This window comes from Phascolarctos cinereus, unplaced genomic scaffold (genome assembly GCF_003287225.1).
Source record: "Phascolarctos cinereus isolate Bilbo 61053 unplaced genomic scaffold, phaCin_HiC Scaffold_9;HRSCAF=440, whole genome shotgun sequence".
NCBI lineage: Eukaryota > Metazoa > Chordata > Mammalia > Diprotodontia > Phascolarctidae > Phascolarctos > Phascolarctos cinereus.
Genome location: NW_027556402.1, coordinates 39,529,496 through 39,601,584, shown reverse-complemented (window position 1 = coordinate 39,601,584; position 72,089 = coordinate 39,529,496). Strand labels below are relative to the sequence as shown.

The following is a 72,089-nucleotide window of genomic DNA, read 5'->3' as shown; positions in this document are numbered from 1 at the left end:
TGAAAAAAAATTTTTTTATTGAATTGACCATGTATCTTGACATCATTTAGAGCTATATAAGCTCATGCTAGGTTGATTCTTACCAAGCCTATTACTACAGTGATGTCTCATTCATTAGTCTAACTCTAGTGTACTTGCAAATGATTGGAAATTTTTCATCACTTTTATCTGAAATTGAAAATAAGTTAAAAAAAACCAGTATGTTCTAGCTATTTCAACTTTGAGGACCACAGATCAGTAAGTGGAGACTTAGCACGAATGCTAGAAAATAGGCAAATAATTCTTGTTCTATTATGGACAAATTTTTAATAGCATACAAATAACTAGGATCAGATCATAGAGTTCAAGATGGAAGAGAACTCTGGTGCCATCTAATCTAATTCTCCTCACTTCACACCTGAGGAAACTGAATCCTAGAGAGATTGACTTGTCCACAGTTACACAGCTAGGGTAGAGTCAGGATTTGAACACAGAACCTCTGATTCAAGATCTAACATACTCTGTACTATGCTCTAAAGTACAATCCACTTAGTAAGATTAGCTATTGTTTATAATCATTTTACTCCATTTAAAAATGATGAAGAATTATAAATAGAAGAAGTTAGATTAACAATGACCACCATCAGGGGCAGCTAGGTGGTGCAGTGGATAGAGCACCGGCCCTGGATTCAGGAGGACCTGAGGTCAAATCTGGCCTCAGACACATAACATTTACTACTTGTGTGACCCTGGGCAAGTTACTTAACCCTGTTGCCTAACCAAAAACAAACAAACAATGACCACCACCCTAGATAACTGGCTCTTTTACCTACCTAAATAACACTTAGAATTTTTAGTTGCAGTAAAATCTTGTGGAATGATTCTCCTTCATATAGTGTCTTTTGGGGGTTAACTTCTGCTTTGGGGAGCCACAATGGATGTGCCTTCATTGACATCTGTATCGTGAGTTCTCTGCCCAAGTTTTTACATTGTCTGGTTTTATGTATTTAAAAAAATTGTGGTCTAACACCAGGGAGGGTTTTGGAGGAGATGGGAGGGGGGAGAATTTTACTTTTTACATATGATGACTTTGAAATTGGGAAGGTATTATTTCTAAGAAAGAATAAAAGTGAAGGAATTTGTATATGCTACTTTGTAAACTTAGTATATTGACAACAGGCGCATCATCTTTTAAAAATTACGTCTAAGATAGGGCTCCACTGGTTCATTTAGAAAGGGGGATGGGGAGATGAAGGCAGTTGACAGTTGGTTGATTTGTATGTCTAGTCACTAAATCTTTTCTTTCATACTAAGACCTCCTATGTACTCTGATTAAGTCCCATTCAATTCATGAGGCAATAATACATGTACTGTAGTCCAGGCCACAGCTATGAGATCAATTCTTCTTACTTCTTATGCACTTATTTCTTGGTAGTTTTTAAAAAATTTAATATATTTATATTTTCATATTGTTTGAGAGTTTTGTCATGTTCAAAATATTGAAAGAATCCCTTACATAGGTCAATAGTTTCAACATGGTTATGGAGGGAATAAATGAATAAAAGTAAGAATTTTTTAAACCTAGAATTTAATTTGGAAATAGAACTCAAATTTTAATAAAATACTGATTCCCCTGAGTATTGGGAACCTTTCAGACATTCTGCTGTGTTTCTCCTTAGTGTTTCAGAAAGTTAATTTGTAGGTCTTTCTTCTGTTTTTACTTCATCTTAGCAAAAAAAGTTCTGTATCTTCATCATGCAAGTCTGCAAGTCTTGCAAGCAAACACAGCGAGCACATTTTTCTTCTCTTTGGTGATAGGGCTTTTGCTATTATGATCTGAAAGAGAGGGTAGATAATATGACACACGTTTTACTTTCAGCAAGCTTGTTAATAATCGGCTCTGAATTTTTCATGAAGGCTTCAGTAACCTGTAGCCTGTAGTTGAAGCTCTGGGGGTTTCCACCACAAAGGGGTGGATCAGCTGAGCTCTCACTTCCCATCTGGCACCGGGTGACAGGGACAGTCAGGGGGGCTGCAGGAAACCTGAAGAAGAAGAAAGCTGATGTGGGACGTCCATTGTAGTGTATAAAAGGCTAAACATGTGCTGTTGTATGGATGTATCTTTGAGACACTTGTTTATCACTGGCTTCAGAATATACTTAGTCAATGTGTTTAACTTCAGAGTCACCAGAACAGCTGCCTCTCGTGAAAGTAATACTCTATATACAGTGCAGCATCCTCATTTGCCAAACCAGATTCAAGATCTCTCTTCAGGGAACGTTTTCAACTGTTGTTCAGTTCGGTCAGGCACGCTGCTTATTTACACATACAGGCCCGTGCACACGTTGCCGCGTACACACAGAGGCACATTGTCAAAATGCTCTTGGTTTTAAGAAATGGAATCATTTTACCTGTGTAGTCATTGAATCCCAAATGGTCTCAAACTCATCGCAAAGTTTTCAAGTAAAAGTTAAGCATGTGTGGATTTTATGTCATAGAAAAACCATGTGGCAAATGACTTCATGGAATAAAAGTATCAAACATAAATATTCTTTTATTTTGCAAAAAGTAAGTAAAGATCGTTATCCAAAAGGCCAATTCAAAAGGAAGGGAGACAGTATTAGTCTCACTTAAATATTTTGACCATATCATTTATTCTCTACAGAAATGTTAGATCATTACATACTTCCTTTTATTTTACAACATCTGCACAAAACAAGGTAAGCTTTATATTTGTATATATTTTCAACCAACACAAATATATTTCTCTCCCTCTTACCACCCCTATTGGGAAAAATAAAAACCCCTTTAAAATATTTATATTCAAGCAAAACAAATTCCCATGCTGGCCTTGTCTAAAAATATATGAATCATTCTGCACCTTAAGTCTGTCACTTCTGTCAAAAAGTGGGTAGCATGTTTCATCACTGGTGGTTTTGAATTGTTGGTAATTGTGTTGATCAGTTCTTAATATACCAAAAAAGCATCCTTTTAGCTCTGGCAGTCTCTAGTCACATTTATTATTTTTAATGGAATATAATCAGAACTTTTTTAACCTTTTCAACAAGAAAAAACTTAATGAGTTCATATTCTATAATAAGTGCTTTAAAATCTTTGGGGTTTGATGCCGTACTTTGAAAAATAAATCCCAACTGTGAATATGGCCTATTGAAGCCTCCCTAGATGATTCTTCATAGTGTGGAAATAATGTTGGGGTCTCCAAGTATCCAGAAAATCAAACTAAGCTGGAAAGGATTTGAGTGTAGACCTGGTGACAGATTGTATATCTGCTTTCTGAGCATCAAGTTAGCTAAATTCAGGGAGACTTATTGCCAGATTGGATGCTTTGATGATAATGAAAAATTGAACTTAATATAAATTTTATCAATCAAAAAGATAGTAGTGAAGGGCAACATCAGCTTGTATATAAATTCATTAGTAAAATCTTACAGAACAGGATGATGAAAGATTATGAGTTGTATCCCATCATAAAATGGAATTGGGAAAGAGAAAAATAAGTTTACACAAATCTTGGTAACAGACTCAACTAAGATAAAAATCATTCCAAGGACATTTAAGAATAGGACTGGAAAGAGGGCAACAGGTAGATGAAAATGCAAAATATCTCAAAGAATTTTTGTAATAATCTTTTTCTCCAAAAATGACTGTGGAAATACTAGCATCACAGTCCCCAAAGTTCTACATGAGGAAATGAAAAGGTCACTAACCAAAAAAAAATGGAAAGAGTAGCAATTGTGATATCATTGAAGCACTAATTTCAAAGGTATCTGGAAAAGGTCAGAATTTCAGAGATCTGAAAATACTCTCAGATGTTATTCTTACTCAAAAAAAAAATCACTATCAGTAATAGTGACTGATATGCTTACTTCCTCACTGTAGATAATTTCATGAGAATATTTTATGCATATGTTGAGGGCATTTTTGAAAGAGGCATGAGAAAGGAATAGGCAAGTTTCACAAATGAAGCATAGCAAACCACAATTATACAGTCACATGAACTGAAGGTGTAGAGATAATAAGATTTCACTGTGCTTATGGTTTGTTGACTATAAGAAAGCACTCAATTTGGTGGCATGTAATGCTATTTTTAAAGTCTTGCTACAAATATTTGTCTCCCATGCATAATAATATGTTGTAGAATGCTATAAAATTTACTTGGGACAACCCATAATTTTTATGTGACATCACATGACTACAATGGTCAAAGAGCTTAGTTTCTACTGACACTAGGCTAACTCAATATATCTGACCTTGAACCAAAAGACAAACTAGTTTCTCTAACTTTAGTTAGATCTCAGCTAGTTAAATGATAGATTTTGATATATATGCTACATTATGTGTATATATGTGTGTGTGTGTGTGTATATAGAGAGAGACAGAGACAGAGAGGGAGATGGAGTAAATAGAACAGTAGTCCAGAAGTCAGAAAGATCTGAGTTCACAAAGAGCCAGACACAACTGCACAACAATTATATAATATACATATGTGTGTATGTATACATATGTGTGTATGTTTGTATATATTTGTATGTACATACAAATATGTATACATATGTGTGTATGTTTGTATATATTTGTATGTACATACATGTGTGTGTGTCTTTTGATGTGTTCTTAATTCTGTAATTTTAAAGGATAAATATTACTCCAAAGAAGTACACACATTTATAGCTTTTAAAGAACACACTTCAAAGACTGCTGGAGACATTGCAGTGAATACTGATGGGGGCAGGGGAGTTAAGCATTTCAAAGATTATTCAAGACTATAGCGAAAGAGGATCAGGTTTGCCAAATACAGAAGAAAGGTGAAAATAAAAACAACACCAAGAACTGACAAGCTATTCTTTCTTTCTTTTTTTTTTTAAGGCAATTGGGGTTAAGTGACTTGCCCAGGGTCACACAGCTAGTAAGTGTCAAGTGTTTGGTCTGAGGCTGGATTTGAAAGTAGGTCATACTGATTTCAGAGCCCGTGCTCTATCCACTGCCCCACCTAACTGCCCCCTCCTGACAAACTATTGCTAAGAAACAGTCTAATGCCCAGAAAACAAGCAAAGACCTTCATAGCAATGTAGCATTTGGAGGTTAGTGATTCTTTTCCAGTATGGCATAGGCTTCTTAAATTTCAAAGAATAATGAGGCCAATTTAAAAACAAAAACAAAAAACTTCTGACCACTACCATGAAGGAAAAAGTAGATGTCATAGGAAATACAATATAAAGACTGAAGTACTAGAGAATGAAAAGATAATTTTGATGAAATCCTGTTTTTCATTCAAGGCTATACCGCAATCATTGTCAGAAGAAGCCAAAGCCTTTTCATTAGATTGTAAAATGTAAACTCCCAAAATGTTTTGGGGATTTTAAACTTTTATTAAGCCTAAAAGTATTGTGCCAGTTGAGGGAATGTATATAGTTAGAAGAAAAATTTTTCCAAAATTATAGAAATCCCAGGTGGAGATGAAATTCTGCAACATGATCTTTCACCATGCCATGTATGATTGAAGTTAATAAATTTATCCAAGCAGTGGAGATAAACATGTTTCAGTGGTCTGGAGACTCACCCAATTTTAACCCTATTATAATTTGTAGGCTATAATCAAAACTAGACTTGGAAAAAATGGACTGTTTGTCAAAGGTACGCTTAATATCCAATGTTATGTGTGGCCTTAGGATGAACTTTTAAATGTGTCATGATCATATAAATTCAATGGCAATTAATGTAAAACTAATGACTGGTACAAAAGGAGAACATACTACAAATTATTAAAAGTTTTTTCAAGTTGTAAAAAGTTGAAAGTTTTGTTGAATGTCAATAATTTGAACTAATTTACTTTGTCCCAGTTAATTTGCCTACTACTATAACAGTGGAAATAACTTTCCTCCACAACCCTCTGATGACTAATATCAATATTAGTAACATACCAAGGCTTGAAACATATGTTCACCTAAGATGCCTGCCACCATTATATTGTCTAGCACAGAGTTCAAATGAAAGAGGAATTTCCTATGGGTTGTGAAGTATTCTAAATGCTGCTGTTTTTACATAATCTGATTGCATAACATCCCAGAACTGTGTGAGCTGCCTAAATGAGATACAAAACCATTAAAAACAGTTTAACCTAACTACCCACACTGGCAAAAACAAATGGATGAAGAATATCTATTGGCAAGAATGGCAGTTGATGGATAGCGTATGGAGCTGATCCATTAGTTCATACATCTTGAAATACAAATGGAAAATGATCTGGGCCTAGAACTGAAGAGAAGTAGGAGAGCAGGCTGGATTGACTTTGAGGAACCTAGAACTCTGTTCTGAAACAAAGATTCACAATTTTAAGAACGATATTCTTCCTCTCAACATTCTTCCACTGATATGGTATTACTGCAAGGTGTGGAATACTATATGTCCAAAATAAAATTAATAATCTATCAATCATTATCCGTATCCTACCTTCCTATGTACTAGAATACAGATAGTAGAACAGCATCAACCTAAAGATAATTGGAATGCTTTTTCAAAAGACACAGTACTAACAGTAAAATATCTAGTTCAAGGCATTCATACTAACACCCTCATAAGAGTCCCATGAGTGTATATAATTACTTCATTGCACAAGAATGATTCTTATTCAAATAGAATTTTCTATTTGCTCAGTTTAGTCACAAGTGTATATTCAAGAGGAAGCAGAAAATTATATATCTGCGAGGAGAATAAAAAAAAATGCACCATAGACAGCACCTCACAGGAGACTATGCTTCATGGTCACCTCAGGTGAAGGGGAAAATCTCTTGGGAGAAATTGTCCATTGCACTCTAGAAAATGTCCAATTGTGCTCTAGACAATGTCTGTCCCCAAATGCAGTATTATCTATGATTTCCTGGATTAGTTATCAGTTAGTTCATGTTTCTCATAGAATCAATAACCTCATCTCTGGGAAAAAATGGAGGGAATTTAATTAATCTGAGCAAGTAAATTGATTGTTATTATTCTCTTTTCTTTTGATTGGCAATGCAGTTAGATGACCCAAAATTCCCCAATATGGCATCTTTCTACACTTCAAATCAATACATTACTGCTGCACTGATTCAGTTATTGAAGAAAAATATTCTTCAACAAAAATACGTTGTTCTGCCTGACTTTCTAAAATAACATTTCTCAGATAAGTCATAGACAAAACATAAGCTCCTCAAAGGCAGAAACTATTTCACATATTTTCCCCAATAAGATAGGGAACCAATTAGGGAGGATGAAAAGGATTGCCTTGCCGCAGCGAGAGCCCAGTTAAAGTTGGATAATGTGCTTTTAAAATGCACCCAGTGAGCATGACTGTGTGACTTCCTCTAGCTGTGTTAAGAAGCACATGAGTAGGAACAGAAGAGGTAGATGATGGGCATGATACAGGGCTCAGGTTTGTCAATGGATGTATTGAAATAGACAGAAGCTATTCCAAACCTTGCTTCTTTTCTTAAATCTCCCACACATTCCCGTACTCCATATATAGCAAATGCAAACCATGCTTCTTAATTTACCAAGAAAATTGAGGCTATTCAACATAAGCTCCCTCTTCTCCTCTTTAATTTCAAAACTCTTTGATATCATCGCCTCCTTTCTACTTTTTCCCAAGCTGACAATAAGGTGGTCCTTCTAGTCAAGTCAGCTCTTCTACCTGTGCTTGGACCCCATCCCCTCCTGTCTTCTCTAGCACATTGCAAATTCAATAATTTCTCCTCTCAGCCTCCCTAACATTCACTATCTCCCTATATACTGTTCCTTCCCTACTACTTTCAGCTATGTCCAAGTCTCCCAATCTTTAAAAAATTTTAAAATCAATTTCACTAGGCCCTTCTGTCTTCTAAAACTATAATTTTATTTCTCTCTCCCTTTTCTCATCTAAACCCCCGGAAGTAACTGTCTAGACTTGTTTCTGCTTCTTTTGTTTAATGTTTTGTGACCTGGCTTCTGACCTCATACTCTCTCTCCAACATGACCAAAAATTAATTGTCACATATGATGATATTTTCTTGGTCTTCATCCTTTTTGACATAACTACTATATTTCACACTGTTATCCCATTTTTCAACCTGGATACTTCCTTCACTGCTCAGTTTTCATGACACAGAATGCTCCTAGTTCTTCTCCTACCAATCTAACTGCTCCTTCTCAGTCTTCTTCCCTAGCTCACCAAATATATCATGCCCACTAACTGTGGGTATTCCCCAAGGCTCTTTCATGGGCCCTCTTCTCTACTCTATACTCTGTTGCTTGGTCACTTAATCAGCTCCCACAAAATTAATTATCATGTCCGGAAAGATGCCTCATATCCCTAATCCAGTGGCCCTAGTCTCTCGCTGAGCTCCAGTCCCACATTGCCAGTTATCTTTTGGACATTTCAAACTGTCCATCCTAGAATCATCTTAAATTCAACATGTCTAAAACAGAACTCATTATCTTTCCCCCAAAACCTGACCCTCTTAAAAACTGCCCTGTTTGTATAGAAGGAACTACCATTCTTTCTTGTTGCTGAAGTTTGTAACCTTGGCCTTATCCCAAATTCCCTCTCTCCTATCCCACAATCTAATAATCAGTTGTCAGATCTTGCCTCCACAACATCTCTTCCTTCTGATACCTTCTTTTTATGGACACAGCTAGCATATTAGTTCTTACCCTCATCATTTCTTCCCTTGCTTATTGCAGTGGTCATTTTGCCTCCACTCTCTCTCCAAGTACGGTCTTACCTGTATACTGATGCCAAAGTGATTTTCCTTAAGTGCAGGTCTGATGATTGCATTTACTTACTTAACCTCCAATAATTGCCTGTCGCCTCTAGGATAAAATGTAAGCCCCGTCTCTAGTTTTGGAAGTCTTTTAGAACTTAGCCACAATCTACCTGCCTCCATCCTATCCACTGTAGCTAGATGGCACAATGGATAGAGCTCTGAATGTGGAGTCAGAAAGACCTGATCTTAAATTTGGCCTCAGACTCTTTTTGCTGTGACCCTGGGCAAATCACTTACCTTCTCTGACACAGTTTCCTCAGCCATAAAATTGGACTAATAATAACACTTTCCTCATAAGGTCGTCGTGAGGATCAAACAAGGCAATATTTGTAAAGCACTTAACACAGTGATTGGCACATAGTAGATGCTCAAAACAATGCTTTTTCCCCTCCGCTTTTCTCTTTCCAACCTCATCATATATTATTCTCCCTCCCACATTCTGTGATCCAGCCAAATGGCTTTACATCTCTCTGTCCCTCACATTGTCTCCATATGCCTTCAAAATGGAGTTCAAGGACCACTTTCTACAGTAAACTTTTCTTGATGCCCCCAAATGCTAGAGTATCCCAGCCAAATTACTCTGTATTTATTTGTATTTATTCATTTTTTATTTATTCACTATATACTTAACAAATGTGCTTGTTGTCTCCCACGTTAAAATGTAAGTTTCTTGAGAGTAGGATTCTTTCATTCATTGTATTTGTAGCCCCAATGCTGTCTCAAATGTCACTATTTGACAAACATTTCCTGCATTATCAGAGTCTCAAATATGCATCTCAATGACTCCTTCCCAGAGAGAGGTTCATCACCTGCTGCACACAGTTGGAATGAAAACCACCTAGGGTATGCCCATATTAGCAAAAAACAAAAATAAAAACAGGATGTGTAGTGATTCCTGAAGACTGATTCTCCCTCATTTCAAAAAGTACATAAATTCAGATTTCTGGGGTTGTGTTGAACTCTACAATGTTCCACAGGGCTGGTGTATTTCCAATTGCTTTGCCCCATTATAATTCCACAGAGCCAAATCCACACAAGTACCAAGCCCAATGGGCACACCTGAAGTCCACCATAGTCCACCGTAACTGTGCCTGGCACATAGTAGGCACTTAATAAATACTTGTTGATTGATGGTCATTCCACTCAAATGCCTGGCTGAGCTGGTACATAAGAAGCATTTAATGTCTTGAGCCTCCAATAAAGCTTAAGCCAGATTTGAACAGTTATCACAATATGCACTAATTACAAGATAGTCTCATGCAACATCTATGGCATTTGGATCTCAGTATCACCCAAATTATCCAAAGAAACTGATTGTATAAGGAAGTTTAAGAGACAGAAATTGTGAAGGTGGATGAAGCCCACATCTCTGTGTGTTTCTTCACTGGAGAGGAGTGGCTGAAATGTAGGAATGTAGTTGTTTTAGAAAAAAAATCCATGCAGCTAGATCAAGATAATATTTAAAATTTTATTTACTACATAAACATATACACACGTATAAATGCATATGCATTCACTAATGTTAATTAGATTTTTACCATTTTGACCATTTGCTTTGTTATTGTTGTTACTGGGTATTGTTAGCACTCAGTATAAAGTTGGGGGAGGGGAAGACCCTAGAAAAGTCAAGGTCAATATTAATGTCTCACACCCTGAAAGGAAGATTGAGATTCACCTATTCACCCTTCCTCTTCATTTAACCCAAGTGGAGCTCCAGAGGGCAATGAATTAAATTTATTTCGCTCGACACAGGATTTCAGTTACCATGAATGATATTGTGGTGTTTGAAGCCACTGTCACAGAATCTGCCAATCTGATGCTAAACTTTCTCAACATGAGCGAAGTAAAGGAAAGGTAAATGTATATAAATGAAATCACATAAATTAATGGTGTTTCCACAAGAAAAAAAAGTAAGATAAAGAACTGATTTTAATGTTTTAATCTGAGGATATCAAGTCTGTGGATTTGAAAAAAAAACACATCATACAATGTGTTTTGCTCAGTTCATAAGGATTATTTTTGCAACAGTCACAAAGTTCTTTTTCTTTTTCCCGTTTCATCACACTTGAAACTACAATTCCTTTTCCATTTAACTTAATTACTGAATAATTTGGTTAAAAAGGTGTAGCATTATATAGGGACCACCAGATGTCACTGTTATAGACAATATTCAAGACAATTGAAAATGCATGTGGTTGTATGATTGGGGTGGAAAGAATTTTACCTTTTAATTACCAATCAGGAGATATTAAAATTAGAATGTATGAATTTCCAAATGTTTTTATTTTTTTCCTTATTCTTTTCATTTTATAATATTGAGTTTGGTTATTTTGTATTAGGACTAACTCAAGTTTTCTTTAGGCATAAGAAATAATTTTGTGATGACCAAGTTCACTAAACATTTGAATGTGCAACAGACAGAATTTTTCTCTGGAGGTCTTTTCAAAAATGTTTTATAGGGGCCCTTTTCTTTTTTTTTTTTTAACACTATTGTGACTTCCCATTGACTCTCAATCTTCCCTTTCCTCTTAGAACACTCCCTAGTAACAAATAAGTACATTCAAGCAAAACAAATCAACAAAGTGGCCATATTTAAAAATGTATGTCCCAATCCACACCCATTGTGCACTTCTTTCCTTTTCAGTCAGGAAGCTGGTTGCACTTCTGTATTTGTTGCATTTTTTAAAAGTACAAAGTGAATTTGAAATCTAGGGAATTACAAGAAATCTTCTAAATTTGTTAGATCAGTAACATGTGTCGGGGAGAAATGTGTTATCAAATATTGGATTTGAAGTCAAAAGATCTGTGTGGCTATACCACTTACTAGCCTTGGGACCATGGACAATCACTTTGTTCTTCTGTGGCCCAGTTTTCTTATCAGTTAAAAAAAGATATCAATAGGTTGCTCAATCCAAAAATGATGTTTTCATTGATTTTATGACTGCAATGTATACACTGAACCAAGTCACAGTAATTTCAATCCTAGTTAAAATTTCAGGAGAGCATAGGTCAAGTAACATTTCATGGGGTAAGTATGTGTGTTTAAAAAAAAAAGACAGTGGAAAATAAATTGTGCTCCCATTGATTTATTACAATACATAGATTTAGAACTTAATGACCATCTAATGCAACACACTCATTTCATACCTCAGTCCTGCTTAAGACTCTGTCCTTATGTTTCTATAAATTAGCTAAAATTGTAAGAAAAGGGGGGAAATGCAACCAAGCTTGGAGAAATGAAAATGGCCCCATTTTGACATAGGAACAAGCGGCAAGAATTTCAAGACATGTCAGAGTGCCTATGCCATTCTGGAATGTGGCTCAACATATGGGGAACTTGGCCCTTTCGTTATCAGCCCAGGGCTAGGACTGAATCATCCAGGTAAAATCAAGCTGCATCTTTAGCTGAAGCCAAATAGTTTCCTAGTGAAATGTTTGGCGGTCTACTGGAAAAACCTTCAGCTCTAGTGGGAATTGGAAAACTTTCTATAACTGTACATAGATAGATAAATGATACCCATATGTAGCTATACATATGTGTACAAGTATATTTGTATATTTGAATATGTGCACATAAGAAAATATTGTGTTGTATATTTATATGTGTTACACATATATAATATGTAAGTATATGTGTTATGTAATATCATAGGGAATTTATTAGGGAATTTAAACATGCATGTTGATAATTTCTCAAATCCCTCTCAATTCCTCAACTTACTCATTTTCCATAATTACATTCTCCATCCCATTTCAGCTGTACACAGAGAACCCTTAATCCGACTATCTGTCACCCACAAGGATTCAACTTCCGTGTTGATGAACTCTGAAGTTGCTTTGTCTTATCACAGTCTTTTGTCATTCCACATCTCACTGTGCTTTGGATCATCTAACCCTGTCCTGTCCCCATGACTGCCAATCCCTCCACTCCTCAGATTTTTTCAAGGCCATCACACCTGTACTGGTGTGTACATGCTTTGCTTCCTTATCTTGACATCTTGATGAATCACTTCATCTCTATACTGCCCTCTTCTCTCAAGCCCCTTGCCCCCTTATCCTTATGAAGATCTTTCTCTACCACGCCTTAGCCATTTGTTACACCTACCAACCACTATCTTTGCTCTTACTTATGTGCTGCTAAACAAACCTGAAGAAAATCAAGAAATCATGCTGATGAGATCCATTACAAACTCACGTTGCATAATTTTTAGCAGGCCACTCACTGCAGCAAGGCAATCCTTTCATAACTTCTTAATTAATTCATTATCCCATTCACCATGGTGGCTTTCCCAAGCCTTTTTATCCCTCTTCAAACCTTCCAAGTCTCCCCCCCCATCCTCTCAGCTGAAATACTTGCCTAATATTTCACTGAAAAAATCTGAAGCCATTTGCCTAAAGCTTCTTCACCTTACCTCCTCCTCATCTTATATCACTCAGAAACCTTTTATCTCTATCTGTTCTTTCTTCTTTCCAAGGATAACCCCTCTCTATGCACACATGATCTAATTCCATCATGTCTTCTCCAGCAAATTTTTTCCTCTATTATCCCTACTGTCTCCCTTATCTTTAATCTTTCCGCATGCTCAAAAAGTCCTCACTTGGTCCATCTATCCCTGCTAGTATCATCCTATTTCCTCCATTTTGTAGCTAAACTCCTTGAGAAGGCCACCTACCTAGGTGCTTCCACCTCCCTTCCTCTTATTCACCTCTTAATTCTCTGCAGTATGGATTCTGATCTCATTATTTAACTGAAGCTTTTCCCTCTGAAGTCTCTGATCTGCCAAATATAACAGCCCTTTTCCCATCTTCATTCTTGACTTTTCTCTAGTGTTTAATGTGTTTATCAGATTCTTCTTGGTAATTTCTTCTTTTAAGTGTTTCATGGCACTGTTCTCTCCCTAGTTCTCCTCCTACCTCTCTGATGGCTCTTTCTCAGTGTTCTTCACTGGATCTTCATTCAAGTCATACCCATTTACCATGAGTGACTCCCAAGGCTTTGTCCTGGGACCTCTTCTCTTCTCACTCCATATTAGTTCACTTGATGATCTCACCAGCTCCTATATATGCAATTATCATCTCTATACAGATGCTTCTCTTATTTGTCCAGACCTAAACTTTCTCTTGACCTCAAGGCTTGCATCTTTAACTTCCTATTGGATATCTCCAACTGGCTGCCTTGTAGACATCTTAAATGCGATGGATGCATCCCAAACTGAACTCTTTCAGCAAACCCTCCCTACTCCCTGACTTCCCTATTACTATAGAGGCTACCACCATCCTCCCAGTTATACAGGCTCACAAAGGACATCTTATCCTCGACTTCTTACTCTATCTCACCCCTCCCCCAATATCCAATCATGCAACTTCTCATTTCATGCTATCTCCTATCCTTCTCTCTTCTGACACAATCATAAACCAGGACTAGGCCATCATTATCTCAGACCTGGACTATTGCAATAGCCTACTAGTGGATCTTTCTGCCTCAGGTCATTCCTATCTCTAATTCATATTCTTTTTTTTTTTAGGCAATTGGGGTTAAGTGACTTGCCCAGGGTCACACAGCTAGTAAGTGTCAAGTATTTGGTCTGCGGCCAGACTTGAGCTCAGGTCCTCCTGGCTTCCAGGCCAGTGCTGTATCCACTGTGCCACCTAGCTGCCCCTCTAATTCATATTCTGATCAGTTATAAAGCTGATCTTCCTGAAGTGCAGGTCTGATCATATCACCTTCCCCCATTCAATAAACTCCAGCATCTCCCTAATTGCCTCCAATAGCAAATATAAAATCCTCTGTTTGGCTTTTAAAGCCCTTTATAAAATGGCCCCTTCCTATCTTTCCATTCTTTTTATCCCTTACTCACCTCTAAGTACTTGCAATGCAATGATACTGGTGTCTTTGCCATTCCTCCAACAAGATACCATCTCCTGTTTCTGAGCATTTCCACTGGTTGCCCTAGACCTCTCTCCCTCCATATCTCTGACTCTTGACTTCCCAGACTTCATATAAGTGTCAAATACGTTTTCCCCATTCTGCAAAAAGACTTTCCTCATCTTCCTTAATCTTAGTACTTCCTCTCTGAGATTATCTCCATTTTCTCCTCTATTTATCTCGTTTGTTCATAGTTATTTCTGATGGCTTTCCCCATTAGACTGTGAGCTCTTTGAGATCACGGACTGTTTCCCCACCCCCTTTGTATCCTCAGTGTTTGGCATAGTGCCTGACCCACAGAAGGCACTTAAATGTCTCTTGACTTGAATCGCTACATGAAATATAAGGTACACACACACACACGCGCGCGCGCGTGTGCACGCATACACACATACACGTAGTGTTGTAGAATGCAGAAGCACAGACTTGTAGAGTTGACTAATCTAATGGAATACCCACTTTTTATAGATGAAGGTAATGAAGGGCCCTTGTCACCCACCGGTGCTGCTGATATTGGAACCTAGGTATTCTGAATCCCAATCAAGAATTCTTCCCACGTTTCAAATGAAACCAAAATTGGAGCCAAGATGGTGCTTCAGAAACTGAATTTTGAAGGGAACAATGGAATTCACAAAGGCAAAGGTGACAAGGAAGTGTATTCTTGGGATGAGGTACAGCAAAGCAGGAGATTAAATGCTGGGCATGGCAGCTAGACAGCCAGTGGTCTGGATTAAAGAGTGCCTAAAGGAGAATAATATGAAACAACACTGGAAATCTAAGATGGGAGCCATAGTGTGGGGGATGAAGGTGCCAAGATGAAAATTTTGTATTTTTTCCCATGAAGTTTATATTTTTTCACTGGGGCACTAAGGAGCCACTGAAGATTTTTGAGTAGTAGAGTGACAAGTCAGATCTTTGTTTAAGGATTATGAATTTGGAAGCTGTGAGGAGGATAGATTGAAGAGGGGAGGTCTGGAAGTAAGGAGATAATTAGGTTTCCTTATATTTATTCAGGTGCCAGATGATAAAGATCTAACCAAATCAGAGGCTATGTGAGTGAAGCGAACAGAGACAGTGAGATATAGTTCCTCATCTGTAAAAAAAAAAAAAGTGGGGGCAGTGAGGTGGCGCAGTGGATAGAGCACTGGCCCTGGATTCAGGATGATCTGAGTTCAAATCTGGCCTTGGACACATAACACTTACTAGCTGTGTGACCCTGGGCAAGTCACTTAACCCCATTGCCTAAAACAACAAAAACCAAAAAAAAAAAAAGAAGAAGAAGAAGAGGCTGACCTAAATTATATCAAAGGTCCCTTCCAACTTGAAATCTATGATCCCTTACCAAGAATTGGAAAGGTAAGTCATAAAGGAATGCAATGAAGCCTATCTAACTCCATAGCTAGGGCCCGACTATGCTAGGAAGACAAGAGAGGTTGGGAAAGAATAGTTTTTCCATGCCCATCCAATTTTTATTTTTATTCAGTCTTCTAGTCCTGGACCTATTATGCTAAAACTTCCCACTTATTTAACACCAAACAATGATCAAATGGTAACAGTATTCTGTAATCAGCAACCTGGACTTGATTCAAATTAGTGACCCAGTGCTGAAAGGCCTCGTATCCATTACTGCTCCCCTGAGCCATGCAGTCTCTTTCTGGCTTCTGTACAACTCTGCAAAAGTTGGGAGGGGGAAGGGGAAGAGCGAGAGCAGAGCGGAATCCCTGCTCTCCATTTGCATTGCCCATTGTCTTTTTCTTTCTTTCTTTCTTTTGGTTTATATGAACTCAGGGTCTATCTTCAGTGCTCCTGATTATGACAAGCTAAAGAATCTGCTAGGGACAGTCAGCTCTGAACACCTCACATGTTTAAAGATAAAGCTGGAATGCTTTCCAGATTAATATCTGCTTTAGTCTCAGAAAATAAGGCTGCACTCAGTGAGGGGAGTTAAGTAACTTTATAGCAAACTCTCTTCCATTTTTTATTCTTTTCAGGAAACAATAGTTAGTGATCCCCAAATTCTGGCTATTGCCTGGCTTTGTAGAAAAGTAACCAAGTCAAGTGTGCCCCTGGGCCTCCATTTTGTCTACTGGCTTGGCCATTCTTCTCCAAGCTACCACTTGAGCCCTCGTCACTTCAGGCATAGTTTGCCATGTTTTAAATCTCTTCTATATCTTGCTCAGGGTTTCATTCTTTTCTTAAGGGTAAACCTGAGGAGCTGAATTTCAAGTACTGTCACTCATGGGTACCCACCAATGTACTTCAAAACAATAATCATCTTTAATTAGCTTTTAAGCAAAGGCATTAACTAAGGTAGTATTATAATAACAATTGATACAAGCATTCTCCAAAAGTCTGAGCTGCATTCTCCCCCAAGCCCACACAGGTTAAAAAAAAAGTGTGGGTAAAATTTTATAGTACAAGAGTAGTGAGGGCCACCACTGACAAAAGGACCACTCAGAGGTCCTCACCCTTTACAACTTGTGAATCTTTTCTTGAGTATAAGTGTCATTCTTCTCTGATGCAAGCAATCATGTTTCTTGAAACTGCATCTGTCCTTCAATGATGTCGCTCCATAGGTCTCACTTTGCACCCAGGTGATTGTGTTGTTTCCTACTGGTCTCAGCTAGATATGTTATGGTGTCTGCTGCTGGCCCAGCTTCTCCACTGGCATGCTGGGTGGAGGTGAAGAGTAGGGAAGGGCAAAAAAAAAAAAATACCTCTCCCCTTCAAGAGCAATTCTCTCTCAAAGTTTTGGCTCCAGCTCTGAAACTGGAATACTCTGAACTGAAATTCTCCACCACCGGACTGGTCCATGACTTCACTGAACTTACTGACGGAATGAGCAGTTTTTATACATAGGTCTGATGGATATGAATGGTTCAGCCAATCACTGTACTATATTTCTTGACCCAATAAAATAGGTTCTCTATATTGTATGTCTAAAGACAGACAAGACATAAATCATCTTGTTTATGCCTTTAAAATTTCATTACATCCATTAATTGATCAATTCATGTCTGGGACTTCTGTGATTGGGGTGGAGTTTTTAGGTCATTAATTAATAAGAAGATATGTCTCTTAAATCTCATCGTGGACAATGAACCAAGCAAAGGGCATCTATTAAGCAATTAAGCACTTATTATGTTTTTATTGTATTATAAATTATTATAATTTATATCAATTATACAGATAATAATTATATTATTATTATTATTATTATTTATTATTAGGGACTGGGGTTACAAGCCAAAAAAAACTCTACTATCAAGGAATCTATATTCTATCAAGGGAGATAGCAAGCATAGGAGGAAGGGAGGGAGGGAGGGAGAGAGAGAGAGAGAGAGAGAGAGAGAGAGAGAGAGAGAGAGAGAGAGAGAGAGAGAGATTAGAGAGAATAAATAGAAATAAAATACAAAGTAGTTAACTACAAGGGAAGGAGAGAGGGGAAAAGGTGTTAGCACTTGGGGGAATGAGGAAAAGCTTTCCATAGAAGAATACTTAAGCTGTATTTTAAAGAAAGGGCAGAAATGAGAATGGAGTGCATTTCTGGCATGGAGGAAAGCTAGTTCAAAAGTACAGACTATAGGAGGAGTATCATGTGTAAGAAACAAAGAGAAAGCCGGTTTGGCCGGATGTAGAGTATGGAAAACAGAAGTGGAGTAATGTATAATGGGTCTAGAAAGATGTTGGGGCCAAACTATGAAAGGATAAGCTAGCTTCTCTCTGCAGCAGTCCATTTGTTGTTGTTTTGTGAATTTGTACAATCATCTACCAGAAGGATGGTTTTTTCTGTATTAAGCTTAGAAGAAATTAATTTTTAAAATATCAAAGGAGTAAAATGACAACTTAGTCATATGTAGTCCATTCTCTAAGCTGAACACCCCCAATTCTTCAACCTGGTTGTGCTCCTCTAGACACTGTCCATTGTAAATGAAGCAGAAAATGAAAGAAAAAAGCTGAATATAATAAGTAATAAAAATATGAATAATAAATATCATTCCAATTCTACCTTGTTTTAATAAGATGGTACACTCCAATGGCAAAACAAAATATGATGACACAAATAATCCAAGACATATTACACGATGAGCTAATAATAAAGAAGCCCACTATTTAGATGTATTACAGTATATTTACTGAAGCATGAGAAGTTAGGCTAGAGAGGAAATTTTTGGTGATTTAGGTGTGGCTAAGGCAAATAAGAAATTTCCTGAAAACCATATACCTACATAACGGAGCAGAGCCTCAATTAAATGCATCTGACTGGTTTTCATCTCTGAAATCATAAAGAGGGAGACATTGGGGATGGGTCAGTGAAGAAGTCTTGGTGGAGGGTCAGAGTATGTGGTAATCAGATATGTGGTAAGGAAGTTTCCAGCATGGAAGATTTCAGCTAGAATTTCAATTTCACCCCTACTGAGCACAGTTGGGTGATAACAACAAGTAAGATTTCCCTTCCAAGGACCTCCCTCCCTTATGCCAGGGTTTTTATGATTGCAAGCCCAATCCTGTTACTGCTGCTACAACTGCAATCACTTAGGTAAATGTTGCCCTTGTCACTGGCAGTCATATGTCTTCCAGGACCTCTCAATGTTTGCAAGGTCTGTGCTAGAAGAAAGGAAACACAAAAGGTGAGCCAGCACAGCTAGGCTATCTGATATAAACTTGCACAGTTCAGGCCATGCTTCATGTGGGGAATGGGGCTCTGCCATTTTTCTTTCCTTTCCCAAGATGGAATCATATATTGTCTCCTAAAAAGTTGCCTCCAAGAGACACCTCAGCCATGACCACTTCTTCTGCTAGGTATGGAAACCTTCTCACTTTATCAGGTTTTCTGGCTAAGCAAACAATCAAAGGGACTCAACCTTGTGATGGTTAATTGTGAGCAGAGAGGGTAGGGAAAGGGGAACTGTTATACTAAGAAAGAGTAATGTGAAGGTACCATAGAGGGTAGGGTTCAAAGCATAGATAACCTACTATAAGAGATACTAGATCCCCCCAAAAGGGGGATCACCAGTCATTACCCAAAAATTCCTGGAAAGTGAGAAAACAAGTGAGATTGTCAGTAGCACAAGTCAGAAATAATAATCTTTCTGTATATAAAGGGAAAGCTTGGAAATAACTTTTGTACTGTCATTGCTCATAAAGAGATCTATCATTTAACTGTAGTACAGATGACTAATGTAAGACCAGGACAATACTTCCTCTTTCTTCTGTAAGTGCCCAGAAAAAAAAAAACTCAACTTACTTTTGGTCTTTGACCCAGGCTGGTTATGAAAAACACTCTTTAATATATGTCTGTAGAATACGTATGTTTTATTCATTTCTTTTTTTTTCTTTCATTTTCCTTTTTTTGTGGATGTGCTTGCAGTTACATGACCACCCAATTGAAGAGCATTTGTTACTAAAAAGTGCTGAATAGGTAAGAAAGACTAATTACCTTTGCAATGTCTGAAAAGATGCCCCTAAGATATAACAAACTTAGACTACATCTGCAATATGTATTCATTTCTGGTTGCCATAGTTTTAAAAGGAGATTAGTGATCTAAACAGTGTCTAGAGGAAGGTAACCAGGATGGTCAGGGGATTTGACTCTGTGCAATATGAGGACTGATTGAAGGATATGTGTTTTTGGTTTTTGTTTGCTTGTTTTCTTAGCTTGGAGAAGAAAAGACTTAGAGAGACATAGATTATAATATTCTTCTTCAAGTATGAGAAGAACTACCATGTGGCTCCTGGGCCACACTGCAGTTGTTCTGTTTGGCTCCAAATAGCATAATAATGAATAACTGGATGGTGTCAAGAAGCAAATTTAGGATTAAAATTAGGAATATCTTTCTAATAATTAGAGCTATCCATAAGTAGAATGAGTTGCCTTAGGAAGCAATTAGTGCCCCTGTATTGAAGGATTCTGTTTAAAATTTGTAGGATACTTGGTTTAGTATGGTCAATGCAGGTTAGGTTAGGTGGCCATTGAGATCCCTACTAATTCTGAAATTCAGTAATTCTATTACTTTTGCAAAAATAAAGAAATAAAAAGGAATTCTAAAACACTAATTCCTATATAATATGGCTAGTAGAGCTATAATAAATTAGTAGATGTAACATCTTCCCTTAAAATTAAGGTGATGTCTGTCACCTCCAGTTTCTGGGGTTTAGCAATATATTCACCACCTTACTGAATTACCAGTGTGAACTTTACTCACCTAATTAAATTCTGGAATCCTCATGTGACTTGATAGAATTTTAAGACTCGGGCTGTTTTTTTCATCTCCTATTAAGGCTGCTGGTCAATGTTCATTATTAGATTGCTTGCTCCTAGACAGCTTCCCACTCAAAAACAATTCTTTTGTGATATATCTCAGGAGAACACTGCTTTCTCTACATACAGAGTGTAACCCCATAGCCATCACTAAAGATGCCAAAGCACCATTATGCCTATTGTATTGGCACGTTAGTAAAGAATATGTTTTATTCTACTGTTGTTGAAGCAATCGTTGTGTTCTGTAAGACAAGGAAAGATATGATGAGGGGTAGGGGATTCAGACCTGTGATTTCATTGGTTTGGGGAGCACCTTAGTGATGAAGTGCCCTCTGACAGTGCAGACTGGCAACCTTGCGATTAATAATTTTATATTGACATCTGGGTCACTGAGAAATTAACTTGCCCAGGGACTCTGTTGCTAATTTCCATTTACTATAAAATGTTGTTTATAGGCAGAATGCAATTACCTTGGAGATAAATCAGATTGAGAACTTCCATTGAAAAATGCAGAGTTGAATATCTGTAAATGTAAATAGTGTCTGATAAGGAGATCATTTTTGTTTACCATTTTATCATTTCCCAATCAGAAAACGGTATTATTCTCATGACTGAGATTATATTAATATGGTCTGTGAAATAGAAGAGTAAGATAAAAAAGGTCATGCAACCAGTTTCCCTCCCCCATATAATGCCAAACCAGTTGATGGGTGGGGAGTTTTTTCCTGCTGAATTGAATATTATGACAAAATACCTGACAATATGTTGTCATAGAGAACAATGATATCCTCTAATTTATATATTCCTGGACAGCACTGTCCAGATTAAATTGGCAATAGATTTGACCTAATATGACATTTGTCTTTTTTTTTCCTATTAATCTACTAGGTGTTTTGTCATTGTATACACAGATTTAAATTAAACAGCTGTTTGGCTGTCAAGACAGTTTTTGAGAGGACTGAAAAAAGTTGGAATTATTGCATTATAGAATTTGTAACTGAAGCATATAATGCTGAAAACACTGGTAAACACTGGGAAGTGCCATGGCATGGCTCAGACTCCTACCATATATGTAATTTGTTAAGGCTGTTTCCTCATCTGTAAAATAGGTATAGTAATGTGAGGACTACTTCACAGAGCTGTTGTAAGACAGGATTTTGTAAACCCTGAAGCTCTATATAGATGTTAATGATTACTATACCTTGTTTTATCAGAGAAGACAGCAGGGCTGAATGGAGTTGGAAACAAAAAGGATTATTAAATATGGTACTCAATATCCCATAAGAAACAGGAAATTTTTTAAAAATCCAGTAAGATTTGTCAGGTTTTTCATTGTAACTACTTATGATCCACAAGAGGAAAAGCTCTCCACATAGAATCACTTGGAAGTTTGTTTTTAAAAAGTAAGGCAGTAGATACAGCACTGGCCCTTGAGTCAGGAGGATTTGAGTTCAAATCTAACCTCAGACACTTACTATCTACATGATGGGCAATTCGCTTGACCCTAAGTGCCTAAAAAAAAAAAAGGAGGTGGAAGTCTTAGTTCATTTTCATTGAATACTTTTTTAAAATTTTCATTCAACAAGTCATTCTAAATGGGAAAAAAAATTGAAATGACAAAACCTCTTATTTTAGGAGCTAAAAGGAGTCCTAGCAATGCAGAATGCTATTCGTAAAAATTTACCCTACATAGCCATAGTTAGAATGGTTAGCTTTCTCTACAGTTGGTAGCAATCAGATACATATTTAATGTGGTTTTGTTTTATCCTATAAATGCTGGCAATAGAATCATTTCCCCAGGGCATTTAGTGAATAATAGAAAAGGGAAAATGATGAGTATAGTTAGCACATGCTCCCACAGCCTTGTGATAAAAGGCACCATTTCCCTATACAACACCTGTCGCACCGGGGGTAATTACTTTTCATGGTAGTCAGTACCTGAAATATTGATCACAGAGCCTATAATTTCCCCAATTTAAAACTGACAACCACCCACATGAACCAAAATTTTACTCTCACCTAATTCTTGTGCTTACTTTGGAATGGAGACAAGCAAAAGCTCTGAACAAAACATGTTCCAATGCTTTGAAACTCCCTTTTATTTGTGAAAGTTAAATGATCCAGCCAAGGTCATAGGTTGTTCAACTAAAGTATGACAGGAGCTGTGGAATCAAGCTATCACTTATCAAAAATCTTCTTGAAGGAAATATATAATTCTCATATTGCTTTTATAAAATAATATAAATATAGTGATACAAAATATTAAGTATTATAACAATTCATTTCTAAAGGTTATAAACAAGAAAGAATACTGAATTCCTTAAAGTAGGAACAACTCAAAAGAACCATCACTTAAAATGCTAGGGATTCATTTTTCCTTACTAAAAACCTGAGGCTTTATTAAAAAAAAACAAACCAAAACCCAAGGCATAAATATAGAAGAGAATCATGTGCTAATCATTTCCTGGCTCTGGAAGAAGCAAGGAATGTGACTGACTAAAAAGCTTTTGTGTTAACCATCTCTCTCTCTCTCTCTCTCTCTCTCTCTCTCTCTCTCTCTCTCTCTCTCTCTCTCTCTCTCTCTCTCTCTCTCTCTCTCTCTTTCTCTCCTTTTCTCCCTCCAGGAACCAGATCCTTCTACTGATTCTTGGAAAGAAGGTTTATCTGGAAAGCTTCATCATTTGTCCAAAACTCATTTGAAGTCTCATTAAAGATGATGTTGCAAAAAAAGGAGGGTAAAACCACATAATTCAGACTAATAAGTTAGTCATGTTGTGAAAGAAGAATCAGAACAAAAGGGGAAAACCATGAGAAAGAAAAGACCAAAAGAAAAAGAGAAAATGGTATACTTCAATCTGCATTTGACTCTATAGTTCTTTCAATGGATGTGGATAGCATTTTTCACCATGAGTATTTTGGAATTGTCCTAGATCATTGCATTGCTGAGAAGAGCTAAGTCTATCAAAGTCAGTCATCACACAATGTGGCTGTTACTGTGTACAACGTTCTGCTGGTTCTTCTCACTTCACTCAGCATCAGTTCATGTAAGTCTTTCCAGGTTTTTCCAAAAGCCATTGAGCTTATCATTTCTTATAGCACAGTAGTGCTTGTATTTTATTATATTACATTTATAGCACATTGCAATCATATGCCACTACTTGTTCAGCCATTCCCCAAATGATGGGCAAACTTGTAATTTCCAGTTCTTTGCCACCACAAAGAGAGTTGCTATAAACATATTAGAACATATGGGTTCTTTTCCTTTTTTCCTAATAAGGTTTGGAAATAGACCTAGTAGTAGTACTGAAGGGTTAAAGAGTATAGGTAGTTCCTGCAATATTTGAGGATGCATTTCATCTGGGCCAAGGGCCTGGAATTCGTCAAGGTCAACCACATGCCTTCTTACTTCTCTTGAGTTTCAACTCCCTAGTAGCAATTTTAAAACTATCATTTCTAGTGAAAATGGTTCCTTGTCCTTGGCAGAGAAAACCAAAACCAAAGTAATTGGGCATCAATGCCTTCTCTCTGTTTTCAGTTGTCATAATCCCAATCTGCTTCAAGCAGAGGTCCTCTCCCTTCTCTTATCCTCTTTTGTCTCCTAATGTAGTTAAACACACACACACACACACACACACACACACACACACACACACACACACACACAGTCCTTAGGTTCTGTCACTAGCTCCAATTCACTCTGAGCTTCAGCATTCCTGACACTATTTTTATAGGACTGTGCGACACTCATATTCATTGTCTATTACCTTGCCTTATATCCATCTTCTGTCCATTAATAGATTCTGATCCAGCTCCTTATTTTATTTTTTTAACTTTTAAAAAAATTTTTTTAACATTTTTATTTAAAGTTTTGAGTTCCAAATTCTATCCCTCCTTCTACTCACCCCTCCCTGAGATGGTAAACAAACAGATATAGGTTATACATGTGCAATTATGTAAAACATTTCCATATTAGTCATTTCATACAAGAAAACTTGAATAAAAGAAAAAATGAAAAGAAGAAAGTGAAAAATAGCATGCTTCAATCTGTATTCAAATAATGTCAGTTCTTTCTCTGGAGGCAGATAGTATGCTTCATCATTAGTCCTTTAAGATTGTCTTGGATCATTGTATTGCTAAAAATAGGTAAATCATTCACAATATTGCTGTTACTGTGTAAAATGTTCTCCTGGTTCCGTTCACTTCACTATGCATCAGTTCATGCAAGTCTTTCCAACTTTTCTGAAATCATTCTGCTTATCATTTCTTATAGCATAATAATATTCCACCACAATCATATACCACAGCTTGTTTAGCCATCCCTTCTATTTCCAATTCTTAGCCACCACAAAAAGAGCTGCTATAAATATTTTTGTACAAATCAGTCCTTTTCCCCTTTTTTGGATGTCCTTGGGATATAGACCTAGCAGTGATATTGCTGGATCAACAGGTATGCACAGCTTTATAGCCCTTTGGGCATAGTTCCAAATTATTCTCTAGAATGTTGGATTAGTTCACAACTCCAACAGTCTAGCTTCTTAAGCATATCTTATGTAAACAACATATTGTTAGATTCTAGTTTCCAATCCATTCTACTATCTTCTTTTGTTTTATGGGTGAGCTCATTCCATTCATATTCAGAGTTATGATGATCATCTGTGTACTTCCCTTTATCCTATTTTCTTTTGTTTATAGTTCTCTTTTTCTTTATCCTGTCCCTCCTCAAAAGTCTGTTTTGCTTCTGACCTCTACATCCCTTAATCCACCCTTCCTTTTATCATGCCCCCTCTCCTCTTTCCCTATTGTTTAAGATAAACTTTTATATGTACCTTGGACAAGTAGTAGCTAATAACTCAAGGAGACATCAAAAAGCAATTAAAAATTCAAAAGAATTTTAAAATAAAAGAAAATGTGAAATATCTCATCAGAAAAGCAATTGACTTGGAAAATATATTGAGGAAAGATAATTTAAGAACTATTTGACTATGAGGAAAAAATTAAAATAGATAAACTATTGGTTAATTTGATTTAAAAAATAAAACCAAATTACCAGTAGCAAAACTGAAAAGACTGAATGCACCACCAATGAAAATGAAATCAAAGCAATTATTAGAAACTATTTTGCCTAATTATATGCCAGCAAAACTGACAATCTAAGTGAAATGAATGAGTATCTACAAAAACATAAATTTCTCAGATTTACAGAAAAGGAAATAGAATACTGAAATGACTCTTATCTTCAAAAACAAAATTGAACAAGCCATAAATGAGCTCCCTAATAAAAAAAAATCCCCAGGCCCAGATGCATTTACCAGTGAATTCTACCAAATATTTAAGAAGCAATTAATCCCAATACTATATAAACAATCTGGAAAAAAAGGAGGCAAAGAAGGAGTCTTACCAAATTCCTTTATGACACAAATATGGTTTTGATAACTAGACCAGGGAAAGCAAAAATAGAGAAAGAAAATTATAGGGCAATTTCCTTAAAGAATATCAATGCAGAGATTTTAAATAAAATACTGCAAAGGATATTACAGCAATGTTTAACAAAGATCATACACTATGATCAGGTGGGATATATATATATACCAGGAATACAGGACTGACTCAGTATTAGAAAACCTATAGGCATCATTGACCAAGCCAAAAACACAAAAATCATATGATTATATCAATAGGTGCAGAAAAAAACTTTTGACAAAATATAATACCCATTCCTGTTAAATAATGCTAGAAAGCATAGGAGTCAATCGAGTCTTTCTTTCCCTTTTTTTTTTTAAGGCAATTGGGGTTAAGTGACTTGCCCAGGGTCACACAGCTAGTAAGTGTCAAGTGTTTAGTCTGAGGCCAGATTTGAACTCAGGTACTCCTGACTTCAGGGCCGGTGCTCCATCCACTGCACCACCTAGCTGCCCCCAATGGAGTCTTTCTTCAAATGGTAAGTAGTATCTATCTAAAACCAAGAGGAAATAACAACTGTAATGGAGATAAACTAAAAGCCTTCCCAATAAGATTAAGGGTGAAGCAAGGATGTCCATTATCACCATCATTATTCAATATTGTATTAAAAATGCTAGCTATTGCAATAAGACGAGAAAAAGAAATAGAAGGAATAAGAATAGACAACAGGGAAACAAAATTCACTTTTTCAAAATGATATAATGATATACTTAGAAAACCCTAAAGAATCAACTAAAAACAAGTCAAAACAATTAACAATTTCAGCAAAATTGCAGGATATAAAATAGGCCTACATAAATCATCCACATTTCTTTTTTTAAATTTTATTAATTTATTTTGATTTATCAACAATCACTTCGATATGCTTTTGAGTTTAAAATTTTTCTCCCCCTTCCTCCCCAACACCCTCCTCAAGACGGCACACAATCTGATATAGGCTATACATTTACATTCCTATTAAACGTATTTTCACATTAGTGAAGTTGTAAGTAAAAATTAAAACCAATAGGAGGAACCATCAGAAAGAGGAAACAAAACTCAACAGAAGGAAAAAAAATGATAGCGATTCAACTTCCATAGTTCTTTCTTTGGATGTGGACAGCATTTTCCATCGAGGCCTCTGGGATGTCTTAGATCCTTGTATGCTGAGAAGGGTTCAGTTTACAATATTAGTCATTGCACAACGTGGCTGTTATTGTGTACAAAGTCTCTTGGTTCTGCTCACTTCACTCAGCATCAGACCATATAAGTCTTTCCAGGTTTTTCTGAAGTCAGCCTGTTCATCATTTCTTATAGCACAATAGTATTCCATTACATTCATATACCACAACTTGCTCAGCCATTCCCCAATTGATGGGCATCCTCTCAATTTCCAATTCTTTGCCACCACAAAAAGAGCTGCTATGAATATTTTTGTACATGTGGGTCCTTTTCCCATTTGTATGATCTCTTTGGGATATAGCCCTAGAAGTGCTATTGCTGGATCAAAGGGTATGCACATTTTTATAGCCCTTTGGGCATAGTTCCAAATTGTTCTCCAAAATGGTTGGATCATTTCACAACTCCACCAACAATGTATTAGTGTTCCAATTTTCCCACATCTTCTCCAACATTTATCATTTTCCTGTTTTGTCATGTTGGCCAATCTGATAGGTGTGATGTGGTACCTCAGAGTTTTGATTTGCATTTCTCTAATCAATAATGATTTAGAGCATTTTTTCATATGACTATAGATGGCTTTAATTTCTTCATCTGAGAACTGTCTGTTCATATCCTTTGACCATTTATCAATTGGGGAATGGCTTGTGTTCTTATAAATTTGTCTTAATTCTCTATATATTTAGAAATGAGGCCTTTATCAGAGAGACTGGTTGTAAAAATTCTTTCCCAATTTTCTACCTTCCTTCTAATCTTAGTTGCATTGGCTTTGTTTGTGCAAAAACTTTTCAATTTAATGTAATCAAAATTATCCATTTTGCTTTTCATAATGTTCTCTATCTCCTGTTTGGTCATGAATTCTTCTGTTCTACATAGATCTGATAGGTAAACTATTCCTGTTCTCCAGTTCTTATAGTATCAGCCTTTATATCTAAGTCATGAACCCATTTTGACTGTATTTTGGTAGATGGTGTGAGATTTGGGTCTATGCCTAGTTTCTGCCATACTCTTTTCCAGTTTTCCCAGCAGTTTTTTTCAAAGAGTGGGTTCTTATCCCAGAAGCTGGGGTCTTTGGGTTTATCAAATAATAGATTACTATAGTCATTGACTACTGTGTCTTGCATATTTAACCTATTCCACTGATCCACCTCCCTATTTCTTAGCCAGTACCAAGCAGTTTTGATGATTGCTGCTTTATAATACAATTTAAGATCTGGAATTGCTAGGCCACCTTCCCCTGCATTTCTTTTCATTAGTTCCTTTGATATTCTGGACCTTTTGTTTTCCAAATGAATCTTGTTATTATTTTTTCTAACTCTATAAAATAATTTTTTGGTAGTTTGATTGGTATGGCACTGAATAAGTAAATTAGCTTAGGTAGGATTGTCATTTTTATTATATTAGCTCGGCCTACCCATGAGCAACTGATGTTTTTCCAATTATTTAGATCTGATTTTATTTGTGTGAAAAGTGTTTTGTAATTGTGTTCATAGACTTCCTGGGTTTGTTTTGCGAGGTAGACTCCTCAATATTTTATAATGTCTACAGTAAGTTTAAATGGGATTTCTCTGTCTATCTCTTGCTGTTGGGCTTTGTTGGTAATATATAGAAATGCTGATGATTTATGTGGGTTTATTTTATAGCCTGCAACTTTGCTAAAGTTGTTTATTATTTCAAGTAGTTTTTTACTTGATTCTCTAGGATTCTCTAAGTATATCATCATGTCATCTGCAAAGAGTGATAGCTTTGTTTCTTCTTTGCCTATTCTAATGCCTTCAATTTCTTTTTCTTCTCTTATTGCTAAAGCTAAGTTTCCAGTACAATATTGAATAACAGTGGACCTCCTTGTTTCACCCGCGATCTTATTGGAAATGCTTCTAGCCTGTCCCCATTACATATAATGCTTGCTGAAGGTTTTAGATAGATGCTATTTATTATTTTAAGGAAGACTCCATTTATACCTATGCTTTCTAGTGTTTTTAATAGGGATGGGTGTTGTATTTTATCAAAAGCTTTTTCTGCATCTATTGAGATGATCATGTGGTTTCTGTTGGTTTTGGTGTTGATATGCTCAATTATGCTGATAGTTTTCCTAATATTGAACCAACCCTGCATTCCTGGTATAAATCCTACCTGGTCATAGTGTATTATTCTTGTGATAAGTTGCTGCAATCTATTTGCTAGTATTTTGTTTAAAATTTTTGCATCTATATTCATTAGAGAAATTGGTCTATAATTTTCTTTCTCTATTTTGACTCTTCCTGGTTTAGATATCAACACCATATTTGTATCATAAAAAGAATTTGGTAAGACTCCTTCTTCACCTATTTTCCCAAATAGTCTATATAGTATTGGAATTAATTGTTCTTTAAATGTTTGATAGAATTGCATGTAAATCCATCTGGCCCTGGAGATTTTTTCCTAGGGAGTTCATCAATGGCTTGTTCAATTTCTTTTTCTGAGATGGGGTTATTTAAGTATTTTACTTCCTCTTCGTTAATCTGGGCAATTTATATTTTTGTAAATATGTATCCATTTCACTAAGATTGTCAAATTTGTTGGCATATAGTTGGGCAAAATAATTCCTAATTATTGTTTTAATTTCCTCTTCCTTGGTGGTAGCTTCACCCTTTTCATTCTTGATACTAGTAATTTGGTTTTCTTCTTTCTTTTTTTAATTAAATTAACCAAAGGTTTATCTATTTTATTGTTTTTTCATAAAACCAGCTCTTAGTTTTATTTATTAGTTCAATAGTTTTCTTAATTTCAATTTTATTAATTTTTCCTTTGGTTTTCAATATTTCTAATTTGGTGTTTAGTTAAGGATTTTTAAGTTGTTCTTTTTCTACTTTTTTTAGTTGTATGCCCAATTCATTAATCTCCTCTTTTTCTATTTTATTTATGTAAGCATTTAGAGATATAAAACTTCCCCTAAGAACTGCTTTCGCTGCATCCCATAAGTTTTGGTATGTTGTCTCATTATTGTCATTCTCTTGAATGAAATTATTGATTGTTTCTATGATTTGGTTGTTGACAATTTTTTAGGATTAGATTATTTAGTTTCCAATTATTTTTTAGTCTATCTTTCCATGGCCCTTTATTACATATAATTTTTATTGCATCATGATCTGAAAAGGATGCATTTAATATTTCTGCCTTTCTGCATTGGATTGTGAGGTTTTTATGCCCTAGTACATGGTCAATTTTTGTGTATGTGCCATGTACTGAAGATAAAAAATATATTCCTTTCTATCCCCATTCAGTTTTCTCCAGAGGTCTATCATACCTAACTTTTCTAATGTTCTATTCACCTCCTTAACTTCTTTCTTGTTTATTTTGTGGTTAGATTTATCTAGTGCAGAGAGGGGAGGTTCAGGTCCCCCACTAGTATAGTTTTGCTGTCTATTTCTTCCTGTAACTCCCTGAACTTCTCCTCTAAGAATTTGGATGCTATACCATTTGGTGCATATATGTTTAGTAATGATATTACTTCATTGTCTATGGTGCCTTTTAGCAGGATGTAGTTTCCTTCCTTATCTCTTTTGATTAGATCTATTTTTGCTTTTGCTTTGTCTGAGATCAGGATTGCTACCCCTGCTTTTTTACTTCAGCTGAAGCATAATATATTCTGCTCCAGCCTTTTACCTTTACCCTGTATGTGTCACTCTTTTTCAAATGTGTTTCCTGTAAACAACATATTGTAGGATTATGGTTTTTAATCCATTCTGCAATCCATTTCCATTTTATGGGAGAGTTCATCCCATTCACATTCACAGTTATGATTACTATCTGTGTCTTTTTCTCCATCCTTTTTCCCCCTATTTATGCTTTTCTTTCTCCTTTTTCCTTTCCCCCTTCACTAGTGTTTTGCTTTTGACCACCACCTCCTTCAGTCCCTCCTCCTTTTATTATCCCTTTCCCTTTTCTTCCCCTTTACTCTTACTGCTTCTTCCCTCCCTTCTTCCCCCTCCCTTTTCCCCCTCCCTTTTCTTTCCCCTTTTCCCTCCTACTGCCTATAGGGCAAGTTAGATTTCTATACCTAACTGATTATGTTATGCCCTTCTTGAGCCAAATCTGATGAGAGTAAGGTTCAAACAATGCTCACCCCCTCCCTTCTTTCCCTCTGCTGTAATAGGATTTTGTGTCTTTTCCTGTAATGTAATTTACCCTTGTCTGCCTCCTCCTTTCTCAGTACATTTTCTAAGATCAGATTGATCCACTTATTTGGATCCATTTAACCCACTTGATTAGATTTTTTTTATCATTACATCAAAGTCAACTAATATCCACCCTCTTTATGTATACTCCTTTAACATGGTGTAATAACAATACAGTTCTCAAGGTTGCAAGTGTCATTCCCTTGTAGGGGTTTAAACAGCCCCCCTTATTAACAACATTGTATCTTTCTGTCCCATTTACCTTTTTATGTCCTTCTTGAGTCCTGTACTTGAAGATCAAATTTTTTGTTGAGCTCTGGTCTTTTTATCAGGAAAGTTTGGAAGTCCCTATTTCGTTGAATATCCATCTCCTCCCTTGAAAAATGATGCTCATTTTTGCGGTATTGATCCTTGGCTGCATTCCAAGCTCCTTTGCCTTACGAATATCATGTTCCATGCCCTGCGGTCTTTTAATGTAGAAGCTGCAAGGTCCTGTGTAATCCTGACTGTGGTTCCATGATATTTAAATTGTTTCTTTCTGGCTGCTTGCAGCACCTTCTCTTTCATCTGGTAATTTTGGAATTTTTCTATTATATTCCTTGGTGTTGTCAATTTGGGATCTCTTTCAGGTGGTGAGCAGTGATTCTTTCTATGGTTATTTTCCCTTCTGGTTCTAGGACTTCAGGCAGTTTTCCTTTATGATTTCCTGAAAGATACTGTACAGGCTCTTTTTTTCATCATGATTTTCGGTTAGTCCAACAATTTTTAAATTGTTTCTCCTGAATCAATTTTCCAGGTCAGTTGTTTTACCGATGAGGTATTTTTTTCATTTTTTTGTTTCTGTTTGACTGATTCTTGCTCTCTCATAGAGACATTAGTTTCCATTTGTCCAATTCTAGTTTTTAACAGATTGTTTTCTTCTGTTAGTTTTTGTACTTCCTTCTTCAATTGGCCAATTGTGTTTTTTAGGGACTTGTTTTCTTCAGTGTACTTTTTTTCCAATTGGTCAATTGTATTTTTGAAGGACTCTTCTACCTCTCTCATTTGACTTTAAAATCCTTCTTGAGCTCTTCTAAGAAGGCTTTTTTGGCTCCAGACAAGTTCATATTCCCTTTTGAGGTTGCAGATGTGGGTTTGTTGACAATGTTGTCCTCTTCAGAATTTCTGTCTTGATCTTCTCTCTTCTCATAATATGAATCTATGGTACGTTTCTTTTTACTCATGGTGTTTCTTTATTCCCTGGCCTTTAAAGAGATTGAGCTCTCCTCCTGGGGAACAGAGGGCACTGATCCAAGCTTCTTGTGTTGGGAGCCTAGGTCTTGGTCACTGGCTTTGTGTGCTGGGGCCTCTTATGTTGGCAATTGGAGGCTGTAGGGTTCTGGCAGCTTACCTCTTGTTGGGCAGGAATCATTAAGGCTGGAACTTTCAGACAGTTCTAGATTGCCTGTTTTTCCTTTCCTTTAGCTTTCTTCAGCACCTTTTAGATGGGTGCTGCAGGGTATTTATCTGCCTGGGGCCCTCTGCAGTGTTGTCTCCCTCATTTCTTCTAATGCACTGGGAGATTCCTTTGCGGGAGTACCGAGGCACCTGGTGGTTTTCTGAGCTGGTTTCCACCAGTTCCCCCTGCCCTCACTGAGGCACTCAGAGGTCCAGGTGTTGGTGTTTGCCTGCTTTACCACCTGGGCTTCAGGATCTCTTCCTGGTTTACAGTTGGAGGTTCTGAGGGCCTACCTGGTGTTGGGCTGGAATCAGCAAGGCTCGGTCTTTAGGTTGCTTTCTTCAGCTCTTTTCAGATGAATGCTGCAGGGCACATATCCACCTGGGGCCTTTTTTAGTGCTGCTGCCCTTATTTTTGCTGAGGCATTGGGAGATCCATTTGCTGGGCTGCTGCACTGCTGCTCTCTGTCTTTTTTCTAGTTCAGCTGTTTCAGGGTTGTTTCCATTAAAAGCCCTTAATAGTCTGGCTCCAGTCTGCCTTTCAAGATTTATTTCATATTATTCCCTTTACACAATTTAGAACCCAGCCAAACTAACCTACTTCTTGTCTTTCATAAACAACATTGTCTCTCTCATCTCCAGGTCTTTACCGTGGCTTTCCCCAATGCCCAGGACTCACTCCTTCCTCACCTTCACATCTTCAAATCCCTAGACTGCTTCAAAGTTCAGCTCAAGGACCACTTATTACATGAGGGTTCTCCAAATTCTTTCTAGATGCTAGTAATTACACACACACACACACACACACACACACACACACACACACACACACACAAAATTACCTTCTATTTGCTTATTAGATATGTACCTTTTCTTTGCCTGGAGAGAAAGGAAGCTCCTTAACTTTTTGGACTATTTCATTTTTTCCTGCATCCCCAGCATTCAGCACAGTTCCTGGGATATAATAGGTGCTTAATATATGCTTCTTGAGTAACTGAGTGGAGCTGATACATCAATTTCTGTTTCAGAAGATTAATTAATAAACCAAAACCATTCATGAAGCATCTAGGATGAAGAGGAATGAGGAATTTAGTAATATCTTCCAAATTAAGTCAACCTTTACCTCAGTGATTTCAATGTGAAGGTAGATAAAGAAGAGGACAGCAGAAGCTATTTTGGAAAATGTCATTGGGGATAAAAAAGAGAACAAAGACTCATAGACTACCCAGAATTCATGTCTTCATACTAATTCTGGAATAGGGGAATTCCACTAATGGTGGAGTAGTAAACTGATCCAGCCAATCTGGAGAACAATTTGGAACTATGCCCAAAGGGCTATAAAACTGTGAATATCCTTTGATCCAGCAATACCACTATTAGGTCTGTATCCAAGGAGATCAAAGGAGAAGGACCTATATGTGCAAAAATATTGTTAGCAGCCCTTTTTGTGGTGGCAAAGAACTGGAAATCAAGGGAATGCTCATTAATAGAGGCATGGCTGAACAAGTTGTGGCATACGATTGTGATGGAATATTATTGTGATATAAGAAATGATGAGCAGGGTAGTTTCAGAAAAACCTGGGAAGATTTATATCAACTGATGCAAAGTGAAGTGTGCAGAACCAGGAGAATACTGTGCACAATAGCAACAATATTGTACAATGATCAACTGTGAATGACTTAGCTATTTTTAGCAATACGATGATCCAAGACAATTTTGAAGGTCTTATGATGAAGAATGCTATCCACCTCCAGAGAGAGAATTGTTGGAGTCTTAGTGCAGATTGAAGCATAATTTTTTAACCTTTTTTCTTGCTATGTATTTTGCAACATGGCTAATATGGAAATGTTTTCCATGATTTCACATGTATAATTGATATCACATTTCTTGCTGTCTGAATAGGTGGGGAAGAAATGGGAAGGAGAGAGAGCATTTGGAACTTTAAAAGCTTAAAAAATGAATGTTCAAATAAACAAATAAGAAATAAGAAAAAAAGGAGAAACAAGGAAGTCATGTCTTTAAATCATGAATATTTCCTTTATGAAGAAATGTGGAAGATACTAAACATGATAAGCACTAAACATAAAATGAAACTGATTATCTTAACGGAAAGGAAATGATTGCTTCTGAGAATAGTATTGCTTTCAGAATCAATTGTTTATGAGCAGTTATATTAACTGTTGAATCAAAGTTAAAACCAATTTCTGGTTACAGAAATGAACATAGATAATAATAACTAATATTTATTTATATATTACTTTTAAGATTTATAAAGTACTTTATATATACTATATCACTTAATCCTTATAACAACTCTGGGACATAGGTGTTATTAATAGAATTTTACAGATGAGGAAACCAAGACAGAAAGTTAAGTGACTTTCCCAAGGTCACTCATGCAGTAAGGTATGAGGCAGGATTTTAACTCATATCTTCCTGACTCCAAGGCCAGCATTCTATCCACTGAGCCTCCTTGGTGCCAGATAAACACATTGAATTAAATTACAATCCTTCCAATTTCTCTTGCTTAATTAAGAAAGTTGTTGACTCTGAAAAAATGGGAAATTGATTTAAAAAAAACTAAGAATGTTGCCTGACTAGCACCATTCTTAGACTACTCTAACTAAACCACAATGAAGAGACCAGAAGAGCCCACAGAGTCACAAAATCACAGAATTGTGAGAGTTGAAAGGAATATCAGTTACCATCTAAGCCAATCCACCAGAAACTACTTCAGCCAATAGATATTTGGTCTTCTTGTCAGAGACATAAATTTAGAGCTGGAAGAGACTTAGAGAACATTTCATCGAACCCTCTCATTTTATAGCTGGGAAATCTGAGGCTCATAAAGGTTAAATTAGTTGCCAGGGTCACTGAGTAGCAGCAGAGGCAGAACTTCAAACCAGCCCAGGTGCTCTGACTATAAATCCAGTTCCCATCATACCTTACAACGCTACAACACCAGTGTTGTAGAATTATTTAGTAAACGTTACAGAAAAGGCAATGACGTAAAACTATAAACAGTGTCACTTGGCAAAACAAACAACTGACGAGAAACTGAGACTGCAGAGAACTTGAATATGTGTAGATGAAACTACAAAGTGGAGAACAAAATATCCATGACATGGAACAGATCTGCCGAGGTTTCTATAGCAACGTATCAACAGCAACAATGACAGCCGAGCCACTCCTGTATTTGCATTTTCATTCTCTACTCCTCAGTGCTGAAATAGGATATAACAGTGACAATGGCATTTAATAATAACAACTGATATGTTAAGTGCTGCAAAGCACTTCATAGTCATTATTTCGTTTGCATATACACTACAACTGCCTACAACCCTGTGAAGTAAATGTTACAGGTATTATTTATACCAGTCTTATAGATGAGGAAACAAGGCTGGAAAGGTTAAATGATTTTTTTTTCATGGTCACACAGCTTATAAATATTGTAAGTTGTGAATTCAGGTCTTCTTCATATCATTATCAGCACTCCAGAGACTCACTAATTATTAATTAACATGAAGAGGAAATTGGAAACAATATCTAGACTTTAAAAATTGCAAATAGAAAACTTCTATGCTTGTGTGTGTCAGAGGTGAGAATTGAACCCTGAGAGACTTTAGACTTTGAGACCTTGTGCCATACTGCCCTTCACTGTTAAGCTGTCAATAATTCTCCTGCTATACATATGCACCAAGGAGGTCATTGTTAAAAAGAAGCACTCCATACTCACTGATATTTATGGCAGCATTTTATTGTGATAGGAAAAAACTAGGAACAATGATGCCTTACATGTACGTGAATATAAAGGAATGTTACAGTGCTATAAGAAATGATAAATTTGATGAATACAGAAAAGCATGGAAAGACCTACATGAACTGATGCAAAGTGAAGTAAACAGAGCCAGGGAAACGATATAGCTACAACAATGTAAATAGAAAGAACAATCATTAAACAACCAAAAATGAATGTTGTGAAATTATAAAGAGCAAGCTTGACTCCAAAGAAGAAATATGAGAAGATACCTATTTCTACTCCTTTTCAAGAGTATGTGGGGGTGGGAGAAAACAATGTTGTGGAACATTGAATATCATGTCAACCTTTTTTTTTTTGATGCATTGATTAATTTTGCTGATTTTTTTTCTTCTTCCTCTTTCTCTTTTTTCTTAAAAAATGAAATATAAACAACTTTTTATATAATAGACGACTTTATAGGAAGGGAAGAAGAGGGATATAGAGATTGTATACAATATACAAACAAATTGTAGTAATAACAATCCGTTTTTAAATGGCTATCCCCAAGTTGAAAATCAGCTCCTAGAAGTCAGGTACTCTGTCATTTTTGTCTTCTAACCCTTGCCCCAGGTGCCAGGCATATATTAAGCACTTAGTAAATGTTTGTTGAACTGGACTGAAGGGAAAGTAATTGTCATTTCTTTTTAACAATTCAGTATGACTGAGTAATGACAGCAATTTTAGAAAAAAAGTTGTTGTAAAATAAAATTCATGTGGCCAAGCAATTGAATTTTATTGGTAGTTCTAGCGAACTGCTTTCCAGTCATTAAAACAGGTGGAATTTATTTTTCTTTGTAAAGCCTTTTTTAGCAACAGAGTTGTCAATCAAAGTCCTTGTTATTTGTGAATCTAACATGATACTCGTGTTCAAGAAGATTCTGATTGACAGGCAAGTGTTAGAGATAGCACAGAGGTCAGCATTTTCCTGACAGCTTGACAAAGAGAATAGTGCGTCATCTCTATGTTTCATATACACAGGAACATCTACAGCTCTTTCTTTATAGAAACAATTCACGATACTGGGTTAAGCTATTATAAACTATGCTCAGCTATTTAAATAAAAACAAAAGAAACTATTTAAATTTTTCTAGCACCAGTCAAATGCTCTTATTTTAATAAGTACTTAATATTTGTTGAATTGAGTTTTTGGTTTGCATTTTTAAGTACTATTTTTTTGACTAATTGAATCTTTTTATTTGAAGTGTGCTTGAATCTTCAAAATGAAACAGAGTAGGTAGCAATACCATTGGCTCAAGTTACTATGTGGAAAACGATCCTCCAAGATGTTTAAAGTTCTAGCTATTTCCTGGTCATGTAATTACGATTTCTTATTAAATTAGAGGAACTCAAGAAACTTTTCTATTCTTCTCCTACACAATGCCAACACAATGGGTCATTGCTCCCCAGGAGGTGGCTTCTCCTGTTTTGCCACAGAGGTCCATTTGCCTGTTCTCTTAAGTTAGGTGTCCTGAGATGTTTTCTTAGTCCCTGCTCTTCTAAATACCCTTTGCCAACTGGTTTCTTAAGTCATCACTTTGATTACTGAAATTATCCATATTGTGTAGGAAATTGATTTTAAGTTTCAAGACTTAAAACTTAGTAGAGCTAGAATTCCCTATCAAGATGCTTTAAGGGGATACCAAGGTTATAGCCTAGAGACTTTTTGCCATAGGATATAAAAGAACAGTGTATACTGTTTATTTTCTTACAGAAAGTAAATATTTGCTATACATGCTGATCAGCAATTACATACTGTGAAAGTACAAAGGGAGTAATTTTGTCTGTTCTAAAGCTATTTCCTTATTATTCCTTACATTACTAAATAGGAATGCAGTTTATTGGATCATAGGTCTAAAGATGGAAGAAACCTCAGAGGTCATCTGATGTAAGCTCCTTATTTTAGAGTTTAGGAAATTAATGCCCAGGGAAACTAAATGATTAATCAAGGTCACACAATAATGAAGAAGGATGAGATTTTAGCTCAAATCATGCTACCCTTCCAATTTAAAGAATTCTAATAAAAGTTAACATTTTTAGATATGTTGGCAATTATGTCTCAGTAGAAGGAAGCTGGACTAAGAGTCGGGGCACATGGTTTCTATATCCAGGTCTGCTATTAACTAGCTGCATGAACTCTGGACCTTGGTTTCCACATTTGTCCAATAAGATAGACTAGTTCATTAGTTAGGCTAAATGATCTCTTTGATCTCTTCTAGCTCTTAAATGTTATCTTTAGAGTTCCATGTTTTCTAGCAAATACAGGCAATTTAATATGATCTGCTCAATAGTAAGTAGCCTCTCACTTAAGTAAGCATTAGATCTTGAAACAACATAGTTTTAAACAGATATACATTCAAGTCATAATATAATATGATCAAAGATTTAAGCTAGAAGGGAACTTCAAGTCCATCGGATTCACTCCGCCTCTGCCATTTTATAGATGAGAAAACCAAGGCTCCCAGACATTAAGCAACTGCTTAATGATACAGACAGTAAATGTCTGAGATAGGGGTTTAATCCAGATCTCTTTGACTTCTAGTGCAATGTTCTATCCATTATACCACACTACTTCTCCAATTAAATTCTATAAACATTTATCAAGTGCCTGTTAGATTTACTAAAATGAAACTTTTCGTGCACTCAGACTATTTCTACTGAATGTGTGTGTATGCATCTTTAGACCTAGACACAAAAATGAAGTTTAAAATTGAATAATTTGCTTTATACTTCAATGTTTTGGTGGATTTGTGACCTCATAGATGTGGTAATTCTTTCCATCAAATGGTATCACAAATAATCCATGGCTTCACATCACATGAAATTCTTGTCTGGGTTCTCCTATATGTCCTTCACAGATTTTTTTTTTTTAAAAAAAGGTCATTCATGTATGGAACTTTATGATATTGTATCAATGAAATCATTACATGTAAAATTTCAGCCATATAAATGCTATCAATCTAAAATGTTCAAACTAATTATCATGATTTTGTTCACTCAATAGATACATTTATATTCAACTCAATTCAACAACCATCTTTTAAACACATACTACATATAAGACACTATGCTAAATGTTATAGATTCAGAGGCAAATACGAGATAGTCCCTGCCCTCAAGGGGCTTACATTTATATATGTGTGTGTGTGTGTGTGTATGTATGTATATATATATACACATATATATGTATACATATACATATATGTACATATATGTATGTATGTATGTATTGAATATACAAATACACATATAGGACCTTTATCTTGATACCAAGGTTACATTTTAGGGGACTTCACATTTATCTGGCTCATTGCTCCCATTTGGATAATGTAGGAGCTTTAATATCACACACACACACACACACACACACACACACACACACACACATACGCACGCACACACACACACACACATCCCCTCCTCCTCTGTGTAGTCACCAGCTCCTTTGACAATCATGTAAGTTCACAGCCTAAAAACAGGAATAGATTTATGGTCATGGGAAACATATAGTACTCAAATCATAGCTTACAGAAAACAGCATTGCTCACTAGTGAGCATGGGAATTTGTTGACTCTACCTATCTAAAAGTCCATAGAATTTCACTGATTTACAATATTGCCCTGGTTAGGACCCTAGCAGACAAACCAAGAGGTAGCTACTCAAAGAGGTTATTATTAACTATACGGCAGTGTTGTGCTTCTGGTTATCTAAGTTGTCTGCGGCCTACAGCTCATGCCTATGACTGAGAAGCAGATACCATCACCATCACTGATCCTGTTGTAATCTTAATTTAGAGAATGGAGTCAAATTTGTAAAAATTCAAGTCATTGCCCAATTGACAAATGGTCAAATAATATGAATGGGCAGTTTTCAGACAAAAAAATCAAAATTATCTATAGTCATATGAAAAAAATGCTCTGAATCACTATTGATTAGAGAACTGCAAATTAAAACAACTCTGAGAAACCACCTCACACCTATCAGATTAGCTAGTATGACAAAAAAAGAAAAACAATACATATTGGAGGGGATTTAGGAAAAATGGGACACAATACACTGTTGGTGGAGTTATGAACTGATCCAACCATTCTGGAGAGTAATTTGTAACTGTATTACATATAGCCCAAAGGGCTATAAAAATATGCATACCCTTTGACCCAGTAATGAATACTAGGTCTATATCCCAAAGACATCCCCCCCAAAAAGTGAAAATGACCTATTTGTACAAAAATATTTATAGCAGTTCTTTTTGTGGTGGCTGAGAATTAAAAATTGAGGGGATGCCCATCAACTGGGGAATGGCTAAACAAGCTATGGTATATGATTGTGATGAAACGTTATTGTACTATAAGAAATGACATGCAGGATGACTTCAGAAAACATGGAAAGACTTACATGAACTGATGCAAAGTGAAGTGAGCAGAACCAGGAGTAACAGCAATATTGTGATCAAGAATTGTGAATGACTTAATTATTCTCAGCAATACAATAATCCAAGACAATCCGAAAGGACCAATGATAAAGCATACTATCTGCCTCCAGATACAGTCTGAATACAGACTGAAGCATGCTATTTTCCATTTTCTTTCATTCTTTTTTGTGTGTGTGCTAAATAACTAATATGGAAATATTTTACATGATTGCACATGTATGAACTATATCAGATTGCTTACCGTCTCAGGGAAAGGAGAGGGGAAGGAAGGAGGGAGATACAGAATTTGGGATTCAGCAATTTGTTTTTATATTAAAAAATTGTTTTAACATGTAATTGGGGGAAAATAAAATATTATATTTTTTAAAATTTCAAAAAACATTGTTATGAGAAAGGGTTCCCTAGCTTCATCAGGATGCCAAAGAGATCCATGATAAAAAAAAAATTAATTAAGAATCCCTGCTCTACAAGGAGACAGGAGTAGGGGAGTGGCAGGGAAGGGGGGAAGATTTTTTCATCCCTGTACATATTTGCATAGAGATAGATATCAAATGATTTGCCTGAACAACTTGTAAAGCATTATAAATTACTTCGTGAATAATGATATATAATAAACATATGAAATTATGATTCACAAGTCTTCCCATAGCTTCTGACATTTTTTCTCAACTACTGAGCTGCCTGTTATAACAATATTGCAGCTTTTCACCAAGAATCAATGAATAGGAAAAAAATTTATTTACCTAAAACATATATCTTTGTGTATACATATATCTATAGATAAATTATGTGCATACACATGCTAAAAGGTCACACACAAAGCTTTAGAAAACACCAATTTTTTAAAAAGAAAATAATTTATTGATTATAAACTTTATTCTCACCCAACACAAACAATGAAATGTATGACAAAACAAACAAAAGCAAAAAATGTTTCACAAAATCATAAAAAATCCATTTAAAGATAAAATGTAATAGTTGAGAATATTTAATATATTAGTAATATCAGATAATATAAGTATTATATCTTAGTCACTCCCTCTTCCTCCCTCTCTTGAAATCCCTGGTTTCCTTCAAATCTCAGATCAAGTGCCACCTTCTTCATAAATAGAGTTTCAGATCTAGAATCAGCAAGACCAGAATTTAAATCCAGCCTGAGATATTTATTAGCTGAGCAACCCTGCATATGTCACTTAACCTCTGCCTGCCTCAATAGAATAAGAGCACCTACCTCACAGGGTTGTCATGAAGGTAAAATGAGACAATGTTTGTAAAGTGTTTTGCAAACCTTAAAGATATAAGACTATATAAATAATATATAACAATTATATATACCAACATAGTATTATATATGACATATAATTATTATATATATAAAATAATAGAATAATATATAAATTATATATAAAGACTATATAAATGCTAGTTATTATTTATTATTATTATTCCCCCAACTTCTAGTTAGCAAAACAATCTTGTATTTGTTTTGTATATATCCTATAAACATATATATATGTACAAGTTTTACCTATTAAAATATAAGTTCCTTGAGGGCAAGGACTGTTTGACTTTGTTTCTCTATCCTCAGCACTTAGCAGAATGTCTGGTACATAGCAGGTGTTTAGTAAATGTTTGTTTATTGATTGAATAGAACTCACATGTTTTCCAACTAGAAATCATCACAGAAATAATTTACCCAAGAGAATCTATGTGGTATCACCCAAACACTTAAAGGAAGTATCAGGACTTTCTAGAATCCAGAATTAATGTCTCTTGACTATTTTTACTACAACACTACACTTCCAGTCATGTTTTACAGAGTCTTAAACTTTATCATCCGAAGGGCTCTTGGTGTCCCTAGATGGTCTGTTTCATTTTATAGGGGTGGTAGCTTTGGCCCATGGAGATTATGACCCAGTCAGTGGTAAAGCATTCTTTAGCTTATCTGAGTTTATTACTCTTTCAACTGCATTATAGTACCTGCCTAAATGGATAGAACTTGGGAATAATAACTCACATTCATGTAACAGTCTAAGGGTTTCACTGCACCATCTTCAAAGTACCTGTGTAACATAAGTAGCATACACATTGTTATTCTCATTTTGTAAATGAGGAAAATGGGACTCAGAGAGTTTATTGCCCCAGTACAACACAGCTAGAGAGGCATTTGGATCCAGGTCTTCTGACTCAGTCATTGTGCTCTTGGGCCTTTCAATAGGGTGGTGTAGCTTCCCGGCACAGAAAAAGGTGATAGTTCCTCTATATTCTACCCTTGTCATCCCCCACTGGCTTAAAACAGTGGGTTCAGTTCTTGGCATCTCAATATAAAAAGGACATTTGTAAGCTGTAGCATATCTTGAGAAAGGCAGTGATCATGATGGTAAAGGGCCTTGAGTTAATGTCATATGATGATTATTTAAAGAAACTGGGGGTGTTTAACCTGAAGAAGCCTGAAGAAGAGGAGACTGGAAGGGTGGGGAAGGAGGGCATGAAAGCAAGAATTTAAAGGACTATCATATGGATGGATTAGACTTATTCTTTTTGTAGGAAGATGTAAGGAAGCCAACAGGCTTAATGTCTGGCAAAGACTTCCTAACAATCAGAGCTGTCCAAAGCAACATAGGTTACCACAAGAAATAGTGGTTTCCTCTTCCTTAGAGGTCTTCAAGCAGAGAACGGATGACCATTTTATACTTGTGTGTATGCATATACATTCTATGTATATAATTCATTTATTATAACTATAGCTCTATAATCATAATGAAGATTCCTTTCAGGTATGGGATGGGCTAGATAGTTACAAAGCCTTTCCACTTCTCAGATTCTGTAAGTTCACCCCTCTTCCCACAGCAAGAACACTTTTTGGCTCTCCTAGTCATTAGTACCCTCCACCCAAAAAGTACTTTATATTTATTTTGTAAAAAAGTTCTATTTATCTATCACTCTGTTGCATCCTTTTAGTCCAGGATACTAACAGTCAGTCTAGTCAGGCCTATAAACTCCTCAGATTAATGATTTTAAGTTATTGAAGAAAATGCCATATTTCATTTAGAGTTTAGGGAAAATGAAGATATTATTTTTCCCAATCCAAGTTCAAGAACTCACTGAAATCTAGCCACAGAAACCTTAGGGGTCAGTGGACCCCAGATGAAAAACCCTGCTCTGGTAGAATGTAAATTCCCTGAATGTGAGGATTGGTTGGTTTTGTCTTTGTATGCCCAACACTTAGTAGAGTGTCTGGCACACAGAAGGTGCTTAATAAATGCTTATTGAATTGAAATGAACTACATCACACTGTTTCCCATAAAATGAACGTGTTCATTACATTAGTTTTCTCATTCAACATACTTTTATTCAACAAACAATATTAGTCTGCCTAGACTTGACAAAAATCCTCCATTTTATATACCTTAAAGTATAATGATATTTGTTTAAACTTTGCTTAAAAAAATCAATTTGTAATGAATTACAATGAATATTAATATTCAATGATAGGTCTAGAACCTGAAAAAAGTGAAGTTCAGAAACTATAGCTTGTTAAGGGTTTTTTTTTAAACTATTGTCAAAGTTTTATACTGCCATGGTGAAATAGGTAAAATTAAAATTTGTAATGCTGCATAATAATTTGATTTAAATGTTTTAAAATTTCTATATAAAAGCTGTTCTCATATTTTCCTAAGGCAATTGCTTAAATTACTCGTTTTCAACCTGGCCTTTGTAAGAGTGTAAAAGTTTCATTTTGTTTTGTTTGGCTTCGACATGAGAGTCGCATTGCTTAGCCATATGGGAGGCCTGAAAGTTTGCCTCAGGGCTGACAAGATGTACATTTAGAGCTGAATGGAAAACACACACACACACACACACACACACACACACACACACACACACACAGAGTGATTTGAAAACACCAGTTCTTCAACTTTTATTAGCTGGGTGTACCAGAAACCAGTTTTTACAAAAAGCCAACTTAAGCACAGTTGAGATCCTTTTAAATAATTTAATATTATCTAATTTGAGGACAAAGATAATTAAAGGCAACTTGAGTTTAATAGTGGTAGCTAGCAATACTGACTTTTATGCTTTTCAAAAATGTCAGTCACTTTCACAAGAATCAAACAACAATCTTATGAACTGATATCATAAAACTGCACAAAATTTCCGTTTGAACTCACATTAAGCCCAGAAACATTGAATGGATAAAGATGTCAGAGCTCTTGCTCAGTAGACACGAGTTAAAGTAAAGCTGAGAGACCTCCAGCAAGTCATTCAGCCTCTCTGTGAATCAGTTTCCTCATCTAAGTTCCTTCAATCAATTAACTATAATTTTGTGATCCTCCAAAACACAGCATTATGAAAAGTGTCATTTTCATTTTCTAGGAAAGAAACAAGTTTTAGACTATAACTTCTTCTTCATGAAAATTCAACAACTTCCTCACTAAATATTTGCTCAAAATATTCCCACATCTGAAATGACCTAATGAATGAATACCCTAATTGCTTAGAGATTTTGGCTGAATGTGTAATCTAGTGTGGCTATGTCTTTTTATCCTATCTGATTCTTATCCTCAGCCTTCTGTAAATCTACTGTATTTCTTTTCTCTTTTTTTTGGGGGGTGAGGCAATCAAGGTTAAGTGACTTGCCCAGGGTCACACAGCTAGTAAGTGTCTGAGGTCATATTTGAACTCAGGTCCTCCTGACTGCAGGGCTAGTGCTCTATCCACTGCACCATCTAGCTGCCCCTACTGTAGCTCTTTTACTATCTCAAGGGTGTCAAGGTAGACCTTTATCTTTCCCATCAGTAGCTTGATGCATCACAAACCCACTTCCTTTTCTGGTCATCTGTGTGATTGATCATGGCTTTTCTTCAATTTCTTATGTGCCTAGTAACACCCACTGTGGATCTTTCTGCTGTTCTTTGGGTCACCTGCAATTTTGATTCTTCTGAGATCATGGTGTTCCATGACTTACAGCCATCAGAGGGAGAATATTGGTGCAAAAGAGAATATTGCTTTTGGAAGAAATAGGCAGCAAACACAATACAAGGTGTGTCTATTTCACAGTTAGAAAGGTTAACATCTCCCTCATGAGAGGAGGCATGCAGGCCCCACAGTTTTGTGAAAGGATCAGTTCAGAGGATGAATTATAAGCAGAGCTTTCTTATGACTGGATCAAAGTTTGTTTTGTTTTGTTTCAGAAGTACCTTTAGCAAAAGAAGAGTAAGAGAGGAAAGTAACTATCTAGAGGTGTCTGATTTTCAAAGTGATGATAGGGAAATCATACTGAATGACTCTCCCTAATGACTGGTACTAGCAAAAAGAATTATTTAAAAGATATTGTCAAATGTTTGCTATCACCCCAGGTCAAAGTTTGTTAAACCCCGAACACACAAAGAAATACATGCAGTTAGAATTACAACTCTCCTAAAGGTTCCCAGAACCTTCACACTCTCCCTGACCCTCTTTCTTCCCGCATGGATAAGAAGCAAAAGACATTGTTACACTAATGACCAGATTTGTTGATATCAGTTTAACAGGGCTCCTCCATCTGCCCTGTACTTGGGAATTCAGCTCTAGCTTTCTGTTTGCCCATGTTCTTAGCATCTTATATGCTGTCATGGAAATTTACAAAGAAAAAGTGTTTATTCCAAGATTTAGTTATTACATTTCTAAAGGACCTTTCTCCTTAGAGCCCAACCACTGTACCAGAATGTTAAGGACTGTATTGCCTTCCTGCATAAGCCCCCATTCTCTGGGGATCCTGAGAAGGATAGTGGATGGGTCCTAGAACTTGCATTAAGGAGGTGATGGTCCCATTGGGTGAAACATGTGTGGTCCAAAACTTGGTGGGGATGGAGGGGATGGAGCAATAATAACCACTGCTGAAGGACCATCGGGAGGGAGATTAAAATAATTGGCAGAAGCGTCTTCTTCAGCTGCTGGAGGAAGAGGAAGAGCTCTAGGACAGACTCCAGCTTAATTCCAGAATCCATAGTTCCTTCTTTTTCTTCCTCTCTAGCTGCCTGGGATCTTCCCTATTTCACATTAAGCCTACACCCATTCACAATCAGTTTGTGGAAGGACTCATCTGCAACTTGCCTTATAGCAAACTGGACAGTTGTTATCATTCAGATCTCACCAAACTGGTCAAAGTGATTTCTGAGATCCCTCTCACTGATTGTAGCACCCAGGCCACCAACATATAGCTCGGTAATGGTCTTCTCATCTGATAGGTCCAGACGAGGCATTGTTGAAGCTTTTTTTAGAAGCTTATCTGCTAGAGCATCATCAGTTACATAACAGCAATCTTTGATGTTCTCATCAGTTAGGGGATTATCAGGGTCCGTCGGCTTCTCCTGTCTATCTGGATACTTCTTTTACATTCTCCTTTCATCCAGAAGGAAAAAATGTGAAGATGATTCTATTTGTAGCAAGTAGTGGTCTGACCCAATTTGAGCAGCATGTCACCGGTAGCTTTCGTGTTCCCAAGAACACCAACTGGTCAAGTTCCATCAGAATTAGAAACCTCTTGCTCAACATTCTGGGGATAGTTCTTTGTTCATATCAGACTTAGGCATGTTATGTTTAAAGAATAGTCCTGCATCATGGACCTGAATAGGTAAGCCATTTTCTAGGTCCAAAAGGCAAATCAAACAAACATTTTTTTTTAGTTTGTTGCAGGCTTGACACACTTCAGTCTTCTTAAAACACATGTGAACACTGGGCCACCAATGGAACACTGTGAACAGCCTGGCACAAATTTTGCATTCTTTTCTATGCTATTCTTTGGTCATCTGGATGTAGGGATCTTCTCCAAGGCACATCTGACACAGAATAGAGAAGTCCACAGGCTCTCAGTTCTGTCTGTGGGAGCCCAGAGACATCGCCATCTTGGAAATGCTGGCAGCCATAACGTCCACTCTCACGTGTGTCATCCTGGCAGATATTTCATTGGGTTTATTGTTGTTGTTGTTGTTGTAGCTCAGTCATTCAGTTGTGTCCAGCTCTTCATGAGCTCATGGGCCTTACTTTCCATGGGGTTTTCTTGGCAAAGATATTGGACTGGTTTGACATTTCCATCTCTAGTGGATTAAGGTAAACAGAGGTTGTATGACTTGCCCAGGGTCATACAGCTAGTGTCAGAGGCCAGATTTAAACTCAGGTCTTTCTGACTCTGGGCCCAGTGCTTTATCCACTTTGCCATCTAGCTTCCCAATAGACTTATTACTTAGCATAAATTATTTTTCCATAGCATATTATAACATTATGACTAGTAGTATCACCAAACTTATCATAAACCAATTAACCAATTTCACACATAAGACGATTTACTGACATTCCTTAAGAACTCATCTCATATTTCATGTCACTCATGTAATAAGTTTATACTTTTCTAAAAGGAACAAATGAAATAAAGAATAAAGGATATCAAAGACGCAGCATAGCATAGGAGGTAGAAAGCCAGCCTTAGCATCAGGAAGACCTGGGATCAAGCCCCCCTCTGTCAAAGACTGGCCACGTGACCTTGGGCAGCTCACATAACTTAACATTGCCTCTCTAAGACTGTAAGTTGCAGAGAGGTTATTGATCTCAATTTATAAAGGGTATTTCTTCAACTGGGAGTTCCTTAAGGCTGTCATGAGAGAGATATATGAACAGCAAGGAAGGCATGCTGGTCATATAGAAAGAGTAAGGAATAAATAACTATTGACTGCATTCTCCACTGCATATCCATGAAAAGTCAGGTGATCTAAGGAAGGCCTCCAGCACATTGATTGTATCTGCTGTGGAATATTGATGGTCAGACATGGGGTAAGCATCATAAAGTATGAGAAAACATGAATGGGTTAAAATTTGGAACAGAGAAGAGAGTAACCAAAAAATCTCGATATAAAGATCTCAACAAATTGGAAAACACTGTAGAAATGTTATCTACTGCAGATCTGTGAGGTCATATGGCATTAATTCCAGATTCTCAGAGCTGAAACATGGGTCAAAGATGATCCCATTTGAATAGCCCTTGGTTAGATGAAGGCAGCCTGACCTTTCAATTGCCTCCATCCACTTTAGGCTTGGTCATAGCTTCCTTAATATAAATAATATATTTCATAACCCTTTGAGATTATTATTTTTTCTTTTTTTCCTCTTGCAATTAGAACTGTACTTTTCCAAGATAGCCATTGTGATGTGTCTGTTGTATGTGAGGGAAGCTGCAATTCATTTGTCCTGGGAAAAGGTCAAGAGGCAATAGAAGTTTTACAGTCATGGAAAGTCAGCCTGACGGCTTGTGCTGATGGGAACCCCTCTGACCTGCTCCATGGCAAGAGTCCAAAAGGGCATGTAATCCTTTTTTAATGTGTGTTTTTACAGATGAATCACCAAGTTGCTGATCACTGTGAGTTGTACTGGGACATGTAGAGTCAGGTATTGTTCAGTGTTCCACTGCACAGATATCTCTGTTCTATTCTTGATCCTCTGACTTAAGGGAACTAATTATAACACCAGTTCATCCAGGAAACTGGGTATTAATCTCGTTCTGTGTTTTAAGGTCCAAAGACTAATTCAAAATATTTGGGATATCTTGTTTGACCCTATTCCTGATGGTATGACTTTTTTTAAAGAAAAACTAAAATACATCAAGACTTCATACACTGCAGTTTCCAAAACACAAGGAAACTTGAAATCACAGAAAAATACTTTTGAGTGTGTATTGATCAGGAAAAGCATAGGCAAGACAGAAATGCTTATTTGACATAGGAACATGAATGTGCAGAGTTGCTCATGGATAGATTACATTTTAGACTTCATAAAAATATGGCTCATGAGTTTGAGTACACTAGTGCTCTTCTTTCTTATTATTTCCTCATCCTTATTCTATAGCTGCTATTTGCTTTTCACTGGGCCTTCAACTATTAGCAGAACTTTATTTTGTTTTGTTGGAGAATGATGTGAGGCTCTATAAGCTAAAGGGTGGTATAGGTGGAGTGTTCAGACAGAGACACCATGTTCCCACAGTGCTTGGGGCTGAAGGAGGCTCACTCATTGGAGAAAATCTTCTGTGAACTACATCTCTCAGAAGCCTGTTTGTGGATTCTGAACTATGGCAACAACTCCCATCATGCACTCTGATTTGATGAAGATCCTTATGGTACCTGCAGTTCAGGTCTTCGGGATCAAATAAGAAGGACTAAAGAATGGGATAAGAAAAAAAAATGGCAGCTCTATCTAGGCCAGGCCAGATGGCAGAAGCTCCTGCAGTGCCAAGAGAAGTCAGAACACTAGACTTTAGCCACTGCCTGGAGACAAGGTAACAATGATTGCAATACTTTTCTCTAATTGTCAAGCTGAGAGGGCTATAACTCCAAGCCCTAGGGCACTGAGAGGTTAAGTTACTGGCCCAGTGTCTCTCAGTCAGTATGGATCAGGGGTGGGACTTGAATCTGGTTCTTTCTTACTCTTTCTTACCAATTCTGTGCTCACCATGCCATATTGCCTTCTCCTTATAACCATGGGAATAGAAAGTCTTTATTCCAGAAAGTCTGACTTTTATTACTCTAAGTGCAAGGAAGTAGCACAGTACGATGCAAGCACCAAATTTGCAGGTTCATATTTGGTGTCACAAGACCTAACCAGAACCAGCTTCCCTATTTATTATCTATGTGACCATGAGGGAGTGACTTAACCTCTTGGGCCTGTATCTTCATCTGTAAAATGACAAAGTTCTAAGTTCTCTTCCCCCTCTAGATCTGGGATCTTATGATCTTGAATCTGGTTCATCAGCTTACACTAGACAGGGGTGGGAAGTCTTGAGGACTACTAAGTTGGTTTGCCTTTGGGGCTCATTCAATTCCTTTTATCCAAGAATGTTGAGTTCCTCAACTAAAAAGGAGGAATTTCCCCCTTTTGACAGGGTGAGGAAAGCAGGTTAGCAGAGGTAGAGGCCTGAAAGTCACTGATCTAGCTCACTGGCACAGGGTCAGGCACACAATATGGCTCTGTCATACCTGGCATGAAGTGATCCTTGCGACTTAATTGACCACAGCTTCACGCTAATGTTTGCTTTAGGTAATAAATAAATACACGTTGCCATCTCACACCTGGAAGTGCCAGAAATCAGTATTTGGCGTATGGGGAGAGATTGCAGTGATACAAGGAGACGGTGCCAATACTAGACTTGTGACAAAGTCTTTGTGACAGCAAAGGTGGGAATGTCACTCATACTTTTGCCAGGACACAGATATTGCCCAAAGCAGAGATGCTAATGAAGGCATTAGAACAGAATGGCCATAAAACCAATTGAATAAGGGAATTGTAAAAAGAGATAACAGTCCCAGCTTATTTCACAGACTTCATGGTTAGTATCACTAATAAAAGTGATTGTAAATCAATTCACACTTATAAAAGTGCTATAAACATGTGTCTTAACACTAATAATGATGCTTATTACTAATTACTAATAATTAATTTATTTTTTCACAATTAATCCAGGGATACTACAGATTTCTTTATACAGCTGGGCCCTTATAGACTACATTAAAGCTTTCTGTTTTTTTAAATGAACTGAAGAACATTTTATATATGGAAAAAAAGATTCACAGATAAAACATGAACTTTAGGTATAGTAATGATAACACAGCCTACTTAGTCTGGCTTATTGAATAATACTCTCCTTCACACATTCAAGTAAGTCAAACTGGCTTGCTTGCTATTTGTCATAGATGACATCCCATCTCCCACATATGCCATTGCACATTTTGTCCCCCATGCCTGCAATTCAATCCTTCCCCTCCTCTGCTCTCTAAAATCTTTAGCTTCTTTCAAGGCTCAGCACAAGTACCACATTCTGCTTGAAGGTTTTCACTGGCTCGTCCCCTCCCCCAACTGTTAGTGTCTCCCCCAGAACTATGTATTTACTTTGTATGTAAAATACTTTGTGTTTATTTTGAGTTTACTTGGTCTTTACACGGCTCTGTTTATGTTGTTTCTCCACAATGGAATATAAAGCATGGGTCTTTGGATTTCTCAAACACTAGATTTCAATGGTCAGTACTACTGTATGTTGTGTACTTAATCTATTCCACTGATCTAGCACTCTACTTCTTAGCCAGTATCAGATTGTTTTGATGATTATCACTTTATGATACAGTTTGAGATCTGGTACAGCTCGGCCACCTTCCTTCATATTTTTAAAAAAATCAATTCCCTTGATATTCTTGACCTTTTGTTCTTCCAGATGAATTTTGTTATGATTTTTTCAGGTTCAATAAAATAATTTTTGGTTGTTTGATTGTTATGGCACTTAATAAGTAAATTAATTTAGATAGAATTGTCATTTTTATTATATTGGCTTGGCCTACCCATGACCAATTAATATTTTTCCAGCTGTTTAGATCTGACTTTATTTATGTGAAAAGTGTTTTATAATTGTGTTCATATAGTTCCTGAGTTAGTCGTGGTAGGTAGGCTTCCAACTATTTTTCCAACTACAATTATTTTAAATGGAATTTTTATTTCTATCTCTTACTGCTATATTTTGTTGGTAATATACAGTAATGAGGATTATTTATGTGAGCTTGTTTTATATCCTGCAACTTTGCTGAATGTGTTAAATATTTCAACTGGTTTTTAGTCGATTTTCTAGGATTCTCTAAGTATACCATCATATCATCTTCAAAGAGCGATAGTTTTGTTTCCTCATTGCCAAGTCTAATTCCTTCAATTTCTCTTTCTCTTTTTACTGTATTAGCTAACATTTCTAGTAGAATATTGAATAATAGTGGTGATATTGGACATCTTTGCTTCACCTCCCATTGTATTGGGAAGGCTTATAGTTATCCCCATTATAGATATTGCTTCCTTTTGGTTTGATATAGATACTACTTATCATTTTAAGGAAGGCTCCATTTATTTCTATTCTCTCTAGTGTTTTTAATAGGCATGGGCACTATGTTTTGTCAAAAGCTTTTTTTTTCATCTATTGAGATAATCATATGATTTCTGTTGGTTTTATTATTGATACAGTCAATTATGCTGATAGTTTTCCTAATACTGAACCAGCCCTGAATTCCTGGTATAAATCCCTTCTAGTCACAGCATATGATCTTAGTTAAATATTGCTGTGATCTCCTTGGTAGTATTTTCCTTAAAAATTTTGCATCAATATTCATTAGGAAAATTGGTCTATAGTTTTCTTTCTCTGTTTTTTTTCCCTTTTCTTGTTTAAATATCAGCACCATATTTGTGTCCAAAAGGAATTTGATAGGACTTCTTCTTTGCCTATTTTTCCAAATAGTTTATGTAGTGTTGGAATTAATTGTTCTTTAAATGATTTGGTAGAACTCATTTGAGAATCTATATGGCCCTGGAGATTTTTTCTTAGGGAATTGTTCAATTTCTTTTTCTAAAATGGGGTCATTTAAAGTATTTTGTTTCCTCTTTTGTTAATCGGGGCACTTTATATTTTTGTAAATATTCATTCATTTCTCTTAAATTGTCAGATTTATTGGCATATAAATGGGCAAAATAGCTCCTAATAATTGTTTTAATTTCCTCTTCATTAGTGGTGAATTCACCCTTTTCATTTTTGATACCAGTAATTTGGTTTTCTTCTTTATTTTTCTCTTTAAATATTAAATATTTATCTATTTTACTAGGGTTTTTTTTTCATAAAACCAGCTCCTAGTTTAGTTACTTTAGTTCAATTGTTTTCTTACTTTCAATTTTATTAATCTCTCTACAATATATTTTTTAAATCTGGTAACTTTTTCAGATAGAAACCCATTACCTTGCCCCTCAGTGAGTTATTAGGCCAAAACACTGCCTCAGAGTTAAATCTCCAAGAAATAGAAAGAAAATTAGGAAAACTAAATTGCAGGTAATTAAACCAGGGAGCCAGTTCAACTATAGCTATTTTTCAATTAAAGACCTGCTAAACATCAGCCTATGGAGATCAGGAGTAGTCCTTCCTCAGTTTTTTTTTTGTTGTTGTTGTTGTTGTTTAGATCTGTGGGAGAATAGGAACAAGTACCATATTTTATCTATATTTAACTCCTGAGGGGCTGGCAATTTCTCTGAGATCAAAGTCTAAGCTATCTGACTCAGTAAAAATTCTAAAGGCATAGATAAAACACTTAGCATTTAATAATAATTTACATTTGTGCAACACATCATTGTCATAAAGCAATTGATAATCATTATCTCATTTGACCATTTTAATAACCCAAGATGTTGGTAGAATAAGTGACTACAAAGTCCTATTCTAATGCCTCATTGGCATATAAAGGAGCATACCTATTTCTCAGCTATGTATGGCACCACCACAAAAATTGGTCACATATAAAAAAAAACCTCAAGTTTTTTCAAGTGCAGAAAAGTACAAATATTAATTTTATCTTTTGCCATTTTAATGTAATAAAATTTTATTCACTTGTGGGCCTTTGAAGTAAAGACTAAAAATTATTTGAAAACTACATAGTTTAATTTCTTAGAATAGGCCAGTCATAGAGCAAATCATAGAAACAACAATTTCATTAAAGAGAGTAACAACAAGACAACATACCAAAATTTGGGGGATATAGTCCAAAAAGTACTTAGAGGAAAAATTAGATCTAGAAATATTTTCATCAATAAAAGAGCAAAAGAACAAATCAACTAATTGAACATGCAACTAAGAAAAAAGCAGAAAAACAACAAATTTTTAAAAATTAAAATCTAAAAAGAAATTTTAAAAATCAAAGGAGACTGACAAAATTGAAAGAAAAAGAATTGTTGAAATGATAACTAAAAACAAGAGTTGGTTTGAAAATAATTTTAAAAATACAATAAAATAGGCAAGCTAACTTGATTTTAAAAAGACCAAATTACCAATATCAAAAAACATTGGATTTTCAAAGTGGAAAAAATTGGAAAAACATTTAAAGAACAATTAATTCCAATACTACATAAAATGTTTGGGGGTTGGTAGAAGGAAGTATAAAAGAAATTTTTAACATTTCTTCTATGACACAAATATGCTTGTGATATCTAAACAAGGTAGAGTCAAAACAGAGAAAGAAAACTATAGACATATTGCTAATGAATATTGATATTAAGATGTTAAATAAAACATTAGAAGGAGACTACATAAATATATCACAAAGATTATATGTTATGACCAGACTGATTCATACTAGGAATTTTCAGGGGTGGTTCAGTGTTGAGAAAAATATAAACACAATTGATCATATTTATATGCAAAGGCAGGAAGGTAGTATACTGATTAAAGTGATGGATCTGGAATCAAGAAGACCCAAGTTTAAATTTGATCTCATCATGGGATATCTGCCCCAAGGTGCTAAATGCAAAAGAGAGATATCGTGTGTACCAGAATATTCTTTATAGTAGGGAGAAAACTTTCAAACACACTGAGGAATGTCTGAAAAAACTGGCATATATGAATTTAATGGAATATTGTGATATAAGTAAAAACAAACATGAGAAATTCATAAAAATATGAGAAATTTTATTTAAACATATGCAGAGTAAAGAAAGCAGATGCAGAAAATATAATATATACAATTACAACAATAATATAAGTGAAAATATCACTAAATGACATCATAATCCAGGTTACATAATTTGTCTAATCTTGGTTACCGAGGATGTATAATGTGCGGTTTTTCAATCTTGATAGAGAGATGGGAGTCTATAGGTACAGATTTGTACATATAGTTGTGAGTTCCAACAGGTCCAAGCATTCTGGAGAACAATTTGGAGTTATGTCCAAAAGGGCTATAAAACCCTTGACCCAAAAATACTCTTTGACCCAGCAATACCATTACTGGTCTGTATCCCAAAGAGATCAAAGCAAAAGGAAAGGGCTCTGTATTCACAAAAATATTTATAACAGCTCTTCTGGTGGTAGCAAAGAATTGGAAAATGAAGGATGCCCATCAATTGAGCATTGGCTGAAAAAAGTTGTATTATATAATTGTGATGGAATACTACTGTGCATAAGAAATGACTAGCAGGATGGTTTCAGAAAAACCTTAACTGAAAAGATTTACATGAACTGATGCAAAATGAAGTGAGCAGAACCAGGAGAACATTTTATGCACTAACAGTAATATTGTAATGATGATCAACTATAAAAGACTTAACTATTATCTGATCAATACAATGATCCAAAGGACTCATGATGAAAAATGTTATCTGCCTTCAGAAAAAGAACTGATGAAGTCTGAGATCAGATTGAAGCATAATTTTTTTCTGCTTTATTTTTCATACTTTTTTGCAACATGACTAACATGGCAATATATTTTGCATGACTAAATATCGATATATTGCTTGCCTCCTCAGTGGGTAAAGAAGGGTTAGGAGGGAGGGAGGGAGGTAAAGAATTTGGAACTCAAAAATTTTTTAAAGAATGTTAATAAATAAATAACAAATTTATGTTTAAAACCTCAAAATACCCCCAAAAAATGTGAATCACAATTACTACAATACTTTGTTTTGTTCAATTTTTTTTCTTTATTGCAAAATAGAGTTCTATTGGTTAGTTATTGGGAAGCCATTAAACATCATTAATATGTTTGTAAAACAAGAAATGAGTGTAATTACAATCAATCAACAAGTATTTATTAAGCACCTACTATGTTTCTGGAAATGTGCTTAGTTCTTGTAAAGCACGGTTTGGTTAAAATCTTAAAGCATAGTCTGGTTAGTCTGGATCTGATGCTCAATTAAGATACAGGACAGAATTACGACTAAGCATTATTTTAAAGGAAGATTATTCAAACTACAATTAGTGAAAAGAAAGGAGGAGGAAGAGATCAGACTGCTTCAGTAGTTTGCTTTCATGGCTATGGACTTGAATAAGAAGGAAGATGTCCAAGAGATATCCCAGAAGAAAAATAACTTGGAAGACCTGAAACACTATTCCTCATACATCTTAGATGGGTGCTTAATAAACATTTCTTAAATGATTCTTTGAATTAAAAAAAAATGGGTTTTACACAAGCACCAATAACTGATTGAAATAGATTTCTAGTCTTTTTTAGAGTGGATCCTTATTTATGGAAAGACTTTTTTTTTTGTTTAGTTTCACACTGAGCCACAAGATAAGATATGTTGCCAAGCAACAAGTAGAAACCTTAGCTGTTTGACTTTCCTCAAATATCAGTGGCTGAATGTCACTGAAGTGCCAGTGGGAAGTTTAGCGGAATCAAGAATCAGTAATTTGGTATACACAGTCAAAAGCTTTTAATGATGACAAACATTTTTTGATGACTCAACACTGGTGCTCTACAGTTTACAAAGTACTTTTCTCACAAGTAAGTGGTGAAAGTATCATCTTTATTTTACTTTATTTCACAGCGAGGATAAGGGACTTGTAAGTTGCTGAGCTAGATATGAAGTATGTTTTTCTGATGATGTCTCTGCTACTTGTTACTTGCGTGACTTTGGACAAGTGCCTGCACCTTCCAGGGCTTCTCTGTAAAATGAAAGAATTGGGATCTAATATTTTCTCTAATATCCTTCTTAGGTCTAAGTATCTATGACTGTGATTTCAAGTTTGTGATAACTCTACACCAAAAATAAATGCTTAAAACAAAAGCAAAATAAAAGAATTATGACAATCACTTTAAAAATAAAACCAATTTTCCTTATATTTCACCATTGACAATGTGACTATTTTATTCCTCTGAATTGATCTCTAAAGTTCCTTGCACCCTTAAGTCCTAAAATCATGTCCTTGAATTTCAGAGATACTGTAGTAAAAAGTCAGAAGCTAAATCTTTCCTAGTAGATTCTGAACCTGAAATAATGGTTTTGTTTAACTAAATTTAGCAACCAACCTTTTCTCTGCTCTTTGGCAAGGACCTTTCTTCTCTTTGCTTCTCTCCCAGTAAATTATAGATCTCAAGTAACAAGAGGGTCAAGAGATCAAATGAAAATCACACAGATAAATATGACTTCTTGTGTATGAGAAATACATCCTCCAATTAGAAATACATACCTTTTCTATTCATTTTTATACAAATGGCTATTCACATGGAAAAAAAAATGCAACAAAAGAAAGCTGGGACAAGTAATTTTATAAATGAAAAGGTAGCAAATATGGCCACCTACACCCTTCTTCTGAGAAAGAGAAAAAGCATATTTATTCTACATAATCTAATCTAAAAATACGAGAATAACACAGAACAACAGAACAACAACAGAAACAATTAAATAAAACCTACAGAACAAAGGACAAGCTTTTATCTAAATTCTTTAGCCTTTAATAAGGCAGAATGAGCAGAATTCGTGCACAAGTAAGCAAAAAACACTCGTTTTCTTCCAGCTATGTCCAAAATTTTCTCACTTTGGGCCCAATTTTCCATTTCCTTATTCTTTCTTTTCCCTTTCTTCTTCTCTCTTATCATTCTCCTTTTCTTCCTTTCTGCATTTTTATAATTCTGTTCTCTTCTGGTTCTTCCACTTGTTCAGGCACTCCCTCATCTCATGCTGGTTCACTAACCATATCGTGCTCCCTATTTGTGTTTATTCCCCAAACCTCTGTCCTAGGCCCTCTCCATGCACCTGAATGGACACACTTTAGAGTTTAGCTAATGATCTATTTATAGTTATCCCTTCCACATCGCGGGGGGGTTAAAGGAGTGGTGCTCCGACACTCTGGAAAATCCACATAAAGTTTTTTGGCCCTCCCTTTGTACCAGAGAAGAAGTCTGAGGTTTTTTTTCTTTTTCTTTTATGAGGTATCTACAGTACCTTATTGTAAAATTTGTGTTAAGTATTTGGTGGTAGGCTCTGTATTGTCTGCTGACCTTTGTGTATGATCTTCGGCTTCTGCAAAACTCCTCCAAAATTTCCATTTAATTTCTTTTACCAACCCACAATATATTGAAACCACAATGGGGAAAGTCAAGATGTGGAAGGAATAACTGTATCCAAACAGAAAATACAGATGAACAATGAGTTGGGTCCAGAGTTAAAAAGAATAATAGTAGGCTGGATTGCTTTAGGTAAATGGCAAGGTATTCAATAATAGCTAGCACTTTAAGGTTTGCAAAGTACTTCACATATTTCATCAAATTTTAACCTCACAACAACTCTGCAAGGTGGGTATATTATTGTCCCTATTTTAATGAAGAGGAAACTCCAGCAGACAGAAATTAAGTGATTTACCCAAAGTAACACATCTTCTATCTGAGGCAGGATTTGAACTCAGGTGTTCCTGACTCTATCCACTATGCCATCTATCTGCCCACCAAAGTTTCCAATAACAGCAAAGACCTAACTTTCCAATAAAAATATTTTACTGGTTTGCTATATAGCAGCAAGAACTAGAACATTTTTGCCTTGGAATTAATAAAGATGAGCATCGTACAGAGGGTGATGGCAAGGTGTTTGGTGAGGTTGAGCATCAAAACCAATGAGACACCGAAGAATAGAAGTAAAAAAAATCATCAAAGAATTGTATGACAGAAAGAAAATATGGGCTGGTCATATGGTGAGAGCAAGAGTTGGCAGATGGATGGTTAGAATGTTCCATGATTATCTTTGCAATGTCAGGAAAAAAGGAGAGAGACCTCCAGCATTTTGACTGGATTGACTGTGGTAACTTGGGGAGGGCATAGATAAGTGATGCCTGGGCTGGGTAGGGAGGAATAGTTTGTGAACCCCATCATTGGAGATCCAAATCAACAAGATCATAGGTCCATCAGGGTATTTGAACATGTGTTATTCACAATTTTTGCTAATATTAATCTAAGAACTATGATAATTTTTGTACCTAGAGATCCTTTGCTTCCTTTTTATATTATTTATAGGATAGAATCAGAGCAATGGAATCAGCAGGTTAAAGGATATGATCAGTTTTGTGACTTCTATCACATATTGCTCTATAGATTGCATCAGTCTGCTACCCCAGCAAACATCCATCAGACTGCCATTTTCTCCATATTACCAGCAATAGTATTTACTATTCAAGTGGCTTGAAAGTTATATCTTAAAGTTGTTTTGATTTGGATTACTTTATTTATTAGGAAATTCCAGAATTATTTCTAATAGTTATTAACAACTTGTATTTCGTCATTCATGAATTACCTGATCACTTCCTTTGAGGAGTTTGTGTCCTCAGTCTTATAGATATGTATCAGTTCCAAATAGATTTGGTTGTTATACCTATAATTTGTTTACTTCAAATATTTTTTCCAATCTGTTTCTTTTCTTTCAATTTTAAAGATAGTTTATTTTTGTTGAATTGAATATTGTTATCCTTATACAAGTAAACCCACCAATTTTGTCTCCAATGATTGTTACACTAAAATGATTAACAAAAAATTTCCTTCTCTTTTAGTTGAGACAAATATATATTGTCCAACACACAATTCCATTTGTGTGGAGAACTCCTGGTGAAGAAAACACCACTATTGATGCGTCACTAACTCTTCACATATATGTCCATGTGAATATATGTATATACAATTGATTTTTAGTCCTTTCATGGTTTAAAACTATCTAAGCCATTAATTGCAGTGCATTTTTTTGATCACATAACCATCCTGGTGTATTTTATAGAACAAATACTTTGTCTTCTTTGAATTTCTTTTACTTGGAGAATTTAAAGAAAGATAGTAAGATAAAATCACAAAATGTTAGATATGGAAAGAACACTGGAGATCAAGAAAAGCCACTGTTGCATAATAGGTGAAGTACTGGACTTCGGATCAATACATCATCATCATCATCATCATCATCATCATCACATTTATAAGCCACTCTAAAATTTGTGAAGCACCTTGTATGCATTGAGTAATTTGATCTTCAAAACAACCTTATGAGTTAAGTGTTGGCTTTCTAATTTTTTTTAAATGCATATTCAGTTCATTGATCCTCTTTTTTTTTCTATTTGGTTAATGTATGTTTATAAAGATATGCCTTCTCCCCTGAAGACTGCTTTAGCTATATCCCAGAAATTTTAATATATTTTTTCATCATTATAATTTTCTTTTACGTAGTTTTAATTGTTTCTGTGATTTGTTCTTTGATTCACTCATTATTTAGGATTTCATTTTTAAATCTCTAATTGGGTCCGTATATTCTATTTGTGGCCCCTGAACAAATTATTATTTTTATTCTATTATGGTCTGTATAGGATACATTGACTATTTTTGCCTTTTTACATTTATTTGCAGTATCTCTGTTGTCCTAATTGGCCTAATATATGGCCAATTTTTGTAAAAAGTTACATGTGGTGCTGAGAAATAACAAATATACTTTTGCTATCTCATTTAGAGGCCATCATAAGTCTTTGAACTCTAGTTTCTCCAGCAACATGTCCAGTTTTATATTTTCCCTTCTGTTTTTTTTTTCTTTGGATATTTCTAAAAGATATGTCCAAAACTGAGAGAGGGATTAAAGTCTTTTGTCACTATTGTATTACTGTCTGTGTTTTCTTGTAAAGATAATGTATCCTTTACAACTTTGGATATTAAAACATTTAGAGCATTTCAGCTTTTACTGATATTGTTTATGGTTCTTTTTAGCAAAAATGTAATTTTCTTGCTTATTCCTTTTTAGTTACCGAATGTTTGCTTTTGCATTGTCAGAGAGCGTGATTGCAATTCCTACTTGTGCATATAGGTGGATTGGCCTTAGCAAAAATAAAAAAGACCTCTAAAGTCCCTTGCCGCTCTTAATCTATGATTTTGTGATCTTTTTTCCAACACTTTGACACGATGGCTCTCAAAATAAAAGGCACAGAAAATGTAGGGTTGGTTTTTGTTTTGCTTTGCCTCAGGGGTTACCATGGACAAAGACTCAATTCCCTAGTGGCCAGCATTCTAGGGATGAACTCTTCCATATTTAGGTAGACTAGTATTCAGACTGTGCACAGTCTAGCTCTGTACTCAAAGCCTTTCCTGATGGTAGCACTTTTTAGGGTCTATTGCCCCCTGGCATCACCTGTGACAACCCAAGCTCACCTTCATGCCGTGGGAAGACATTGTATAAAAAAAGTACGTGGGTTGAGTCTAAGTATATTTTAAACATATTAATTTCCTAAGAATTAAGTAGCAACTATCATCTGAGGATTTTATGGCAAACAGTTCAATAGAAATCTAAACTTTGTTGAACTGTCATTCACCATATTTTGGATTTATTTCATCATGATGACAGTGCATAACTACAGAAGATGAAACAAGAGATTTATGTAACTCATGCTTCATTGAAACTCAAGGGTTGTAATCATAAGATTTCAAGGTCTTCTATCAACCTAAATTGGCAGTTGTTCAGTTATTTCAGTCATGTCTGACTCTTTGTGACCTTATTTAAGGTTTTCTTGGCAAAGATACTGGAGCGGTTTACCTTTTCCTTTTCCAGCTCATTTTACAGATGAGGAAACTGAGGTAAATAGGGTTAAATGACTCGCTTAGAGTCACACAGCTAGTAAGTGTCTGATGCCAGATTTTAATTCTGGTCTTCCTGACTTCAGGCCCAGTATTCAATCCACTGTGCCACCCAGCTGCCCCAAACTGGCATCAGGTCATGTGAAATGTGATATGCGTATTTGCCTTTAGAATGCAATTCTACCAATAAATACTAAAATAAAAGTGGTTTTACTTCTTGAACTGAGTTATTTGTGATGCACCTGTGAATGCCTAAGGTGTTGAAGTTGCGTTCCGATTGGGCATGTGTCTAGCAGTGTCCAACATACAATAGACATTTTTTTTTACAATAGTTTTAGTGACATTTTTTGCTTTTACACCATCATCATATCTAACGTTTGCTACGTACCAAATACTGTGCTAGGTACATTCTGATTATTATCTCATTTGATCCTCACAACAACCCTGGGAGGTAGGTACTATTGTTGTTATTATTATTATTATTATTATTATTTCCATTTTACAGAGGAGAAAACTGAGGCAAACAGCAGTTAAGTGATTTGCCCACAGTTATACAGCCAGTAAGTGTCTGAGGCTGAATTTGAACTCAAGTCTTCCTGACTCCAGGTCTATCGCCTTATCCACTTCATCACCTAAGTGACTTCTATTTTATTCTTGGTAATTGCCTCTATCCTTTGCTTATTTAAGAATTCATCCCCTTCCCATTGAGACAAATGATTATTAATAACTGATAATTTGGGGAGATCCAAAGTTCTCTCCTCTTTCTAAAGTCCTGATTTTAAAAAGTTCAGTCTCTTGGAGGACACTGCTGATAAATGATAACTTGATGTGGACACAGCTCTTAGTGCTAAGCATACAGCATCACCAAGAAGGTGACTTCACCTTTCAGTGGAGCAATACTTGGCACTGTAAAAATCAACATGTGAGTCTCACCAATTACTAGTCATTGCCTAAGCTAACCAAGGTGTTGGTGAAGAGTCTGGACTATGGTTCAATAATTATTCTAGGAGAATCATGGGTAAGACTCTGTCACTGACAGCTGTCAGTCGCCTATGTGCGTTTCTTGTATATCACTCAGATGGACTTCTATCACTTACGTTGGACAATTTCGTTTTCTTCCAGGAGGATAAAGTGACGCCCTAATGTTGGAGGTCAATGGTCCTTGAATGTGGACATAGGGGAGATTTTTAGCAGTACCGGTGGCCTGTAACATTACTTGGAACTGACTTTTGGCTTAGGCAGAGTGATCTGGGACTCCACACCTTTACTTAAGAGTACACAACAGTAAGATGCCAGTGATGACACACTGTTTAACAATGCAAGAAGACTAATGACTTACTCAGTGATTAATTCTCAATGTAAAAATGCCATGGCAGTAGTGGGAAATAAGTTGCAAAAAATCTTCATTTCAAATATTGTAGAATTTTGGGATTGCATTGCAACCAAGTTTTACCTTATAGGCTACCCACGTCACTATGACTGTCAGTAAACAAAGCATTAGAGACTTCCAAATGGGAAGGACACCTTTAAGAACCTTTAGTTAAAATCTCTCATTGTGCTGATGAAGAAAATGAGGGCTAGAGGTAAAGTCACTTGTCCAAAGTCATACCATTAACAGACATGAGAGCTGGGACATGAATAAAGGTCTCATGAATGCAAGTGTTTCTCTCGAGTTGGGGTGAGAGGTGGCAGAGACACGATCCAACCTGTTATAAAATCTGGAGCCAATTTGACTTAGTCCACTCCTCATTCATTTTAGAACACCAAGAAAATGGAACACAAATATTTACAAAGAATAAACAACTGAAAAGCTAGTACTATGAATTATTGGCCGTTAGCTAAGCTTTGTATCTAAATACCCGAGTCCATGTTGGTGCTTGTATGGTTTGCATTTAGTACCTTTACACTGGTTTTTATGAAGTGATTCATCTTGTCACACCCTTCACAATATCCTTTATTAAATCCTACAGATTAGTGCTCATGGGTGACTGAGCTCAGTCAAATAACCTTGACTTCAGGCCTTTAAGGGGTGGCAGCCTTTCTAATGTGAAACAAATATCAACAAAAACAAAAAGCATTTCTCAGACTTAACCATTAGAGAGTCTAATGAAAGTCCATTGGAACACTCAATGAATTCCCATGATATTTATTCCGCTTTCATTAATAAAGTTAGGGTAATGCAAAGTGGGTGGCAAAATTTGTTTTTTGTGTAATGGATCACTGATCCCAAATGGCCTTTTCAAATCCACTCCAGGAGCCAACTTTTCAAGTGTGAGTTCTTAAAATATATGCATACACATGCAAATTTGGATTCTCAAAAGAAAATGACAAATTTCACGCACAGAATAAGATGGGGGACTTTGGGATCATGGATTGCAAACTGGAACATGCATCCAGGGCCCTTTTGCATGCAGTGTGTTGTTTGACAGGTACTAGTTGATTATATAATTGTTCCTCTTATTCTAAAACAAAATAACTTTTCACTTCCTTATTGAGATTTTGGCTTAGTATTTATTCACCTTGAATCAATGTGTATAAGAACTCCTATCATTGCTTAGCACTTTTTTTCCAAACCCTAAATAAAAATAAAGTGTCTTGATTCTTTTGAATAGGCCTACCAGCATCATTTGTATAAATTATTAAAATGAATGACTTTCTACAATTAATATTCTTGTGATCAATTCTTACAAGTATGTGAAGTCTTAGAGCTTTTAAATCTGCTTCCACCTGTCAAAGAAGCTCATGGACATTGTAAGTTTAAAGAAGGATGTTAGGTGATCTTAGCAAAGAGGATAACATTAGAAGAGAGTGAAGTCCTCTGTCCACATCCAGGAGAAGTTCAGCATTTCAGGGTCTTCTGGAGCACAACACAATCACAAAACCAGCAACATTTGAACCTTTAGACCAGTCAAGAAGGCAGGTTTCCTCCATTCTACTCTCAGGCATAGCACAGTTAAATGCTGTCAAACAGAAGGTAAGACCAGTTCTTCACTCTGTTTAGAAAAGACTTTCTGTAATAAGAGACTTCCCTATAGCACCAGAAACAGGAGATTTCTGAGCCTGAGAGCCTTTAGAGCAGCTATGCAAATTGCAAAGGTTCAGGGTAAGGGGAAAAAAATACAAGCATTTCAGTAAGAACCAGAAGCTTGATTTATGGCACCGTGTTTCTTTGCCTTTTCAAAGGGTGTGCTTACTTGCTGCCTGCCACTAAGTACCTTATTGATGTAATGCCACTTGAGTTGGGAAGGATTATCATTCACCAAAAGGTCAAAATTTGTTTGGGTGAGTGGCATGTAGATAATGAAAAGAGGGGGACACCAGAGTCTATTTCTTTACCTGTCATTCCATTTAGAACTTTGTTTTTAGGAGGAGGAGATATAAGAATGGAGGAGGGGGAGAAGAGGGAAAGATCCCAAAAGAAAAGGCAATAGTGATACACACAAAATTCTTGAAATCCTTTGAGTAACATGGTCAGACCTGTGTGTTAGGAATATCAGTTTGGTAGCTGTGATGCGGAAAGACTGAAGACAGGTCATAGAATAATAACTTTGAGGCTGGAAGGAACTTTTAAGGTTAATGAGAGGGTTTAATCCTCTCATTTTATCATTGTAAAGGGTCTTTGTGGGTTTTGCCCATGTAGGTTATAAGTTTCCACATGGGTCTGCCTAGCGGTGGGCTTCAATGGAGGCAAGAAGAAATACATCTTGAGTCACTTCCCCAATTTCCGATCTTTCTCCAAAGGAGGCTTTAGTTACTGCCAGGAAAGGAAGCAAGAAGCTGGGGGCTAGATGCTAACCACTTTACTCTCCTCAGAGAGAGGGAGAGGACCAGGTTAAAAAGATATCTATTTGTTAACTTAAATATTGTTAGTCTAGGGGAAGTAATTTTTAGGGTCAAGTTACATGCCTGATTGCTATCCCTCAATGAGGAAGAAGGGCTCTAAGCAATATATTCAAGTTTTGATTCCCAAATGCCACTTCCGAAATGAATGCACATGACGAATAGTGAATAAGCCAGATCATCCGAACATTTAGCAAATAGTAATCAGAAAAGGCATACCTATGATGATATAAACCAGATGACATGCACAGTGAATGAGCTCTCTCACTGGAAGCAAGCTAACTCAGCTCAACCAAGAGATAGGGTATCACATCTCACCCTCGAAACCTCTAGTATAGTAACCTGGGAATTGGGATATGATCCAAGGATTATCTTCTCTTCTTTTCGCCAGATCTGTGAATCTCTTCAGGGAATTGAAGAGAATCTGGAAGGTATGAATTCTCTCTCAAAACTGGATTCTGGAAAATTAGGATCTTTCTTCTCTCCAGCTCTCACCAACTCATAGGCATAGAACAACAAACAATCAGCTCTCTACCAAAAGGAAGAGTGTCATACAAAAGGAGCTTTGAGGCTGGGATTACACCGATGAGGAAAATGAGTGTCTGGAGATATAAGCAAGTTGCCTAGGATATACAACTAATGCGTGTAAGAGGCAGAATTGGCAGGTAGATCAATTGAAAAGTTATTACAATAGTCCAGGGCAGAGGCAATGTGTGAACTAGAGTGGCGGCCACGTAAATGGAGATGGATGTGAGACATGCTGTGAAGGTAGAATTGACAAGATTTGGCAACTGATTGGACGTGGAAGAGTGATGGTAAAGAAAAAGGAAGATTCAAGGATGACTCTGAGATGACAAACCTATTGAATACCTGGGAAGGTAAAGGTATCCTCAACAGAAATAGCAAAATTAAGAAGGAGGCTCAGATTTAGGTAAGAGACAAGTTCTATTTTGTGAATGTTGAGTTTGAGATGCCTACAAGACATCCAGGTTTGAAGATGTCCCACAGGCAGACAGATATATGGGATTAGAGCTCAGGAGTAAGAGAGTAGAGCTAGATATGTAGATGTCTGAGTCATCACCTGGAGATGATAACTAGAACCCATGGGAACTTAGGACATCTAAAGAAAAAGTAAGTGAAGAAAGAAGAAGGCTCAAGACAGAGCCCTCAATATGTACACATGTGTGAAGACCAGGACTGGAAGACAGGACATAGATGATTATCCTGCAAAGAACACTGAAATTTTGGTCCAACAGGTAGAAGGAGAACCATGAAACTGGATAAAGAGATCATTAGAGGCCTTGGAAAAAGCAGATTCAATCACTTGGTTGAGATAGAAACTATACTGCACTGGAAAAGTAGGTGGGAGGTAAAAATGTAGTAATGTAGGCAATGAAAGTAGAAAGCATTTTCTAAAAGATTCATTATAGAATGGGAAATATATCTTTATGGGATGATAGGATCAAGATTACTAAATCTAATAAGATTTCTAAAGGAGAGGCAGGTTTTAAACAACCAGAAAGAAAATTAGGGAGAGAAAGCTGAGAACTTTTAGAGAAAAACAGTAGAGGATGTTTAAAACAAAGATACAAGCAGAAGGATGAGTGATCTCTCAGCAGAGGAGTAAGGCCATCTCTTCCTCTGAGACCAGAACAGAGAAGCAGAGAGTGGGGGATTCTGTTGCAGTGTATTATAGACCAGGAAATGTGGTCCTCCGGGTTCAGAATTGTTAAAAAAAAAAATGAGATATTCAGAACAACTAACAGTTAACAAAAGGAGGTTTACTTAACATGGAAAGGATTCTCAGAAAGAATAACTTAGATTAATTGAGCTCACCTTTCCTGCCTCTTTTCCATAGCAAAAGGGCAGTGCCAGCCTACCTTTGTCAATGCTAATGCCAATGTCTGCTTTGTTAGGGTTCGTATTCCTACCCACTCTGCCGCTTGCTACCTCTTGAACTTGCATCTCAGCCTGCTGCCACTGGGGTTCACACTGCTGCTAATTCTATTGACCCCTTTCACCCAAGTCCCCTGCTACTCATTTCTAGCAACATCCATCCCACCTCCCTTGCCTGGGCCTAAACACTGCCTCTATGCTATCTGAATGTTGCTTCAGGCAGAGCCATATCTAGGACCTGAGCGCTGCTAACATATTTTGGGGCCTAGTGATATCTTCCTAAATTAGTCCCCTTATACCAGAGTTGAGCATTGCCCCCCAGTGCCAAGGCCTGAGAGATTCCACCCTTTGCCAGACTCGGTGTTGCCCCTCCCCCACCGTAAGACTTGAATTTTTTCCCCTATGTTTCACAGCTGTTACCACAGGTGTTGCTACTGTCCCCACCTGTGTGGGGCTGAATACCAGAGGTACTGCCATTGATGGACATGCTAACCAAGAGCTGTTCCTGTAGTTCAGTGTCTTATTGTTTCCTCTGCTGCTGGGGCCTCAGTACTGCACCCTTCTCCTCCCCCCAGTGCCTAGCTGAGGGTTGTGGTTGCTGCTGCTGGCCCTCTGTGCTTGGGCCTCTGCTGAGTATTGCTCCACCAAGGCCTCTCACCCATCCTTCACTGGAAGTCCCAAACCATGCAGAAGAGAGAGCAGAAACCATCTCTTTTAAACTTTTTAAACTCATGCAGTGTCCCCTTGTCCTCAGAAAATCAACTGGGGTGCATTTTGCATATTTATCCATATTCCCAATTCTAGACAGTTCTCTTGTTTCCTGGGGAGCTAAAGAATTGTCTTTTCAAGTGCCTTACACCTAATAGTCCCAGCATGGTCCATGTGGCTCAGTTCCCAATGATTTCCCAAATGCTCCAAAAAAAAAAAAAATCCAAAGCATTTCTTTCAACACAGTTCAGAGACAATTCCCAAATGTCAGTCTTAATGGAGGGCCCAAACTGAGAACAATTGATTGTCTTGGAGACCACATTCACTCCCAAATACAACAATTATGCAACTTCAACAAAGGTCAATTTACAGCATTTTTCATTATTTTTCCACTCAGGGTCGTGTCCTATCTAACCCACGTGTCACATAGGGCAAGGAGACTTAACCAGGCAGAGGCCCTGATTGCTTTGGTCTCCTCCTTTATATTTTCCCTCTGTGGTGTCAACTGAGACAGGGACAAGCTGGGGCCAAGGTCAAAGAATACCAAAACAGTCGCAGCACAGCAATGGAAGCGGACTAGTCGGTCAATACGCATTTATTAAGCACCTACTGTATGTCAGGTGCTGTCCTAAGTACTGGGGATCCAAAGAAAGCGAAAAATAATCCCTGCCCCAAGGAGCTAACAATCCAATGAGGCAGATCTCACAACAAGCAAACATATATGTACCAATAAGTTATATACAAGAGAAATATAAAATAGTTAACAGAGAGAAAGCACTAGCCTTAAGAGGGATTGGGAAAGGCTTCCTATAAAAGATGGATTTTAGTTGGGACTTGAAGGAAGCCAGGGAGGCCAGGAGATGAGAAGAGAGAGTGCTCCAGGCTTGGAGGACAGCCAGTGAAAATGCCTAGGGTCAGGGGTTAGAGTGTCTTGCTCACGGAACAGCAAAGAGTCCAGTATCACTGACTGGATCGAAGAACATATTGGGGAGGGTGTGGAAGGCGGCAGAAGGCTGGAAAGGTAAGGGGAGGGGCGAGGTTATGAAGGGCTTTGAGAACCAAAAGGGATTTTTTATTTGATCCTGGAGGTGATAGGGAGTGACTGGATATTATTGAGTATGGGGGGAGGGGAGGTGACACAGTCAGGCATACACTTTAGAAAGACCCTTTTGGCAGCTAAATGGAGGATGGGCATAAATAGGGAGAGACTGGAGGCAGGCAAGCAACCCATTGTAAGGCTGTTTTGCAAAAGCCCAGGTGCAAGGTGACTAGGGCTTGTACTAGCATGGTACCAGAGGAGGGGAGGCGTATTTGAAAGATGATGGTAGATCTGTGAATAAACATTTATTGAGCACCTACTATGTGCTGGGTGCCATGCTAAGTGCTGAAGACACAAAAAGAAGCAAAGACAGTCCCAACTCACAATCTAATGGATTAATATTACCTACCATTTATGTACTACTTGAAGGTTTGCAAACACTTTACAAAGATTATCTCATTTTATTTACAACATCGCTGAGAGGTAGGTACTATTATTATCCTTTTTTACAGATGAGGAAACTGGGGCACAGAGAAGTTAAGTGATTTACCCAGAGTCACACAACTAGTGTCTGAGGCTAGAACTGAACTCGGGTCTTTGTGATTTCAGATGGAGTGCTTTCTGTACTATGCCATCTAGCAAAAGAGGGGAGGGGAAAGGGAGAAGAGAGACACTGGAAAGAAGGTCCTAATCAGACTATACTCTGTAGAGGTAAGATACTAACTGGTTAATTAGCAGCCTTGCAAAAGTAGTGTATGTCCAAACGAGACTTTAATATTAGCCTCTCAACTGACTGTACAGGTAATTGTCATTACTAAATTCTCTTCTAATTAGTCGATACTTCTTTATTTCTTGGCATTCCCACTTCTATGTAGGAAATAAACTACTTGTTCGATGCTTGAGTGATCAAGAATATGTTAACAGTGAAGAATTGCAATAGGAGAGGTAATATAAAGTATTTCACCAAAGAAATGTATAACCAGAAAAAGAATTGGTTGGTCATGGAATGGAAATGAGAGGTATCTACTCTTATCCAGTGTAGGCAGCACATCTAGGGACATCTGTTTAATGTAAAGAGGTTGAAAAGTAGGCCTCCAGCATGCTGGATAGATCCCTTCTCAGGTAAATATGGGAGGAAATGGGCAAGAGTCGAACAGGACTTGAAGTTATGGAGGGCATGTGATCTGCACCATTGGAAGTATGACCCACATCAAGGAGCTCACAGAGCCAAGTACTGAGTGATGCCATATTGCTTTCCAAAAATGTCCCTGCTTTGTTGACTTTCTTTTTTCTGATGTTCATTTTTTTGCAGGATAGGTAACAACACTATCCTTGAAAATAGAAATATTTATGAATTTGCTCACTTTTCCTCCCTACAGTGGCCATTAACCAAAACTAAATCTTTGCTGCATCCATATTTATCTATCTTACAGATGCATGTTCTATTTAATATATTTACATGTCCTGTACATAACTATAAAATAAAAATATTTGTCCTGCATGTCAATGAATAATTAAAATTCTTAAGCCATCACAAGGTAGCTTTTCCAACAATGACTATGAAGATATTGGAAGGCAGGAATGGGGCAGCTGTTGATATCCTGGGTAATCTCCTAGGTTCTTTGTATTGGCATAATATTCCATCAAACTAAATGGATTCACTTGCACTCTCAAGTGCTGTATTCTTCTTGCCCCTACGACTTGGTAGGGGCAGTGTTTACTCCTCCTCATAAGGCCTCGTGACTTTTCATGGCAATAAACCTTTCTCAGTTCTTCCTTTATATAAGGTCTCTAGGACTCTCTTTTCTCGA

At 36.5% G+C, this 72,089-nt stretch overlaps 1 pseudogene; it reads right to left on the bottom strand.

Annotated features, from left to right (window-relative positions):
- Nucleotides 1-47,116: 47,116 nt before the first annotated feature.
- LOC110223046 (pre-mRNA-splicing factor RBM22 pseudogene) lies at nucleotides 47,117-48,293 on the bottom strand (annotated as a pseudogene).
- Nucleotides 48,294-72,089: the final 23,796 nt, after the last annotated feature.